This window comes from Phoenix dactylifera, unplaced genomic scaffold (genome assembly GCF_009389715.1).
Source record: "Phoenix dactylifera cultivar Barhee BC4 unplaced genomic scaffold, palm_55x_up_171113_PBpolish2nd_filt_p 000700F, whole genome shotgun sequence".
Lineage (NCBI taxonomy): Eukaryota > Viridiplantae > Streptophyta > Magnoliopsida > Arecales > Arecaceae > Phoenix > Phoenix dactylifera.
The window spans coordinates 14,482-86,570 of record NW_024068082.1 but is presented as its reverse complement, the minus strand read 5'-3'; the positions used below and the strand labels follow the sequence as shown (position 1 = coordinate 86,570).

Below are 72,089 nucleotides of genomic sequence, written 5' to 3'. Positions count from 1 at the left end.
AAAGATGAAAAAGGAAAGAGTATTGATATTAAGCTCTATAGAGGACTAATTGGATCCTTGCTCTACCTTACTGCTAGTAGACCCGACATCGTATTTAGTGTAGGAATATGTGCTAGATACCAATCGGATCCTAAGGAGTCACATTTAAGTGCTGTAAAAGAATCCTTAGATATTTAAGAGGAACTACCAATATAGGATTATGGTACTCAAGAGACTCCTGTCTAGATTTGCTTGCATATTCAGATGCGGATTTTGCCGGATGCAAATTAGATAGGAAGAGCACAAGTGGCACATGTCAATTCTTAGGAAATAACTTAGTATCATGGTTTAGCAAAAAGCAGAATTCAGTGGCACTGTCCACAGCTGAAGCTGAATATATAGCTGCTGGTAGTTGTTGTGCTCAAGTATTATGGCTTAAGCAACAACTAGAGGACTATGGAGTTAAGCTAGATAATATTCCTATTAAATGTGATAATACTAGTGCCATCAATCTTACTAAAAATCCAGTTCAGCATTCTAAAGCCAAACACATAGAGATAAGGTATCATTTTATTAGGGATCATGTGCAAAATGGAAACATACGTATTGAGCATATATGCACTGAAAAACAATTAGCCGACATATTTACAAAACCATTGAGTGAAGATAGATTCTGCATGCTAAGGAGGGAATTAGGCATATGTGATCCTTTTTATTGAAGAAATATGGGAGCTAGTAGTTTCATGATACATTCCTCCAATTTCTAAAAACCCATGAAACATGAGTCAAACTTGTTATTTATAGATTCCTTACTCATGTATCATTGTCCCAGAAAGAATTTATAAGGATTGGAAGCAAGAAAAATTTTTAGACGCAAAAAGGAAGAGAAAAGAAAAATTCTGCACTTGGGTCGACCCAACCCAGAATAGGGTCGACCCAACGTTGAGTCGACCCAAGAAAATTCTTGAGTCGACCCAACGTCGGGACCCCACTGTTAAAAGGGGGACCCGAGAGCAATGTTAGGGCACTGTTTGCCCTTGTCCTCTTCTGAATACTCTAATTCCCACTCTCCAAACTCCTCCAAACAGTAGATTACCTTAAGATCTTGGAGAAATGGGACCCAAAAGAGCCGTAGCCAAGAGATCCGGAAGAGTCACACGGATCCAACGTGAGGAAAGGCAACCTACGGAGCCATCTACCGTGTCTCCACAACGTGAGGCACGTGCGGAGCCACCTCCTCCTCCTTCCCCCTCTCCTATACTTGCAAGATTTGCGGGGAGACCGGTTACAACGGGGAGAAGGATCCATTCCGAGTTCTTTGATCAAGAAGGGTTTCGATTGAGGGAATGGATCCAAAGGCAAGGGTGGGAGTATCTTTGCTCCCTAGATGTGTTGATCTACCCCGGATTGGTTCAAGAGTTCTATGCCTTCCTTAAAACTGGTATGGGAGGGCTTGTTTCGGAAGTTCGAGGGGTTCGAGTTCGAGTTTCCGAGGAGAGCTTGAGTGGGCTACTTCATCTACCCTGCGTAGGAGCCACTCTGGAAAGGCCAGAAGATAAACTGAGAGCCCTACAGTTGATCATGGAAAATGAGAACTTCAACTTTTCCGAGAAGGTAATAGCTAGTTCTCTTTCTGCTGAAATGAGATTACTGTTCAGTATAATAAACAGAATTTTATTTCCAAAGACCGGGAGATTCGATCTCATCACAGAGCGAGATCTAGCAGTGATGGAGTGTATGATTCAGGGGATTCCCCTAAATCTTCCGGCCATGATACTGAGACAGATGAGGAAAGTGATCTGCAACTCTAGGGTATCACTACCTTATGGTATGATACTCACTTTGATTTTTCGGCAGCATGGTATATCTGTTGAGGGGGAGGCATCCAAGAGTCTGCTTCATACTGACACATACACTGCACGGACACTTATACGCATGGGATATGAGAAAGTGAACAGGCAGTGGATTAACACTGGAGCAGGCATTCAGGATGAGGCACCAGAGGGAGATGCACCAGAGGCTGAGGATGAGGAGCATATGGATCATCCTACTGCACCTTCAGAGGCTGGACCATCATCATCCGTTCCTCCGAGAGATACGGATGAGTTCTGGAGCAGGATGACTGAGCTCATGTCAGCTCAGGCGAGGACTATCACTGACGGGCTGATGAGCCGATTGGATGTCATGTCTGCTGAGATCAATGATCTGAGGCAGCAGATAGGAGCACTCCGGAGAGAGAGAGACTCATGGACCACCTGTGCCACAGGCTGCTGAGTCAGAGATTTCGGCACAGAGTCATCCAGCTCGTCGTGCTCCACGCCAGACACAGTCTCACCAGGCTCGACCTCCCCTCGCCACGTACACTAGGAGGATGAGGACTAGATCCCAGCCATTAGATTCTCCCTAGGCTGATATTAGCATTTCTGTTTAGAGCCTAGGCTAGATATCTAGTTCTCATATGTATCTTGCTTTTATCATGTATCTTTAAATCTTGATTAAGGAACATTGTATCTGTTTTTGTTTTTGAACATGAATGTACTCAAATGTTCCTATTTTGATCAATGAAGTTTGAATGTTGTTATTTATTGCATCTTTTCCCATGTACCTATTTGATGATAACAAAAAGGGGGAGAAGTAAAGAAAGAGTAAATAGGGGAGAAGTAAAGATAAAAGTAAATAGAGTAACAAAAAGGGGGAGAAGTAAAGAAAGAAAGTAAAATAATTTGTAAAACAAATTGAAAATCATATAGGAAAGCATATACATCCAAGGAGGAGCAATTTGCAACAATGAAAATGTTCAACTCAACAATTTATATCAAATTTCAGAATTTGGTACGCACCTTTCACACCTCGATACATAACCTGAAACTCATGTTTTATCTCAAATTTTTGGAGTTTCATCTTTAATGAATTATAAATGAAAGGGAGAGTAACACAAAAAGTCAAATTGGGGGGAGACTTCACTCTTATATATGAAAAGCTGAAATTCAGCAAGTTAAACCCTTTCAAAAACTGAATTTAAGATAAGTATCAATAGGCTCATACTCTTTATTTTGTAATCATCAAAAAGGGGGAGATTGAGGATGATAGTGTTATTTTGATGATTAACAAGCAATTATCTAGAGTATGTTATAAGTTAAATCGATACTTCATTTATAAGTTTATTACTCTCAGTATATTTTGTATTAATTGATATAGATACATTTCATTGTTCATTTGAATGAATCTAACCTTGAGATGCAGCAAAGTGTGGATTGAGTCGACCCAAAGGATGATTGGGTCGACCCCGGCACATCAAGAAAATATTTGGCACACTTCTGCAAAAATGGCAAAGATGAACAGTGAGTTGGGTCGACCCAAGGAAAGCATGAGTCGACCCAAGGATCAAGATCCTCAAAACAAGACAGAAAAATGGTTCTCTGGATTTACTGAGAGGGTCGACCCAAGAAGTAGTTGAGTCGACCCAAGCTTGAGTCGACCCAAACCCTGAGAGGGTCGACCCAAAGGCAAGACAGAAAAGAAGACAGAAAAGGTTCTCTGGAAACCCTGTTAGGGTCGACCCAAGAAGAAGTTGAGTCGACCCAAGTGAACTTTGAGTCGACCCAAAGAAAGGTTGGGTCGACCCAAGTGAAGGAAGGCTGAATTATAAAGTTTCTGTGTTTCTGAGAGGGTCGACCCAAGGAATGTTTGAGTCGACCCAAGTGAAAGTTGGGTCGACCCAAGGACAGGTTGAGCCGACCCAAACACGGGCAGAAGCATAACGGCTAGTTCTACAGATGTACTTTTTGTCCTTCCAACAGTGAGTAACGGCTAGTTTTTGAATTCTAACCATTGGGGCTTGTCCAATGGATGTAGGAAGCTATTTAAAGTGGCACTATTCATTAGATAGAAACAACCTTTTCAAAGAATATCAAAGAGTACACAAGAAAGAGAAAGTGCCCTAATCTTCTTCATCCAAGTGCTTCATTCAAGAATCAAAGAAAGGGGTTGAGCAGATTCAAAGAGTCATCTAGAGCTCCATCCTCCCTTGAAGAGTGAAGCATCCTTGACAAAGAAGAGAGAAGCCACTACAAGCGATAAATACTTTCTAAACTCTTCTTTGTAGTTTATATTGTTTCATTTGCTCATTTAGGAGTTTAAATCTTCTTTCTTTGTTTATTAAACTACTTGTAAAGGTTGGTTGGTTAGCCCGCAAAACCAACGGAATAGGTTGATTGGTGAACCCGGAAAACCAATTGTAAAGGTTCGTTGGTGAGCCCGTAAAACCAACAAAGGTTCGTTGGTGAGCCCGTAAAACCAACATAGGTTTTTGGTGAATCCGGAAAACCAAAGTGTAAAGGTTTTTGGATTGTGAGCCCGGAAAACAATCCAACTGTAATCCGCGGAATTATAGTGAATTCTCAAGGGATCGCTTGGGGAGTGGACGTAGGTGCTAAGGAGAGCACCGAACCACTATACTTTGTGTTGTTTGTGTTGTGATTTGTTTTAGCTTACTAATCATTAATTTAACTTAAGTAAGTTAGTTAAATTTAAAAGAAACCAATTCACCCCCCCCCCCCCTCTTGGCTTGTCACCTTGGGCAACAGCCGATAGGAGGTGGACCATAACTCGTTGACCATGCAAAAATAAATCCGGGGGCAAAGGCACCATGGGAAGCAAAGGCTCGGGCTCAGATATCAATAGCAGCCAGCCAGTTAGTTGAACCAATGCCAGTTGACCGTGTGAAAGAAATAGATCCAATTTCGAGCGCGGTCACAGAACCACTACGGGATAGTCCGTGAGACAAGATCGGGATCTAGATTCATATCCCTCACTGAACCGACTTGGATCTGAACTACGATTCAGATCAAGTCTTACCGAAATCGGATTTCCTTTTCGTGCCATATGGCGCTTAGACTTTCCTTTTTTCTCTTTCTTCCCTTTCCTTTATTTGTTCTCGAAGGTCTTCGTCTCCGTGTAGAAGCAAACTCTCCAAATTTATGACCAATGTACAAAAATTTGTGGAGCTCAGAATGTCTGGAAGCACGGGAGAACGTTCTTTTGCTGATATTATTACCAGTATTCGATACTGGGTCATTCATAGCATTACTATACCTTCCCTATTCATTGCGGGTTGGTTATTCGTCAGTACGGGTTTAGCTTACGACGTGTTTGGAAGTCCTCGGCCAAACGAGTATTTCACAGAGAGCCGACAAGGTATTCCGTTGATAACCGGCCGTTTTGATTCTTTGGAACAACTCGATAAATTTAGTAGATCCTTTTAGGAGGCCCTCCAATGACCATAGATCGAACCTATCCAATTTTTACAGTACTGGTTGGTATTAATTCGTCTAAGATTGATTTCAGGTGGTGTTGTGGAATTGGGTTGCTTACAGAGTGATAGCCATGGGGTTCTATCTTAGATAGCTTGTTTCCTTTATTATACGAAATTAAGGTTTCCCCTTCTTTGACATCCATGTAATTAGGTAGGGTTTTTTTCATTTTGTTAATATGGATTAGCTTGTTTATGAGTTCGAGTGGGGAATGGAGGCCCTTAAAGACACCGCTATAGATTTGGGGGAGAATGAGGTTGAGAAATGGAAGCGGCAACATGGACTGGCTTTCTTGCCTACCTTTATATTAGTAGGCTAAAAGCAGTGATCAATCTCCCTTTCCTTTGTAGCTCGCTGGGTCAGCTAGTTCTGTTAGGGCAACCTCGGGTAGCGGGTCGGTTCTATCAGCATAGGTAGTTCACAACTTATTCCCAGTCGTATGAGCCTGTTACTCCAGTCGGTGCAGTTTGCTCAGTGTCAGTAGAAGGAGTAGGTGGATGATGACAAAACTCCAAGTGGAACAGGCGGCCAGCTTTACGGCCTCTCCCAATCAGCTTCCCGATTGCCCCGGTTCGCAGGTCCTGCACAACGCAACCAAATTTAGAGAAGTTTTTGTTATTAGCTAGGGGCTTGGGTTACTAGAGATTTTGGGTACTAAACTCCCTTTTGAGAACCAAGCATCTCTTGAAGCCAATTACTGGGGCCAACTACAAGCAAAGCTGTCTAGCTCTTTCTGATCGTGATAGCAGAAAAGGTTGAGGAAGCATCTTCTTTCTAACTACGAGTCTCTTTGAAAGCTAACTGAATGCCTATCCGCTCTTACTTCTCTCGTTGCCGTGTGACAGTATGAGTAGACGGTGCTCTCTTTCCTCTTGTTTTTGGGTTTCTAACCGGTGCTATTGAATCTGCAGTTAAGGGAATATCACCATCACCAGTTCTTGGAATAAGAGCTCTGGGACTCCATTTTAGAACCCGGGTTCTCCTAAAAATGATAGGCGGCGGTCATTGGTCTGACTGAAGCAACTTGATTCCCAGAATGCACTCCTTGAAAAGCCCTTTCGGTGCCCCCTTAAGAGAGAGAAAGGACTGACGGCCCACTTGTCGCATAGGAAAGAAGAAACTTGTCATCAATGCCGTCGAAATCGATCGAGTATTTCGGAATCTACAGAAAAAACAAAGTGAACGGTCCGTGCGTCGAGTGTAGTACCCGTTACTATCTTATCTACTGCCTTGCTCCTCGCTCCCACACCTGTAGCGTTCGTGATCGGCCTCCTCAACTGTGTATCGATCGAAAGGCAGGGCGGCACAGCCCCCAACCGACGGGAGTTGTTACGTCCAGTATGTCCCCCCTCGATTCCCGACATGCTATGATACCCCGGGGTGGGTAGGAGCGGGTCGAGTCCGTATCGCCGCGGAGCAACTGCAGCGTCCGGATCTGATCTATCTACTCGGCAATTCATCCGGTGACTTCTTATTTTATTAACTCAGAATTGCAGTTTGCTTCTTCTAATTATATCAACGCTTTACTCCTACAATTATTTATTTGTTGAGACAATACTCCAGGAAAGGAAGGACTGTTTTGAGGATGAGTAATTACTGGATCCGCTCGTTTTCTTCCTTCGCGTACTTAGTTTAGTACAATGGAAACCTTTTTTTGACTTTTTTTAGGAATCGTTTCAACAAACGAGATATTTCACAATTGACATGAGACCCAAGACTTAACCTAATAAGTATTTTATTGGATTGGAAACTTCAAGTAAGAAATTTCAAAACTATCAAATTCAATTACTAGATTTAATCTACTCCCATTAAAAAAAAAATGGAAATCAAATTTATATAATAAAAAGAAATCGATCAAAAAAGGGACGACGAAGTGATACAAAAAGAACTCTGTTCTTTGTTAGTCCTATCTATAAGAGGAGAGCATATGAAAAATGTAACCGATTCTTTCCTTTCCTTGGGTCACTGGCCATCCGCCGGGAGTTTCGGGTTTAATACCGATATTTTAGCAACAAATCCAATAAATCTAAGTGTAGTGCTTGGTGTATTAATTTTTTTTGGAAAGGGAGTGTGTGCGAGTTGTGTATTTCAAGAATAGGTTGGATCCATCCGACTGCACTTTATTTATGGTATTTTATTAATTTTATAGGATAAATAGGAAAAAAAGTGCACGATCTCAACGAATTATTTCTGAATAAATTAAGAAATCATATGTAAGAACCATAGCATTTCGTGACTTATTGGTAAATTGGATTCTCTATCAACCAATAATGTGAGACCATTAACATGGTTAAAGCTAAACTGTTTGAAGTCCAGGCAAAACATGGTACTCTTTCTACCGGTACTAACGTACCGAAATGGTTTCAAAATGAATAGTGGGTAATTTATCTGATATAGAACACTCATATCGATAAAATTATTTGAACCATTTATTAAAAAAATGGGCATCTTGCTATTTTTTTTTTTCCAATGCCGAATCGACGACCTACGTAAAAAAAAAATAGGAATTTTTTGATTTGAAGAAAAAAAGTGGAAAAAAAAAAATATCGAAATAAATTGTAAATTTCAATTTCAAATGAAATAAAGAACAAATACAAATAAAGAAAGAACTTTGCTGACAATTATAGATTTTTGTCTGGTCGGAAGAGTCCTTCTAATATTCTGGTCTTATATCAGTTTCGATGTTTTTGAATATAAACAGAAAAGAGAGGGTAGGCTCATTACATTAAAAAAAAAGATATGGGAATGCCCATAACATAAAATAAATAATTGAGCGTGAGAGCCAAATGAATCGAAAGATTCATGTTTGGTTCGGGAAGAGATTATGGAAGTTGTGAAATTAATGGTAAGATAATCTACTTTCATTAAATGATTTATTAGATAATCGAAAACAGAGGATCTTGAGTACTATTCGAAATTCGGAAGAATTACGTAGAGGGGCCATTGAGCAGCTCGAAAGAGCCAGGACTCGCTTACGGAAAGTGGAAATAGAAGCAGATGAGTATCGAATGAATGGATACTCTGAGATAGAACGAGAAAAAGAAAATTTGATTAATGCCACTTGTGACACTTTGGAACGATTAGAAAATTACAAAAATGAAACCCTTCATTTTGAACAACAAAGAGCGATTAATCAGGTCCGACAACGAGTTTTTCAACAAGCCTTACAAGGAGCTCTAGGAACTCTGAATAGTTGTTTGAATAGTGAGTTACATTTCCGTACGATCCGTGCTAATATTGGCATTCTAGGGGCCATGGAAGAAATAACAGATTAGCCCTTTGACTTTGACTTTAGTTTAGAGTTTAGGCATTATTTTTTCCCTTTGCTTCCGAAAAAGAATAAAAAAAAAACACATGGACATATTGTATTATATTCTTATGATCACCATCCATTTTGCCTTCGAGTCCTTTCATTTCGATGATAAAATATTACTTTTTATTTGTAGTACAATCTTTATCTTGATAATTATTATTTTCATGGAAACTGATGCCGGACAACGGCATCAGAAGCGGAGAAAAACCTCTTCTGTCGCCTGCTCAAGTAGTGGTGCTGATGGGACCCCCCCAAAAAAAGATGAAAAAAAAAATAAGGCAAGAAAAATTCCGAAAAGGGACAGAGATAAAGATGAGACGCTCTGTACTGAAATACGGAAAAGCCTTATCCATCAATTACAAGATATGACCAAGGATAGTTTTCCGTACCAACCACACCCTCTTCGGTGGCGTTGGGCCATCAATCATGTCACCAATAATGATGGCAAGAATTGGGATCAACTTCTTTCCCTATTTAACGAAATAAAGGAGCAAGGGGAAGAGAGCGCCTTTTTCAAGGCGACCGTGAAAGTTATCCAAGAAGTAGAACGGTGGGGAGGGGGAAAAGGGGGGACTATAATAGAAGCCCCCCCGGACGTAGCCTTTTCGGCGAACCGGGTTAACAAATAACGATCATTCTTAGGTTGAACCCTGATTCTTTTCGAATCTGGCAGTGCTGGTTCGAGTCCAGCTCGTTATAAGGCAGAAGAAATAGTTGTAAAGTGCCATTCTTTCCCCAGCGTGGTCTGGGCCTTTCTGAGTGAGGAAAGTTTCTTTCTCTCTCTTGGTCTAGGTGCTTCTCTGCATTGTCTATCTTCTTCTTCCTTCGTAGCTGTAGGGAGCATGTTTCTCATAGTGGATGCTCCGCTTGGAAGAGGTTCCTCTTTGCTTAGCTTGGTCGATTCTGGATAAGCCTGGTCCATCCTCGTCTCTAGCTCCGACTGCATTGTGTGACTAGGCAGCTTCGGGAGGTAGCGAGGTCGTGCTGCTTGGAGAATAGCCCGTAAAAGAGTTTTTTTCTGCTCAGCATATAAAGGCAAAGTCTAAGATTGAGGCGAGCTTACAGGCGTATCGGAAATAGAGGAGTGCGTTAGCTGTGATATACTATATTATTATATTAACAGAGTAGCCCCTTCTCGTACTCTATCCTATTATACGATTCTTTCAGACAATTCTATTCATTTATTCTAGGTAGAAAGTCGAAAACCGTCCACCCTATAAAGCTATAAAGCTTCTTTTAGCACAGGATCACACCATTTTGCAGTCCTCTATCCTTTACCATCTGACTTTCTCCTTCGTCTCCTCTCCTTTTAAGTCGAGTTGATTCTCTCCTCGTTCTTTGCTGCTTTCAGTCCCCCTCGTGCTCGAGGTTTGGGTGCTCGAAGCAAGGGAGGAATTGTTCTTTGTTCATGTCTTGGTCACACTAGACTGATACGTAAACTGGGATTGAAGAAGGTCCATTATTGTCTTGGAATTAGGCGCTTACAAGATCGGATATAGCTGGGTTTCCGCGAAATCTCTGCGAAGAGGAAGCTCTCTCTTTATGCATTGGCAGACCGGGACATCCCATAAAGAAAAGTAGATGTCGGAATTGGTGAAAATGTGAAGGACTTTCGACTTAATAAGGGACAAAAAATCGGGATTCCTACCTCAGACCTAACCTTGTGAGGGGTTCACGTCTACATCGAACTCTGAGAGTCAGACCGGCTATACTGGGATTGACCCTACAAAGGAAGACGGTAATCAACTTCTTTGACTATAGGCTGTGAGGTCGGTTAATATAGTTATAGTTCAGTTGTCACTTTCTTTATCAAGTAAGCGAGTTGAGCGAAGGAAGTCGGCGGTGAAGACGAAAAAGCTCCTTCTTTTCCCGAGCCTCCCATGCCGTGGCTTCGACTTTGACTATGATGAATGAGTGGAAAGATCGAAGGCTGAGTGTAACTCAGTGTAGATAGAACAAAATTGAGGATAATCGGTTGCCTCTGTTGTTCGCAAAGAAATGCAAGATGAGTTTACTGCTTAGGAGTAGGGGGTGTTAGGAAGCTGCCCACAATAGGACGGAATCAATCGCGATAGAGATTTGGTCTACACGAAAGTTGCCTCCTTGAATTGAGTCCCCTCCGGAGAGAAATGCCCCCGAGCAGGGCAGAGATGGAAAGAGATTGAAGACGGGAATAACGGAATGGTGGAGATAGTTGACTTTCAGATAATCAAAGAGTTCCAAACTTATAGGCGTTGGAGGCCCTAGTTTAGGTAGCTCAGCCTGATCTAAGTGGTCTTATTCTCCCTGATGAAAGAAGTGGATTTCGAACCAGCCTTAGCGCAGGATAGAAAGAAAAAGAGTCCCCATTTTCATATAATAAGTGAAGGAAGGTCCACAAGAGGCAGGAGACATTAGTGAGTTTGCCACCCGCAGATTGAAGAGTCTTCTGCCTAGGGTGATTTTTTGCTTGTCCCTTTGGAAAAGGGGATCTTTACACGTCTTCTTTGTCTGAAAATGGGAATGATTTGCTTCACCAGCACATTGAGATTGACTGTCTTCATGAATCAATTTGATGGATTGTACCTTCTCCTGCGGGTGGAAAGGAAGTCCTTGAAGGAGAAGGTTGAAGATTCCTGTAGTAGATGAGCTCAAAATGGAAGAAGAATTCGACGTCGTCCTCCTGGATCTCGATCTCGGTTCCGCAACTGGGCTAGAGAGATAGCTGTCCATAGACTGAGAAGGGATGTATGGATTAGTATAGGAAGATGGGTACATGATCTTGACTGAGGGCGACCGCAATTGACTCTGATCCCTTTTTTTTTGACTAGCTCCGTGGCTAGTCTGCGCTCTGATAAGAAGATGACTCCTGCTCTGGTTGCTGGCTTGAAGACCGGATCTCGTGATGAAGAGAATTTCTTCACTTACAGAATTCCCTTCCTCTTCGGCCACTTGCCTACCGATCAAGCCTCGCTTACTATCTGCTTGCCCTGGAGCATGGGACTAGAAGTCAACTGAGCCTAAAAGTCACTTTCCTGCTGGAATCGCTAAGCCACTAACCGCAACAACAGTAGGAATTTCTCTAAAGCCATAGACGCGTCGAACTAAAAAAGAAGGAGTTTGATCTACGACCTCCTGCCCTTAAAGCGCGAGGATTCTACGAGAAGACGGAGCTCAGATGAAGACTAGAAAGAACCTTATCTTGCTTATCGCGAAAAACGACGTCTCTTTCTGCTTCTCCTTTTTATTTAGTGCGCTCTTATGTGACGAGAGATAGGATTTATCCAAAGAGAAGACTTTTTTTTATTTGTTTACTCAACTCGTAAAGGCAAACAAAAAAGGGATCTGCCTCGAATCAAAACGATTTCTCCTTTCTTTTCTACGCTACGAGATTTCTTCTCTTATGAAATTTCGAGTTTGATCGAGGGAACCCTCGGCTAAAGCTCTTTCTCTTGCTTGACTTGACTAAGCCTACGTCTCGTTAGTGTAGTTTTGTCCATGGGGCAGGAGTCTGTTTCACACCCTCCGTTAGCTCCTAAATCAAGTGTAGTTCCGTCAGTTACGCCTAAATATGGCTACTCGCTAATGTAGGCTTTCATTGACGTTTCCTACTTCTATCTATAACCGTCAAAGCCTACTGGGGCCGGCCCTTAAGTTGAAATATCGTAAGAGATATATTAGGTAAGTCACGATAACTGAACACAGGCTCAATCTTTCGACGATTGAATGAAATGAAAGATTGAATTAAAGAAGCATGCCATCACAAAAAAAGCAAAGAGCAAGGAGTGACTCGGCCAGCAGCAGAGCAGTTCTTCGGGTCCGGGGTGTAAAACGGGGTTCGGGAGTGCCCCCTGAAACTTGTTGCTTCTCCTCAGTTTTAGAGAGAAAGAGCTAGGAGTTACCCAGGCGGCTGAGCCATCTAAGCATGAGCAATATAAGCGGATGTTGCTTCCACATGAAGAAGGTTCTTTCTGATCAATCAAAGTGCTAGCCGCCTCTCTAAGTCCTGGTTGAGCTGTCATAGGTCCAGAATCGGGATAGGACTAAGCAAGAAGCAGTGCCCGGCTAGGTGATTGATCCTTTGCTTCAGTCCGACCAGCTTGGTTGAAGGTTCAGTGCAGTGGAATGGAAGTTCCGTTCCTGCTCATTCATCTTAATGGCAGCGCCTTGGCCTTCCTTCTTCTAATGGAAACGAGCGGCAGATAATGGGGAAACTCGTGTTCGCATTTCGAGTTTCGAGCCGGTACCCCATTTCACTCAATCTCAAGCACCGGCAGATAATTCCGTCGTGTCGTTGGCGCATTTCGAGCCGTTACACCATGACCTAATGAACAAAGAGAGAGGAACAAGAGGTTTTTCTGTGAAAGAAGAGGTTGAGCTGTTCGTCAGCTAGGGATGGGAACTCCTTTGAAAGTAGAGTTCGTTGGTTCGGGTTTCGTCCATCTGCTCTGGCAAATGATCTCGCATTCGGGTGAGTGAATAAGAAGCTTTCTGACACGGAACAATAACCCCATCGCGTTGGACTGAACCTTGACCTTGCCTTTGGGATGAGTCCTAGCTTTGAACTGAACCTTTGGTTTGAACTTGTAGACGAATCTTCCAACTTGGGGACTAGACCATTTGCCATTGGTGGCATGGAAAGGCGCTCCACACGAAAAAGAAAAGAAAGTGGGCAAGACGCCAAGCAAAGACCTTGACGCCCGTGCCTGAGTGAAAAGTTCGGTAGAATTCCTTCTTCTCATCTGGTAGCGTGAACAACCACAATCCCTGTGATCGTTCTTTCTAGCAGCAGGAATTGTCTTCTGCCAACCTGGAATGGAGGCTATAGCAGCAGAAGGGAATGGTACGAGGGCGAGATCGGGTGGACTATTACTGGAATCGGAACGGTAGGATGGGGAATAAAGAAATGGAAAGGATTGGGCAGCAAGCACACAGTCGATGAAGTAGAGATCCGGCCTAGGGTTACCCTGCACTTGCAAGACGGATCGAAGGAGGAAGCCGAGACATCAGGTTCAAATTCCAGCGGAGATGAAGACCATCAGACACTGATTCTGAGGATTCAGGACACAGTCCAAGAGAGAGAGAGATGGAGTCATGTGGTTGGAACACGACTTGGGAGACATTTCTTGATGAGTAGCTCTACAGGTGTACGAAAAACATTTTTGAAAGACTATTAAGCGCTGGAAGAACACTTCAGGCAGGTCATCGATAGTTGACGACGGTGGACCTGTGGGGGAGCACTTTACTTTAAGGCGTGCCCCAGCATTAGCAGCATCTAGTCTTTAGACAAGCAATTATTGGAGCCGGAGGGACGAGGGCTCTCTCTCTCCACTTCACCATCGGATACTGTATGGAAAAAAACTAAAGATTTCTTATCCCGAACTTAGGACAAGTATCCGGGCAATTGTTCGAATACTTCTCCTATTGTTCTGTTTCCTTTCCTCCCTTTCCTTAAAGCTGAAATTCCGGGAAATCGGATTTCAGAGTATAGGAATATTCCCCCTGAGGGGGACGAGGCCGTAGGCCGAAGGGGGGTAAGAATATCCTATAAAAGATAGGAAGGGGAGGGGGTTCGGGGAGGGGAAACCTTCCCTTCCCCTGATATCCCTAACCCTTGGAAGGGGAGGGGGTTCGAGGGAGGGGAAACCTTCCCTTCCCCAGAAATCTTTAAAGTTTCCCGAACCTAAGTTTGCGAGGTTCGGGTTCCATACAGTGTTTTGTTGTATCCGTATGGAGCCAGTATCGGTCGATCGCGTTGGGACACCACCCCGTTGGGTCATCGATTTGGTGGGAGTAGTGCTACTTCTCTTTTCCAACGGCACAGCAATTGGCCTACCGAATTTTACCTAACCCAACATATCTCTGCCTTCTTGTATGTATCAATTCTGGATCTCTAAACCTTTTGATTCACTAAGAAATGTTTGGTTAAATGAATGTAGGAGGAAATGGTTTAGAGATTTCCAGTCGGTAAATCCTGAGACTAGTTTACTTCAGACTTTTCCGGCTAGTCTAGGGCCCTAGACCTGGCAGAGAACTACTTCAGCAATAATAAATCCTAATCCATCAGTGCCGTAGATAAATGGGTCATTAGAAGAATTTACTCGGTAAAGCTTTTTCAACTAGGTGATACATGTTCAGAGATTATTTTATGTTAAAAGTCATCCGATAAAAGTTTGACTTTAAGGCAGATATAATCGGATCAAATTTAACCCACTTTAAAACTCATTTTTATAGAGGAAATCCACGCTTCAAAAAAGAAGTGAAGTGAGGCTTTCCAAGCCGAACGAAACGAAGACTTTCCATTTCAAACTTGTAACCAATCCCCCCGAGGGGGACGAGGCCATAGGCCGAAGGGGGGAAACGAACCATAAAGGGAAGGTAAGTTTCTCCGATCGGAGTTGTGTCAAAGAAACTTTCACTTGTAAGGACTCCCCCCGAGAGGGTTGGGGGGGAAACGTCCATATAACTCCCCCCCGAGGGGGTTGGGGGGGAAACGTTCCATAACCTAGTCCTTAGATAAGGGAGTGCTTTCCAAGCACGACTGGTATAAGGCTTCGCCGTTTTGAGCACAGCAATGCAGTTCTAGAATTCCCACCCTGCAATCCAAAGAGCAGTATTCAAGAAAAGTGATAATTCAGTGAGTGTGAATCAAAGAACTCTTTGACGGCTACCTTGGTGCATCCCAAAGAATGTGGGTAAGCTTCGAGTCATGGTAAGGTATATGATTTGTTTATCATTAAACTTTGTCAAAGTGATTGATGAGAGTGGACTAGATTGTGAATAATGAAGGATCAAGAAAAATTAGTTGCATTTTAAGGGATCTAGTGATCGTTGAGGCAGCACCAACTCTATAGTAGATTAACATAGTTTTGTCCAAATGTGATCTTGCAGGTACAATTTTGTACAATCGATTTTATCCTAAAGTTGTATTGGATTTTGTCTTACAGTTTTAGTTTATATTACAGGTTTCAGTTGTGCACTGTACGATCATTTGATTTGTTTAGGGTTTTATATTATTGCTATCTTGGCACCTATATGACTAGCTATAATGGTTGCAACTCGAGATTTGAGTGAGCTAACGTCTCAGGTCATGAAATCTACAATTGCCACTTAATCTAATATGGCCCAAGACTTGCTATGTAGAGCACATTTCATCTAAGGAGTTCTCATCACAACTATGTAGCAATAGTAAAGAGGGGCTTGAGATTTTGAAACTAAAATTTCAAATCAGATGCGTTCCAAAATCAATGGCCTTACATCACATTGACATACAAAGTCATCAGGGTTGAATGTAAGAAAATCCAAATTGGAATAAATAATTTCTTGGACATTACCTCATTGGAATGTGTGTTCTTTCTCGAATAAATTAATGATATTATGGTCAAATTCGGATTGGTAGTTCGACTACCAGCCTCAAACCTTAAGTTTCTCTACAAATTTTGTCTCTCATGTGTTTACTAAATTTATTCCAATAACGAGACCAATCCCTTTGAATCTGATGTAACCATAGCAAAATGAATATTATACAGTAATCTTCAACACATCCAACTCTGACAGAGCAACCCGTACGTAGGCTCCAAAAGAATGATCAATTAACTAGAAAAGGCAGTGTTAGAGGAGAGTGTCTCAAATACTTAAATATCAAATAATGGAGAGATAAGTCGCCTTATCAAAATTCTCTCCCCTGAAATAGCTTGTTTGATAAAATTCAAGTGGACTTGTAAGTTGTTTTCCTTATTCTAGTAACTTCTTACTGAAAAAAAGGAATCGATTGGGATCTGAAGTACATGTTGGAATTATTAAAAGATTGATTTCATGTATCTGCATATTATCAAAACTCAGATTTATATAATGAATCTTCTATAAAATTTTAAATTTCCATGCTCATCATTGCTATGTGTTCGGAGTGATATATGAAGAAATATATACCCTTTTCTTTCAAATTGGAATCTTGCAAGAATAAAATATTCGTGTTTATATTTTTTCAGATAAAATGTGTTTACATTTCATAAGTGGCCTTGGAGTCATTCCAGTTCCCAGCATATTTTAAAATTTTATCATGCATGCAAGTTAATTCTCTTTCAGATTTTCTTTAAATTTCAGGGTGTCCCAAACATATGTAAACACAAATTGACAATAAATTTAATGGTTTTTGGAAGAGAAACAGTGAATCACAAAAAGCACAAGATGGAAAAGCCATGGCATGTAAATCAATTATTTAAAAGAGAGAAAACAACACTTACACCACATCATAGGGTGAACAATTATATTTTCCATTTGAATATCAGGATATTCTTCAGAACAACACAAAGCTATCAAGTTTTGAGAGTACTGCCAGTGCCAGTGGAAATTAAAGTTCATACAAGTAATTAATAATATCAACTTTAGAATTTATGATCAAAAACAAAAAGTCAGTACAGCTGCCAACAGTACACCTTGTTATTCACAACTTCTGCTCATCACACAGATTTTCTGCTAAGCATGTTTTTGAATATCTGTATCAAAACTCGTTTTTATCTAAAGTAGATAAATGGAATTATGGATTTATATGTACACAAATATGTGATTAAATGATGAGGCACCTGAAACCTGTGCAGGGATATAAACGAGAAAAACATTAAAATTGAAGGATAACAATGGTAAGTACACTTAAACATCTATTATGAGTAGCTTTAGTTAAACTGCAGCTCACTTGTCCATAAGTCATGATCATTCCATTTATACCATCCAAGGCATCTGTTTTAAGAAACAATGCACATATTTTTCAGACATAAAGTTATATAGATAACTTTGCTATGGTTAATTCAAAAATTTGTTATGAGCATCCTAAATAAAATATAGAGACCAAACCATATAAGAGTACCTATTTCTGCAATCAGTCCCGACCTCCAATTATGGGCATAGCAAGGAACTCATAGACATCTGCTTGTGCACGATCTGGGTAGAAGACTTTATCAAAGCAAAAGAGAATATCATCCACCTTCTCATCCTACCACAGATGAAACCTTTTATCGAGATAATATTCTTTTTTCCAGCAATATTAACAAGAGCAGGATACATTTCAGAGAAAGGAAACTCACCTTGAACAGAAAGGACTTTGCATCTAAGGCCTGAAAGCATATAATGTCTCCATAACCTCTTTTCTCACTTGAATTTAAAGGTCTAAATCACACGGAGATTGTCGCAATGAACATTCTTCCAGCCTGTGACAAAATTTTAAGTATACCATATATATACCAAAATGATTTCATTATTCCCAATAAAGAAAGGGCGAGGTTAGGAAAAGACTATGACTAACCTATTTTCTTCCCTGTTACATTGTTACTTCTTTCTTTTACTTGTTTGTTGATTTATATGGCCAGAGTTTGCCACATGTGATGAATGTGAGACATAGTATGAATGGCTGGTTGTGATTTCCCCAAGTGACTTAAAAGTCTTCTTTCCATGCGATTTGACAAATGCAGTTCTAATTAGGCAAATGCACCTTTCTTATTTCTTTCACTGAAATTAAGAATTGAAGCAGGTGCTGTAGATTTAATTGATGACAGGAGCAATGCGGACATGAATGACCACTGACAAGATGAAGGAGAGCAACATACAGAGGGTGGAGGTGGAGGTTGGGAGTTTGGGTTTAATACTAAAATAAATATTTTAATGGTTAAATCATGTACATTCTTGAAGTTTTCTTTCAATGATTTGCTATCTTGTTCCCACTTGATTGCAAGTTAGCTCTCTCAGTATGCTTGCTGGATTTTCTTGACAGACCTGAATCTTTCTTTTTGTTACAACCGTGCTGTAAGACCCTAGAAAACTCTGATATAGTGGTTTTGGCACTTTATTTAGGGTTGAGTGCTGGCAAAAAATTGTGGACAGCAGCCATAATTCCTCCTGAAACACTCATATTCCTTGTGAAGGACCTTCAATTCAAGCATGCTTTTTGTGCAGAGGTAATCTACGGCTGCATCAACATGTCAATATAAAGAGGATAAGCTGTTGTGACTACAAAAGCGATTAAGATCACTATGTTTTGGCAGTGGAAGAGGGGGAAAGAAAAACTTAAGTTCTTGGCATTCTTAGTAAATCCAATAATACCATGCGAACTATCAAAATACAATGTGCATAAGTCTCAGGATTTTTGAAAGATCACAATGGATTTCCTTGTAAGTAGGTTGCAGAGATGCTCGAATCGCCAAATTTTGACAACCCCAAAGATTTCCATTTATGACTTTCTTGAAGAACAAATTTCCATTAATAACATTAAAATGATCAGGAACTTGGATTTTGATGCAATCAGCCTAATGAGGTAAAGGAAAGAAGATATTGATGGGGGAAGAGAAAAAGAAAATTAACATCCTACCTCCAAATGCTTGCCGACTCCATCCGCCAACGCCAATCTCTCGACACCCGCTTGGGTCACCAAGCAGGAGGAGAAATTATACGGGTCTCAGCCGTCCTACCGCCTCTACGCCCTTTGAGGCGGCTGCGGTCTGCTCTGAATCTCTGATCTCGGACATGGAAGCAAGAAAATCATACAGGAGACGACGGATCTAAAAGCGGTGGACAAGTCAAAGACTGTGGGACACGTCCGATTAGCTCAATTGGGATGGATCCAATATGGAATGGGCCCAATTGGTAATGAAATTAAGCCATCCACATCATGAGTTGATTAAACAAGCCAGTGAACTTCATAATTAGTGGCATGGAACATTAAGTTAACACAATCTGGAAGCCTTCTTTTACTGGAATCTAAATTTTATTGGTGCATATTACTTATCACAAGCTTTGCTCAGAATTGAGCAAACTATCAGACATGATTATCCCAATATCTTGGTGGAGATGACTCATACATTGGCTGCCAGAACTTGAATTCAGAAACAAGAACCTGGCACCTAAACAGATCAACAAATAAGTTGATACTCAAATTAAAACAAGAAAAAGAATTAAATAAATTAAATCATGGGCAGCTCTCCATATGCAGTACGTGGTGCTCAATTTGAAACATTAAAGACATTAGTCGTATGAAAAAGAATCTGAGACTTTCATTGATTAATTCAAGATCAAATCACTGTATTTGTATACAAATCGTTTTCTAGGTCAATCTTATGCACACAATGTTCATATAAACAACTACCTAGCTAGAAGGATAAAATAAATCAAATACCAAAGAAACAAACTGCATCATGGGCTGGTCCTATCGATGGGAGCGGGAGGCGGGCATGCGGTATCTACAGATGGGGCAGAGATGGCTCTTTTCCAGCCACTGGGTGATGCACCGGCGGTGGAAGGAGTGGGAGCACGGCGTCATGCTCACTTCTGCTCCGGCATCGAAGTCCTCCAGGCATATCACGCATTCCTCCTCCCGAACACCCTCTCCTCGACCATACAGCGACCACCCCAGACTCTCGATGAAAGATTTCCTTGCCGGCACGCCGCCAAATCCACCTTCTTCGCCTAGATAGTAATCGTGCACGAAGGGGATATCCTCCTCCTGCAGAGGCATATCAAGCATCCACTCGTCGATGTCTTCAGAGTCTTGGGCGCAGCCGGGTGCCAAGAACGTGCCGATGTCGATGAGCAGCACGAGAGATGATCCAGTCGCCAACTCTACCGCGGGTTGTGAAGCAAAGCGGAGAAGGCGACGCTCGCAAAGTTGCCGAATCTTGGCATCGAGGTTGGATGCCACGAATGAGACGATCGCAGGCACGGCTCGGGGCAGCGAGAACCGGCCCAGAAAGAAGCGATAGGAGATCACCTCCGGGGAGATGTACACGTCGTCGAACTCGGTGACACGAAGATGGACGACCACCTGGGGTCGGGCTTGCACGACTCCATGGGCTTGAAGCTGGATGACCGTGTCACCAAGATGATGAGTCTCAACCTTCGACATCTCTCTCTGTCTCCTTTCTTCTTTTCTCCTCTCGGAACTGCTCGGAGACCCTCTTCTATCTTTCTCGTCTCTCTCTTTCTTGGTTTCTCCTTTCTGAACTGCTCGAATACTCTCTTCTTTCTTGTTTTCTGATGTTATATCCCGAGAGGGCTTCGGTGAATCCTAATTAATCTGGGTTTCCAACGATTTCGGATGCAGCTGTATCATGACACGCGATCTCTAATTCGAATTTAAGATTTCGGTAGCCAACGGTCAAATTTTAATGCCTGAAGAAGCATGGTTAGTTTCGCTGAACTGTAATTTTTTTCCCAGAACAACTAATATAATGCAACGGTCAAATTTGGACCAGTTCTGTTTCGATGAGGCTGTTATATGTTTGGTAATAAGGTTAGAAAGAAACCAAGTGCTCTCAGAAGGACCGGAATTGCTCTGCTGTGAGAGAGGAGTTATGTAGCTAGTCTCGAGGCTTGTGGTTTGGTTGGCTGAGTTTGTTTTGGGGTCTTGAGCATATATATTTTTGTTTTGTATTTTTTTGATGCTGATCCAAAGCAGAATGTCTGCTTCCAACCTAGGAGTGACCCCACGGCCTTACCCTCTTTTGCTTTAAATCTTCTAATAGTTGGGAAATCTGAACATCTTAATACTAAACAAAAGGACAGTAAACGGAGCAATGGCGCCTCTTTGGTAGAGTTGAACATGTCTCCTTTTGAGAACAATGTAATTTAACTTTCATTGATGTAATGATGAGGAGACCTCATCTGCATAGCATTTGCATATAGATCTATGAAATCGTCACTATTTGAAAATTTTCGCAGCCTGAAGACAAAAAATGCTTTTGAATTCAAATTTCCGTACAAGGTATGTATTTCTTTTCAGAAAAAAATAGTCTCCATCTCCTTAACAATATCACATTATATATCATAATCATTTGCTACATTTTAACATAGTGCATGACAATTGTTGCAATATCGTTATTATAAGCTAACTTCGGCAAATACTTCTTGTTGCTTTCATCATATTAGTGTATGAAGGTTTTGGATGGTTTATGCTATTGGAGAATATAAATTTTATATTTTGGCGAGAGAAATATTGACAAAATAGAAACACTGTTTCCTATTAACCATTTCTATTGGAGCAGTTAGGAAACTAGTTAACTGGCCAACTATGGCAGAAATTTTTTGGTTCATCTAGTTAACAGTCAACCAGCAAGGAGGGCCTTTAAGCAGTTGTTTATGTAGTTATTACCAGTCTGTGATATTTAGCCAATGAATAACTATTGGATCAGATCATAACTCCTTAAGGAAACCATTTATGTGAACATGAGTTCCTGTGGTAAAGGCTCATTTTAAGAGCATTAGCCTCTCCATAAATATGGCAGATTTGTGCATGAGGAATCCCATTAGGAAGAAGACAAAGATTGTTGGAAAAAGGATAAGGAGGAGGTTCCCTATTTGAATGCCTTTGAAGCCAATTTATCATCCCCATTAATGAATTAATTTTGATCCAGAGAGAAGTAGCGTGTAATTGCTCCAAAATGTATGAGATGCCCCCCAAGTAGCAATACACAAGAGGCTAAAGGGTTTTGTTATCAGCTAAAATGAATAGATCACCAGGCGGGATAAGAGAAATACTTGCCAACTCATTGATGGGCAAATGCATGAAGAAGAAATTTGGTTGACAATAGTTTAAATAGACTTGGGTTTGTACCTACCCATATGGTTAGACTAGCATGACCTGATTCAGCTTGATTGACCAATAAATTAGTCTATTTTACGTGACTTGAACTCTAAACCCAACTTAGCTAGCTTGACTTAACACTTTCATGGAGAATTGAATAATTAATCAGTACTAAAAACGGCCAACCGCTAAGGGTGTGACATGGCTCGATCCAAACCGGTCTTGCCTAAATAAACATTAACCTCTTGACCTAAAGATTAAACTAAGGCCCATATACAACCTATTTAAAGTCAAGGTCAAAAACATTGACATCTAACTTGATAATCACTGTACAAATCAGGCCCAAATGGGGTTGGGTTGCATCAACCTTTCCCACCACTAAAAGGAAACTCTTGGTGTTTCTCAAAAAACCTTCAAAATGCAATGGATCAAGTAAACATTTTTCACATGTAGATATTTATGTTTTAAATAAATAATGGTGAAATCAGACTTGGAATAAAATTATTTGGCTATACCTTACGTTACAAAATATTGGGCATATGAAGTTTCTAAGAGTGATCCCTTTTGATATCTAGGATCAAATATTTATAAGAAAGGGGAGGCTGAAGAGGATACTATCCATAGGATTAAAGTTAGTTAGGTACAATTAAGAATTGCAACAGGGATATTGTATGATCGTAAGATGCTTGTCAAGTTAAAGAAAAAAATTTATAGTATAGCTCTACGACTAGCCATACCTTATATTACAAAATATTGGGCAATTAGGAAACATGTGCACAAAATGAGTATGGCTAATATGAGAATATTGAGATGGATGTATGATAACAAAAAAAAAAAAATAGATTAAAAAATGAAGTTATTTATAGAAAGGTAGAGATAGCATCAATTGAGAAGAAATTGAGAGAAGGATGACTTAAGGTAGGATTCACCCGTATGAAGGAGAATGATTTGGTACATATAGAAGAAAATAGTTGTAAAGGTGGGCCAAAAATCATATGAGATAAAGTAGTGAGGAAGGACTTGATATTAAACATAGTGGAATAGAGAAAAAGGATTCCCACTAATTTGGGTTAAGGCTTAGTTGAATTGAGTTGGGTTGTTATGAGAAGAATAGGAAGGATAAAACATAGTTGATATTGCTAGTCACTTGAATATCCTGATCTCTAGGGCAAAATTAATACTTGATCCAAACATAAGTTCAAACCAATCTGGAACAAATGCAAACCTAAACATAGTATGCTGCAGCTGGATGATCATGCTTGGCTGGAATGACCGATTGGGTTTAATACGTGGGCCTGGCTCAACCAGGTCAGCCGATGTGTCTGGAGCCGGAAGATAACCAGGTCAGGTTTGGATTAAACCCGGTTGCCGGCTTAATCACTCAGTTTCTGAAGTTCTCTAACTCTAGTAATTTCAGACTGCGTCCAAACATGCTCTGGGTTGAAAAGGTTAAAGGGATTAGCAGACAATGTTTCTTAAATAACTTCCTCAATAGCGTTAAAAATTCGGCAACATCAATATGCAAAGTTATAGTAGTACACCCATGATTAAGTAGCAGAGTTCATGCAGTTGTTAAGAAGGGAGAAAAGCCTTTCTTTCACGACTCCGAGTTCCTTCACCTGATCAGAATGCTGGAGGCCCTCCAAGTCCTTATTATTTCAATTACCTCGGAGGTGACATCCCTTTCATGGGCAGCTTCTTGCTAATTATCACTAACCCAGCTTACATTGATGCTGTCCAAACCTAGCCTTCTGTAAATGTAGCCTTCAGTACTGAATCTGTAGCTTCCATACTCTTTGGATCAGCAACAACTGCTTGCTTTATATTGGCATTGTTTGCCTCAGTTTTCCAGGTCTCCACACCAGGAGCATCATATGTGATACTACTTTTGAGTATACTTCTGGTCCATTCAGAAAGATTCTTCACGTTTATCTCATCTGCCATTGTTAATTGTTCAAAGTCTATGCTGAGAAGAACAAAATATTGTAATATGGTGAAGTTAAATGACACGCAGCAATATCATTGTTATCATAAAACTATGTCAGTGTCCACTAATTAAACACCCTTGATGAAGATATTTCCTGTAACCCTCCTTCACCTAAACTAGTCAGATGTAAATTCTGTAAGGCAAATATTATGTAAATGCATGCAAGACATCTAATTAACCAAAATGAGATGTGTAATGCCTTTTGTATTTCGATAAACAGGAAATGATTTGGTTAGTAACCATGCTTGCATGCTTTAACATGCTTAAGTGTGATTTAGTTGGAGCTTGGACATCATCAATGATATTTACTAGCATCTGCTGCATACTTAGTGCAGTTCAGCAAAATTGGTCCATATCTAGCTTACATGCTCTTGGAGCTAGTTCCCCAAATAAACAAGTTAACAAACGAACAACAGGATTAACCCAAAATCCAAACTGGACTAAATGCATGTTACGCTAGGTCGGGCCATAGTCAAAGAATTGTACAAGATGATGTACATGACTAAATATTCATAAATATAGGTTATTGTAACACTTCGGTCTATATGAGCCTAACCACGGAAACAAATTCCGGGCTCAAGTCCTTCCCAATTTGGTTTTATTCAGAAATTTAGTACATCATGTGCAGCAGAGTTTCAAATGAGTTAAACATTCATAAGCATTACAAGCTAAACTTAAAATTTGTCATGGTCAAGGTGCTCCCAACTAGCATGGATTGAACCTAAGCTTGACATCTGAACTCGAAATACAAACAAGACAAACCTATGATTTACCTGACTCCCTTTTGTTCAGCCTGATCAAGCTTGAAATATGCATAAATATCTTGATATATTATTAACATCTTAGTCATTATCTATAAGTAAAATTTTATTATTTTAATTACTTATTTAATACTAATGCATTTGATGTGATAAAGCATCCAAAACAAGTAAGTGTGCATATGAAAGTCATCAGGTTTCTTTTCCTTAGGAAACAAAAGGGACAGAAAAAGCAAATCCTGGGGGTACTCATGCCATCACCAGTTTAGTTTGGCTTGAATTTAATCAACCCAATTAAGCTTGAGATCAAGATAGCTAACTTGAATCCGAGTTAAATACACCTATAAAATGCAGTCTAATAGTTTTTGAGAATGCACCTAATGCAGAAGTGAAAGATAGTATACCAACCTAGCCTGGGGACTGTGTGACCTTGAGGGTGCCTTAGAATCAATGGGCTATCAAAGGCAGCAGTCAGCTCCTCGGAGGGCTGTCTCAGCCAGTCCTTGTCTCCAATGAAATGCACAGATTTCACCTTAATGGGGTCTTTGTAGGCAATGTCACATATCTTTGGGTCTCTGAACTTGCACCCTGAGATTGAGACAAGAAATTTTATTGGTGGATGGTCCTTCAATATCTTCCCCTGCAGGTCATTAACATGAAACATTTATAAATATGAATTTGGTTTATGAATGTCATGTAAAAAAATATAAAAATATATAAATAAATCTACCTCAATCGTACCTCTTCTATTTAGCCTTGTCCCTATACATATTTGGGTTGGTAGATATCAATCAGTTCATAAGGGGGAAGAAATTAACTAGGCACAAGGTCTATACAGAAAAGAGAGCTCTAAGGTCAAGTTCTAGTGCTGGCCAGAGTCTAATGGTGTTGGTCCAGTTAGAGTGGTTTTTGGCTTTAGTCCTCTCCAAGCAAATATAATTAATTAGAAACACATCAAAACTCTTGAATGCGATCTGACTCTTTGAAATTGAAAAAAGGATGAGATTTCTTCAAGTAGTGGAAAGGGAATAAAAAGACCTCGTTCCTGGGAGAACAAGAGATCATGTCCTCCCTAAGTCCCAAGCACCTCCTATCACAAGTAAGGGTATTTTGAACGTCCGGTGGATGTTTAATAGTTTGCTTTATATATTATACTAGTATAAATGTAGCACAAGAATGCTCTCATTCAATTTTGCAAGTTCAGACATACCGTAAATATTAGGTGGTTTTTAATAAACGCCAATCTATTGGATGTTACATGAAGAGAAAAACCTATTTGTTGTATGGACTGCCATGAAGTGTGTTACCTTTGCTTGGTAGCTAATCAAAAGAGCCGATAATGTTGCACCCTGGAAAAACAAAGAGAAGTCACAAGCCATCATTTGAATCAGGAAGCATAAAACGGATTATAGGAACATGCGCACGCACACAGAGGAATATCCATTTTATTGAGAAGATATAGTTAGCTAGCTGCGCCGAGTAACATGAATTCTATAGCAATCAAGATTCGCTGTACTAATACAGAATCTCGTACCAGTACCACACTAGCATAGTATCGGTACGGTACGGTATGGAGTTTTTTTGGTATACTGAGGGTTGGTACACCATTCATACCAATACCAGTACCGAACCGATATGGTACGGTACGTCCGGTACCGTCTGGTATGGTATGGTACAGCATACCATAATAGCAATGAAGATTCAAGCAATAAAACGTCACATAAGATGATACTACTAGCTATGTGTTCGAGTTCAATCAAAAGCATACATTTTTTTTTAACAAGCATGTGCATTTGCTAAGTAATTGGTGAGACACCGTAGCATTCGAGATCTAGGCCTTCTTTGGAAGCCCGAACACCCTATCAATTTGATACTCCCTACCTGTATTAGTCTGTAGGACAAAAGAAAGGACGGAGGGAGGCGGAGAGAGAGAGAGAGAGAGAGAGAGAAGCATGAGGAGTTGGCATAGATTCCCAACCTTGAGTTCTTTGGATGCCACAAGTCTGTTCTAAAAAACTGATCCTCGATCATATATATCCAATGCACTATTGAGTTGTTTCTAGGTCGAAACTTGCTATCTAGTCTTTGGTTGTTTTCAATTCAGCTTCTATCTTTCTTGTAACTTCTGACTCAGCAAGGGAGATAAAAAAAACTAAAATAATTTTTTTAAAAACAATATATAAACTAGCAAACCAGCCCTTAATATGCATCGTCCCATTATAATAATTTGCACTTCCTTTTTAGACCACCCATTTCCACTTAAAATACATAAAAACAAGGAGTTATATGCAGTTCGAGCCAAATCACAACCTCTCATGTTCCTAAGACTTTCTTTATATTGGACAGATTGCAAAGAATAAGAGCACGAACATAGGACCTGTTTGAATTAATCTTGCACGATCCAGCAGGATAGGTCAAAAAAGAAAGGAAGGAGACAATGGTGCAGAAAGGGAGAGAGTGATGCCGGTGGACGTGGGGCTCAATCCTCACAAGAAGGAATAAAGAACCTCCGGTGATCTTTTCTTTTCTTCCGGCGGGGATCGTCACCCACAGCCTCCCTATACTTTCCTCCCTCTCCACTAATTATCATCTTTTCTCCTCTCTCCGGCCATCCTGCCGGATCCCGCCGAATCTAGCAAAATTCTCCTAAACAGGCCTTTAGTAGTGTTTCCAACAGGGCCTAAATAGGCTGTCCAAGTATTAAATAATCTAACGTCAATTATGCACCGTACCTGAGAAAAGCCAAGCATTCCATCAAAAGGACCGTTCTTTGTCATGTAATCGCATAAGTACAAAATGCACTCCTCCAAATTTGTGTACTCTGTGAAGTCCTGTGAACCATGTAACAACTATTACAACAGATGCTCCTAATAAAATTAGAAAACAATAAGTGACGAAGTATTCTAGACAACTCTCTCTTCCACCCAGTCCACAGTTTTATTGGCCTCTACATGTTTAGCCTAAAAGGCCACTCCATCTTTCATCATCGCCCAAACGTCTCGAATCAGAGGATAACCTCCTCCGCCACAGCTCGGTGTCTAACTTGCCTTTAACAACAAATTTATCGGTGGTAGGAGTTTGATTAAAATCAGTTCAAACATCTGGCATGAAATATGTTTTTTGGTAGAAAAAAATAAAATTTGCTTGTTGGCCTTCCCACATGGATCCCCGACCTTTGCCACAGCCATCTCACACGTCCATCAACCATAACCATAATACAATCGAGGCTAATCCACCAAAAAAGAAGAAGAAAGAAAGAAACACCACCAAATTTTAGTTAGGATGTAGTACGACTCCATGGTACTCTAGGCAAGAGGCTGGGTTTCTGCAGTAAATCCATCCTCGAAGCACTAGGCTTAATTTATTGCCAAGCGGAGAGGTCATATATGGAGTTAAAAAGCCCTTGGTTTGAAAAAATAAACACAAAAGAACGGACCATTTGGCCGAAGTGTTAATAGTCTGGAACTCACCTTGTTGAACTGGAACCACTCAAAATATGGAGGCGGATATATGTCCTCAATGTCCGACTTCCCTCCCGCCAGAAAAATCCCATCAGGGAAGTCCTGCAGTTAGAGCAATAAGGTGAGCCAATTTACCCCCGGGGGAAGGGAGGGGGAGAGAGAGAGAGAGAGGAGAGACCAAGAGGAAATCTTGGAAGATGGAAGGATCCCATTTGCCGATTTGTTTGCGCAAAAAGCTCCCACCGGTTCGGAAGCCATGAAGGCAGAGCACCTTCAGCTTCTTCGAATTCATCTCCTTCTTCTCCAGTCCATTTACTCCATCCATCTTCTTCTCTCAAAGAACAGAGCTCTCTCTTTTCTCCTCGGATTAAAGTCGCCAGAACGGCAGCCACAATGAGAGGTGGATGCTGGGTTTTTCTTCATATAATAGCACATGGTGGGTGGTTGCCACCAACCCGCCCTTAATTCGTTCCGAGCGCCTCCCCCAGCTACCACTGTGTTTTGTCCATTACTAAGTATCTTTTGTCCAGATGACAAATAGATATAAGATTAAGTGGTATGTTTGTCGGTCAAATGCAAATTATAATATTTTTTTTTCAGGCACGCTCCGTTTTAAGTATTAAAATTTATATAAATATTCTCTCAAAATTAATATATATATATATATATATATATATATATATATATATATCCTCATCAAATACTTATGTTTTTTTTTTTTCTGTATGTACCTATACCATCAGTTAAAAAGTTAATAATTTAAAATTAAAATAACAAAAATACCATTAATGGGTACACATCTAAAAAGAAAAATTAATAAGAGTATACGTATAAATAGCAATTTTTGAGGATATTTATTCAATTTTATATATTTAGAAGGATATACTAGCAAAAAAAATTCTTAGATTTTTGCATAAATATCTTTCTAAATATTAGAATTTGCATGAATGCCTTCTAAATTAATATTTACGTGTATGCCCTTACAAAACACTATTTTTATATAAATACGTTTGACATAGCAATAATTAGCCAAAATCATATTTATTTAAATTAAAAATTAAGTGAAAGTATCTTTTTATTTCTGAAGCGGGTAACCATTAATAAATCTCACTGAAAACTAATATCTCGATTCTCTTTTTTGCTTCTCCATCTGGAATCAAACTAAGAAGTTAAATATGCAATATAGTAGTAATTTAAACTAAGAATAGTAAAACAGAAAGGGATGCAAATATCTTATGCATTACCTCATAGCAATTACCACATCAGTAGCTTAGGTCAAGTATAGAGAATGACTAACAACCATCTCGATCACTGGCGCATTAAAGTTAACATGTATTTGATGCATATTCTAATCATCCTTATCGCCCATTAGCGTAACAAGCATTCTAGACTTGTTTGAAACATTAAATTAATTTCTACTATTGTAGCAGATAGATCTCTCCACCTTTTCGCTATTTTTTTGTAAATTTGATTGAGATTTGTATCCTCAAAGATGGAAATGATAAGGGCTCCGCTACCATAAGAACAAGTAGCCATGAAAATCGGCCTACCGGGTTCTTTGAAGCTATGATAACAAAAAAAGGAGGGAGGGATAAAGAGATACTTTAGAATGCTATTTCAACAATGAAGTGAAGGGAGTGATGCCACGGGGACTATTTTTAGTTCATATTTTATAGCGAGATAGAACCAAATAGGCAAGAAGAGATTTGGCAAACAGAAAAGAAGAGAATTGCAGTTCTTCAATTGTCAAAACAAAAATCCATAAAAAATCTTTATTGACTAGAAATTCTCTGAATCGCAATCAGTTAGGATATCAGGATCTTAGCAATGGCAAATAGAGAAGAAGAGAATTGCAATCCTTCAATTGTCAAAATAAGAATCCATAAGAAATCTCTACTGATCATAAATTCTTTGAATCGCAATCCACCAGGATATCAGAATCTTGGCAATGGCAAACAGAGAAGAAGAGAATTTAAGATATCAGGATATCGGCAATAGCAAACAGAGAAGAAGAGAATCCAAGATATCATGATATCAGCAATGGCAAACAGAGAAGAAAAGAATTGCAGTCCTTCAATTGTCGAAATAAGAATCCATAAGAAATCTCTATTAACCAAAAAATCTCTAAATCACAATCAGCTTTGAATATTAGGATCTTGGCAATGGCAAACAGAGAAGAAAAAAATTGCAGTCCTTCAATTGTTGAAATAAGTATCCATAAGAAATTTATATTGACTAGAAATTCTTTGAATTGCAATCAGCCCAGGTACCAGGATCTCGGCAATGGCAAACAGATAAGAAGAGAACATAGGATATCAGGATCTCGACAATGGCAAACAGAGAAAAAGAGAAACAAATGGAAACTAAAATAGGCTTTTCTTTGAATCGCAATCGATCAGGGGATATCAAGATCTCGTGAATCACATTCCAACCATTTTTTTAAAAAATGGAAATTTCTATAGTGAATTACTTTCCGCATTTCGACCATTTTCGTGGGGTCGTGGAGGCATCTTCGAAATTTTAAAAAAAATGAAAATCACTATTAGGGTCCGGGAATTAAGTTAGCATAATTTCTGAACCGAAAATGGCTGCTCTAGTCAATAGGGACTTTCTATTATACCAAAGTAATCGGAAGGGTGGGAAATTATTTTTTCTTAAAAAACTATGAAGTGTGTAAAGCTACAAATGGGTCAAGTTGACCGTGATCGCTATAGGGAGTTACTTTCCGCATTCCAACCATTTTCGTGGGGTCGTGGAGGCATCTTCGAAATTTTAAAAAATGAAAATCACTATTAGGGACCAGGAATTAAGATTAGCGTAATTTCTGAACTGAAAATGGATGTTGAGAATGATAGTATTATTTTGATGATTAACAAGCAATTATCTAGAGCATGCTATAAGTTAAATTGATACTTCATTTATAAGTTCATTACTCTCAGTACATTTGTTTAATTGAGAATATATATATGGTCTTGTTCATTTGAATGAATCTAACCTTAAGAATGCAGCAAAGTGTGGATTGAGTCGACCCATAGGTTGATTGGGTCGACCCCGGCACATCGAGGAATCATCTGGCACACTCCTGCAAAAGTGGCACAAATGAACAGTGAGTTGGGTCGACCCAAGGTAAGCATGAGTCGACCCAACCTCCAAAGAACCTCAAAACGCAAAGGAAGAATGCTCTCTGGATTTTCTGAGAGGGTCGACCCAAGAAGAAGTTGAGTCGACCCAAGTAAACCTTGAGTCGACCCAAAGAAAGGTTGAGTCGACCCAAGTGAAGAAAGGCTGAAATTCAAGATTCTGAATTTCCTGAAGTTGGGTCGACCCAAGAAAAGTTTGAACTGACCCAAGGTTTGAGTCGATCCAAGAAAAGTTTGAGCTGACCCAAGGTTTGAGTCGACCCAAAGAAAGGTTGGGTCGACCCAAGGCAACAGAAGGCTGAATTTCAAGTTTCTGTGTTTTCTGAGAGGGTCGACCCAAGGAATGTTTGAGTCGACCCAAGTGAAGGTTGGGTCGACCCAAGGACAGGTTGAGCCGACCCAAACACGGGCTGAACATAACGGCTAGTTGTGCAGAAATGCTTTTTGGACTCCCAACGGCTATAAACGGCTAGTTTCTTCAATCCAACGGTCAGAAAGGACTATTTGGAGGTTGGAGAAGTATTTAAGAGGGAGTATTCATCAGAGGAAGTAAGCCTTTGGGAAAATACATCAAGTGCATTCAAGAGAGAACCCTAGCAAGGCAAGCTTCATCCAAGTGCTTCATTCAAGAATCAAAAGAAAGGGGTTGAGCAGATTCAAAGAGGCATCAAGAGCTCTATCCTCCCTTGAAGAGTGAAGCATCCTTGACAAAGAAGAGAGAAGCCAATTCAAAGCGATAAATATTTTCTAACTCTTTTTTGTAGTTTATATTGTTTCATTTGCTCATTTAGGAGTTTGAATCTTTCTTTTTGTTTGTCAAACTACTTGTTGTAAGGTTTTGTTGGTAAGCCCGTAAAACCAACATTGTAGGTTGTTGGTAAGCCCGTAAAACCAACGTAGGTTGTTGGTAAGCCCGTAAAACCAACGTAGGTTGTTGGTAAGCCCGTAAAACCAACGTAGGTTGTTGGTAACCCCGTAAAACCAACATAGGTTCTTGGTAAACCCGTAAAACCAATTGTGAAGGTTCGTTGGTGAGCCCGTAAAACCAACATAGGTTCTTGGTGATCCCGAAAAACCAAATTGTAAAGGTTTTGGATTGTGAGCCCGGAAAACAATCCTACTGTAATCCGAGGGGTTATAGTAAAATTCCCAAGGGGACGCTTGGGGAGTAGACGTAGGTGCCTTGGGGTGCACCGAACCACTATATATCGCTGTGTTTGTGTTGTGCTTGTTCTTATGCTTATTCTTGCTTTATCTTTCATCTTTACTCTAGTTTAATTCATTCAAGTAATTTATGAAAGCATTCACCGCTCTTAACTAAGAAAGCATTTAAAGCACCAAAAATTTAGAAAAACCCAATTCACCCCCCCCCCTCTTGGATTGTCACCTTGGGCAACAAGTGGTATCAGAGCAAGGTGCTCTATTAGTACCCATTGATCTCACAATCAAGAGTTAAAGATCATGACAACCCAAGTGGGATGTTCTATAGGAGAGGGACAATTAATTGATAGACCTCCTCTATTTGATGGCATAAACTACACATATTGGAAAGCACGCATGCGCATTTTCATTCAAGCACATGACTACGATTTATGGAGTATCATAGTCAATGGGCTACACACAAACACTAATCATGATAAAGAAAGGGCTCAGCAAAATGCAAAAGCCATGAATATTCTATACTGTGCATTGGATGATAGTGAACTTAACAGTATATCTTTTTGCATAACTGCTAAAGAAATATGGAATATGCTTGAAGTTAAATATGAATGCACTAACGTTTCTAGTGAATTAGAAACTAGTTCCGAAGAAGAAGAGCATCAAACTGAAACTGAAAATCTATGCTTTGGAGCACATGAAGATGAGGTATGTACTCGAACACAAAGTGATTTCTCATTCAAAAATCAAGTACATACTGAAGCTCAATCTGATTTTACATTCGATGAACTTCATGATGCTTTTTCTGATTTGTATTTAGAACATAAGAAACTTATTTGTAAGAACAAGAACTTGAAGAATGAAAATCAAATTCTAATAGATGAAAAACTAAAACTAAATAATAAAATTGAAATCTTAATTAAAGAAAATAAAGAACTAAATCAGAGAAATCAACTTCTCACTGAAAGCCATGATAAACTTAAGAAAAACAATGAATTGCTTTCAGAAGATAATGAAAAATTAACTAAAGAAGTTGATAATTTGAAACCTACTGTTGAAAGATTCACTCTCAGCTCTGAAAAACTGAATTTAATGATAGAAAATTCAAGAGCTGTATATGACAAAGCTGGATTGGGATATCAACCTTGGTACACTCAAAAATCTTTCGATAATATATTTCTTAAATCCTCCACTATTCATCCTAAAACGATTTTTCACAAATCTGGTGAAACTAATAAACAAAAACAGAAAACTGAAAATTCATTATCTATTTTTGCTAAATCTATGTTGTTTAAATTTAGCAAGAGTATGCAGAAGTATATTACTTGTACTCCTAAAACCTGCAAACTAATAGACAAAATAGTAATTAAGAGAATATGGGTTCCAAAAGGAACAATTATAGCTAACCTGCAAGGACCCAAAAGAGCTTGGGTTCCTAAGTTGAAAATCTGAATATTTTCTGCAGGTGTGTCTAGCACTCAAGGCTCCAACAAAAGATGTTAATTTAGACATTGGGTGCTCTAGACATATATTAAAGAATGAGACTTAAAATATAATTAAGAAGAGTGACTAAAATGGAAGAAATAATGAAATTAGTAATCCTTGCATCCTCTCATATTGAAATTATAGCTAGTATTAATCATTTCTGTGATATAAGTGATACTTTTGGTATGAAAAGAAAATATATCCAAATCACTCCATCTTCCTATATTATGCTTCAGTTACTCATGGATAATTTGCTTAATCAATACTCTTAGAATAACTCTTTGAATTCTCTATATGCTTAATTGAGAGTTCTTATCCATGGCATTATCTTTTATTGATCATAAACATAAGAATGTCTACTTGGTATATTTTTTAAATATATGTATTAAGAATACCAAGATTAAAGAGTCTAGTTTTGGCATATAAAATCAACTCATACTAGCATGGACTTAATCTCAAAAGACCTTGTCATTGGTTCACTTAGATTAATTTTTGCAAGGTCAAAGTTTGCTATCTAGAAAAATAAACTAGAATCATTTCTGAATTTGAAAACATTGTTTCCACCTTTTAGCCTTTGAAAATTCTCCATAAGAACTTATTTGGATCTCTAGGAGTGTGAACCTAGGAGATAAGATCTCTAATTTTGTAATTATGGATGATTTCTCAAAGCTAATGTTGGTTTTATTCTTGGCACTTAAATTAAAATATTTTCTGCTTTGGCACAAACTTACAAAAGGTTTCAAATGAAAAAGGTTTGCAAACTGTGAAAATTCATGGCACAGCTTTGAAAACCAATTTGTTGATAAGTTTTGTACAGAAAATGATATTGAATACAATTGTGCTTGCACCAAGAACACTATTGCATATAGGGGTTATAAAAATATAAAAATAGAACCTTTGTTATAAGGTTTCTATTAAATCTATTTTTAAAGAAAACCCCATGTGAACTCATGAAAAGCAGAAAATCAAATGTTGCATACCTTCATGTTTTTCAGTTATACATATTATGTTCTCAAGAATGAAATATATGCCAAATCTGATAAAACAAGTATTTCTTTGGATATTACTCTTTGAACAATGCATATAGAATATTCAATGAAAAGATACTAGTTGTAGAAAGATCAATTTATATTATTCTTATTAAAACTAGATCTTTTATTGAGAATATAGTTTATCACTTTGATTCTATGTAACAATCTGAATTTTGATAGAAACAATTGTTTAAGATAATTTGATTAAAACTCAACTTGTATATCTTATTGATAATTATCTTAAGCAAATAGAATCTAAGCTAAATTAATTCTGAAAATAAAAAAAAATTGATTTGACCTTGATGAATCCTTCTATTACCTCACATGCTTATCCTTGAACCATTTTACTTAATGAAGTTATCTCTTTAGTTCAAGTGACTTGTGCTTGCTTATATTTAGACAATCTCTTGAGTGAAGTGACTTAATATTCAATTATTGTCATATCTTATGTTGAGTCATCTAGCTAAGGAATATATTGTATGAATGTTTTGTATCTTGAAGAAACTAATGACTTTCGTTCAAGAAAGAAAAAGATTTTATTAATGATACAGAATTTATGAGCAAGAAATTTCAACTTAAAGGACACTTCGATGAAAGATACAATAAACATTCCCTTGCAAATAAAAAAAAAGAGAGATTTTCTTCAGCCAAGGGTGTAAAGAATCTAAAAGGTATTTGGCTTGAAGAATGCTAAATGCACTGGTAATCGAAACTCTTCTCTTGTAAGTTAGTTGAGCAAAATCAATAGTTTGAAATTATATGGTAGCATGATTAAACCTTTAATTGCTGATCATCTTGATATCATTCTCATGCTAGTGATGATTGTTTCATGGTGTGATTAAATTGAAGTTTACTTTTTCCTATATAATGCATAACCATGAAATACACAAGTTTATGCCTCAAATCTCTAATTCAAAATAACTTGTGATAAGCTATGAATCATTGGGCATAATGAAAATGCTGTTTGCATGATATTCATTTATATGCAGCATATAAGATTATTTCTTTATTCTGCTCTTTCATGTAAATTACTTGAGAATAACAAAAAGAGAGAGAGAGATAAAGAAAAGAAAATGGATATTATTCAAGAGAAGTAAAATCTAAGTAAAGGCAAATACTTCAATCTTAAGGAAAAGCAGCGCAAGCATAATATATTCAGCATATTTGTGAGACTTGTGTGAACATTCTTTTGGAAGGGATAAAATCCGTAATTAATTATATTTAAATAGGGAGAGTTTGGAGTGAATATCTTGTTGCTAAATAGAACAGTTTAACATTTCTACATTGCTCATTATAGGGATGGTGCCAATGGGGAGGCTAGTGGTAGTACCCGGTACTATTTGACCCAACTATTCGGTGTAGGGCATATTAGGGACGGCACAAGAGGGAGGCTAGTGGTAGTACCTCGTGCCCCTTCCAACTCCACCGGATAGGGAGCAAATAGAATATAGAGCATAGAAAAGTAAAATTAAAAGAAATGAAGATTAGAATGTTCACTAAGTGGTTAAAGGAAGCAATTCAAAAATGAGGAAATGAATGACAAGATAAATGAAAGTATATAAAAAGCTTGTGAAAAGCCAAATGAAGTTTCGATCACTTGAAAACACACCTTAAGGATAAAATCAGTGTAGAACTATAGGGAGAGTTTATTTGAAAAGAATTAATTTTGATCCTTGATATGCTTGCTCTTAATGTTTTAATACATGATGTCTTGAATTATGTGTTTTCAATATTCAAATAGCAAAGATCTTTCCTGAATATAACTTGTAATGCTTCATGCCTATAAAATTTGATTGAAACATACTACTACCAACAACAACATCATTTTGTTTTAATGAATATATTTTGAAAAATAAAAGAAAAGAATAAGTTGAATTTGCAAATTAGGCAAAATGGATTGATTCTGATTTATCTTTTATCTTGCCTAACATTAGTACATAATATCCTCCAATTTGTACCAAAATTCAATATGAATTACAAAGATTCTGGATGTGCTCTAATGATCTTGAAATATGTGTTTTCAATCTTAATAATTTAAGATGAGCTACAATGTAGAAGATGCATATCTCAAATTATAATCCTGAAAGGCTCTTTGAAAGTTTTTTTTTTATGAAGTTCAGAATCTGATTTTGTATAAAAGCTTAAACTTAATTTAAAAATGCTTCTATCGTTGCATTTTTGTAAGCTTCATTATATACTTCAATGATTGCATCATTTTGGGGAATAACTAAATATGATTTCTAGATGAAATCTACGGTTTAAGAAAAATAGAATTACTTTGGATACCTTGGTTGTTTGCTCCGATACGCATATGAAACATATCATTTTTTATCTTATAAGTGTACTGAAATTGGTCTAAATGATGTGTTTTTCAATGATCTTGATTGCAAATAAATGGTTCTAAACATATGATATTATTTTGATATTAAAAAGATTTATGGTGCTTCATATATACATTGCTGAAAAACTATGACTAAGAAATTAATATTTTGAATATACACTCCTACATAATTAAATGCTTCTATCATTAAAAAGAAAAGCTAATTTTAAGAAGAGAGTTAATGATCCTAAAGCTTAGAATATTTCAACTCACTTCAATAATTCTTATAGGAAAGAAAATGTAATTACTTTTGAAAGAAATTTGAGCCTCAAAAGAATTATTTTCTGATTAATATTTTCATACATATTAAAAAAATAATAAGAGGAAATATAATTTATTCTTGAAAGATTAAAAAGAGTGATTGCTATAAATTTTGAAAAATTCTAGATCACTCTACATTCTTGATATTATAAGAAGAACAAAAAAAAGGTTTGAAAGAAAATGCATCTTTTGAGGGGGGAGCTTTAAATACTCAATCTCTTTATTGAAAATTATCTTCAAACTCTAAACTCTCAAATGGAATGATTAATTAAGGGGAAGAAAGAAAATATCAGAGTGAGAGATCATATAGAACTTAATCGTATAAATTCGCATCTAAAGATGAGACAAAGAATACGAAATGTAAAGTGGTACTAAACTTTGCGCTTCATTGAATATCTTTTGAAAGTTGGATTTCCATCTGTATTCATCGGTAAATCATTTATTTCTGAAAATTTAATTGAAAAGAATTCCATCTGTCTTAGTTTCGAAAATTTATCTTGGAATCTACTTATGAGTTCTTATTGGCTTGCACTTTAGTGTTTCAATCCTGAGCCAATTCATTTTAATTGATTTTGATGCTATGATCTTTAAAGGAGTAAAAGAAAATTTTTAAGAGAGCTCTAAAAGAACTTTCAAAGCCTTGAATTTTATGTATCCTACACTGCATAAATTCACGTTTTGGTATCTGTGCCCCAATACTTTTATATCATGAAAGAACTTTAAAGTCATTAAGAATTAAGGATTCAACATAATCTTATATTTTTCAAGTATATAAGGTTTGATCTTTATTTGATCTTATACTATACTCTGAAAATTAATTAGATTGCTCTCATTTTGCTATATACTTAATATATTAAAAAAAAAATGTTGGATTTTCATCCGTGCCTTTCTTTGAATATTACTCTTAATACTCCTTGAAATAACTTGAAAAAGATTCCATCTACACTTGATTTCAAAACTATCTTTGGAATCTACATTTTAAGATCACTTCTGGCTTATATCCTAAATATCTCATTCCTAAAGCCAAACACATAGAAATAAGATATGATTTTATTAGGGATCATGTGCAAAATGAAAACATATGTATTGAGCATATATGTACTGAAAAACAATTAGCTCACATATTCACAAAACCCTTGAGTGAAGATAGAGTCTGCACGCTAAGGAGGAAATTAGGCATATGTGATCCTTTTTATTGAAGAGATATAAAAGGGAGCAAGCAATCTCATGATACATTCCTCCAATTTCTAAAAACCCATGAAACATGAGTCAAACTTGTCATCTATAGATTCCCTACTCATGTATCATTGTCCCAGAAAGAATTTATAAGGATTGGAAGCAAGAAAAATTTTTAGAAGCAAAAAGGAAGAGAAAAGAAAAATTCTGCACTTGGGTCGACCCAACCCAGAATAGGGTCGACCCAACGTTGAGTCGACCCAAGAAAATTCTTGAGTCGACCCAACGTCGGGACCCCATTGTTAAAAGGGGGACCCGTGAGCTATCTAGGGCACTGTTTACCCTTTGTCCTCTTCCGAAAACCCTATTTCCCACTCTCAAATCTTCTCCAATCATCTCCAAACAGTAGATTACTTCAAGATCTTGGAGAAATGGGACCCGAGAGAGCCGTAGCCAAGCGATCTGAGAGAGTCTCACGATCTTGTTTAGAGACTAGGATATGTATCTGGTTCTCATATGTATTTGGTGGTTATCATGCATCTTTAAATCTTGATTGAGGAACATTGTACTTATTTTTATTTTGGATATTAATGTATGAAAATGTTCCTATTTTGATCAATGAAGTCCGAAGATTGTTCCTTATTGCATCTTTTCCCATATATATGTTTTGATGATAACAAAAAGGGGGAGAAGAGAAGGAAAGAGTATATAAAGGAGAAGAGAAGAAAAGAGTATATAAAAGGGGAGAAGAAAAGATAGAGTATTCAATTTAAGAAAAGAAAGAGTATTTCATTTGAATTTGAGAAGTTAAGAAAGAGTATTAATTTTGTGAGAAAAGAGTGAATAAAGAAGTTATGAAAAGAAAAGAGAAATAAATGGGCAAACAAATTGAAAATCATATAAGAAAGCTTATACATCTAAGGGGGAGCAATTTGTAACAATGAAATTGTTTAAATCAAAAATCTCTATCACAATTCAGAATTTGGCACATAAAAATTCAGAATTTGGCACGCACCTCTCGCACCCCGATACATAGCCTGAAACTCATATTTTATCTCAAATTTTTGAAGTTTCATTGCTAATGAATTATAAATGAAAGGGGGAGCAATTCAAAGAGTCAAATTGGCAACATTTAAATGATATAGGGGGAGATTTCACTCTTATATATAAAAAGCTGAAATTCAGCAATTTAAATCCTTTTATAAACTGTTTTTAAAGACAAGTATCAATAGGCTTATATACTCTTTATTTTGTAATCATCAAAAAGGGGGAGATTGAGGATGATAGTGTTATTTTGATGATTAACAAGCAATTATCTAGAGCATGCTATAAGTTAAATTGATACTTCATTTATAAGTTCATTACTCTCAGTACATTTGTTTAATTGAGAATATATATATGGTCTTGTTCATTTGAATGAATCTAACCTTAAGAATGCAGCAAAGTGTGGATTGAGTCGACCCATAGGTTGATTGGGTCGACCCCGGCACATCGAGGAATCATCTGGCACACTCCTGCAAAAGTGGCACAAATGAACAGTGAGTTGGGTCGACCCAAGGTAAGCATGAGTCGACCCAACCTCCAAAGAACCTCAAAACGCAAAGGAAGAATGCTCTCTGGATTTTCTGAGAGGGTCGACCCAAGAAGAAGTTGAGTCGACCCAAGTAAACCTTGAGTCGACCCAAAGAAAGGTTGAGTCGACCCAAGTGAAGAAAGGCTGAAATTCAAGATTCTGAATTTCCTGAAGTTGGGTCGACCCAAGAAAAGTTTGAGCTGACCCAAGGTTTGAGTCGACCCAAGAAAAGTTTGAGCTGACCCAAGGTTTGAGTCGACCCAAAGAAAGGTTGGGTCGACCCAAGGCAACAGAAGGCTGAATTTCAAGTTTCTGTGTTTTCTGAGAGGGTCGACCCAAGGAATGTTTGAGTCGACCCAAGTGAAGGTTGGGTCGACCCAAGGACAGGTTGAGCCGACCCAAACACGGGCTGAACATAACGGCTAGTTGTGCAGAAATGCTTTTTGGACTCCCAACGGCTATAAACGGCTAGTTTCTTCAATCCAACGGTCAGAAAGGACTATTTGGAGGTTGGAGAAGTATTTAAGAGGGAGTATTCATCAGAGGAAGTAAGCCTTTGGGAAAATACATCAAGTGCATTCAAGAGAGAACCCTAGCAAGGCAAGCTTCATCCAAGTGCTTCATTCAAGAATCAAAAGAAAGGGGTTGAGCAGATTCAAAGAGGCATCAAGAGCTCTATCCTCCCTTGAAGAGTGAAGCATCCTTGACAAAGAAGAGAGAAGCCAATTCAAAGCGATAAATATTTTCTAACTCTTCTTTGTAGTTTATATTGTTTCATTTGCTCATTTAGGAGTTTGAATCTTTCTTTTTGTTTGTCAAACTACTTGTTGTAAGGTTTTGTTGGTAAGCCCGTAAAACCAACATTGTAGGTTGTTGGTAAGCCCGTAAAACCAACGTAGGTTGTTGGTAAGCCCGTAAAACCAACGTAGGTTGTTGGTAAGCCCGTAAAACCAACGTAGGTTGTTGGTAACCCCGTAAAACCAACATAGGTTCTTGGTAAACCCGTAAAACCAATTGTGAAGGTTCGTTGGTGAGCCCGTAAAACCAACATAGGTTCTTGGTGATCCCGGAAAACCAAATTGTAAAGGTTTTGGATTGTGAGCCCGGAAAACAATCCTACTGTAATCCGAGGGGTTATAGTAAAATTCCCAAGGGGACGCTTGGGGAGTGGACGTAGGTGCCTTGGGGTGCACCGAACCACTATATATCGCTGTGTTTGTGTTGTGCTTGTTCTTATGCTTATTCTTGCTTTATCTTTCATCTTTACTCTAGTTTAATTCATTCAAGTAATTTATGAAAGCATTCACCGCTCTTAACTAAGAAAGCATTTAAAGCACCAAAAATTTAGAAAAACCCAATTCACCCCCCCTCTTGGATTGTCACCTTGGGCAACAGATGTTCCAGCCAACAGGGACTTTCTGTTATACCAAAGTAATTGGAAGGGTGAGAAATTAATTTTTCTTAAAAAACTATGAAGCGTGTAAAGCTATAAATGGGTCAGGTTGACCCGTGACATGACCTGACCCGACGGACCCAACCCGAATTGGAGGACCTATGGGGTCGGGTTGGGTTCTAAAATTGGATTCATTCTATTTTTCTGGTCGGATCTGGGTTTATTGAATTCAGACCTGATCCGACCCATTTGAAATTTGGATAATTTTGGATTTTTAATCCTACGACCAACCCCGACTCGATCCGCTCCGAATATGTAAAATTATTTAGGCCCGTGGGTTGCGGAGGTACAAACCAAACAAATCAGCTGGAAGCCTGAAACTGGGTGCTTATGGTATGGCCCAGAGCTCTAGCCCAGACCAGATCCCCCCTTTCTCTATTTTGCGGCTTTTGCCTAGATAGGCTAGATGGGCTAGACGGCCCATAGCCCCATACGATAAGAATCTTATGCTTAAGACTCTTAGGCCCTGTTTGGCAAAGCTTTAGGTGGGCAAAAAGAACTTTATTGCCCTTCAAAAGTACTTTTAGATGGAATAGGAGTGTTTGGTAAAAAAAATGGAAAAGCTGTTTTAGTTTAGCTAGAAAGCTAAAACAGCTTTATGGAAGAAGTTCCAAAATAGAGCTTTTTCGAAAAAGCACTTTTAGCATACGTCGGAAAGCTGTTTTGAGTTTAATTTTTTTTAACAAAAATACCCATTACAAAATATTACAATTACAAAAAATATCCGTTTATAATATATAAAAACATTATATTAATAAAATATAAATATAATGATAATAATTATAATATTTTATTCTTTATTATTATATTATACTACAAATATAATACAATATAATATTATATCATAAGACAATGATATGTTATGTTATATAATATCAAATTATGTTATATTATTATGCTATAGTATACAATATTATATTACTATATTATAATAATATTATATTACATTATAGTAATATTATACTATATTATATATTTATATATTAATATATATTATATTTTATCATGTTCTATTGTATAATACTATGCAATATTCTTTATGATCATTTTGTCATTTTGTTTATCAAATATATATTAAAGTTTTACAGTACTTTAGAAATATAGTTACCAAATAGTAAATAGCTTCTTATAAAATTTTATTTCAAAAAGCTCTTTATCAAAAAAGCTCTACTTTGCTAAATGAGGCTTTTGGAAGAGCCGTTGGCAGTAGAGCTTTCTGAAGTAAAACTTTTATAAAAAACTGTTTGCTGTTTGGTAACTATATTTTTAAATTGCTGTGTCATTTTAATATGTGTTTGATAAACAAACTGAGAAAGTACTTTTGCTATGCCAAAATGACCATAAAAAATATTATAGAGCATTATACAAAAAAATATAATAAAATATAATATATATTAATACATAAACTTATAATATAATATAATTTTACTATAATGTAATATAATATTATTATAATATCATAATATAATATTGTATACTATAGCATAATAATTTAATATAATATTAAATTATTTAACATAACATATCAATGTATTATGTTATAATGTAATATAATATTATATTTAGGGTATAATACAATAGTAAAGTTATAAATATTATAATTATTAGCGAAAATTAATTTTTCATAATATAAAAAATTTTCTAATTAGGTGATAAAATTGATTAAATAATTAGTAAAGGCATATTTGGTGTAATTATTATATTTTATTATTGGTATTTTAGTCAAAAAAATTAGTTTTTCGATTGAGTCTAAAAATAATTTTTTTTTTTGAAAACTTCAAAATATAATTTCTTCCAAAAAAAAAACTGTCCTAAAATAACTTTTTAAAATTATTATTAAAAATTTTTATTTTATTTAAAAGTACTTTTAGAAACTACAGCCTTACAGCTTCCTTTATCTCGAAGCGGCTCTCTTTCACAGACCCAGCGAAAATCGCGCGAGGGCCATAAGCACCAACTGCCGTTAATGGGTTGCTAAAACAGAAACAGGTGGCATTTCTCATCCATTTCATTTCGTCGCCCTAATTGATGCGTGGAAGCGGGGCTCGACGGCAAGAGGCGAAGCGTTCTCTGCCGCCTGTTCCTCCATGCGGCTAGGTCTCGTTAGGCGGCAGTCGCCTGCCTTCTTCCAGCTCCAGCAGCAGCAGCAGCAGCGGTGGGCGCGGACGGGGCCGTTGTCGCGGGGCCACCGGGTGGCGGCGGCGGCGGCGGCGGCGAAGGGGGAGGGGAAGTCGGAGTGGTGGGTGGTGGACGGGGAGATGCACGAGATTGGGGAGCACGTCCCGCACCGGGAACGGTTCGTCATCCCCAGGGACAACTTACCCAACAAGCGCCGCAAGCAGCTCCGCGAGCAGTTCATGCGTCGCACTCGCATCATCCTCAAGGACTCGGTACGCGCTCCCCCTGCTATTCCTTGTCCAGAGTTATCTCAAGAACTCAAGAGAATATTTGTTCCCTTATATATTGATGGAAAAGTGGTCGGAATAAGATTTTTCAGTGGGATTTATGGTATTCCTTGCATTTTAGTCATTCTTGTTTCATTCAAGTCCTGTCACAAATGGTCCAATCTTGATGAAGCCAATCACTTATGGCAATCATGAAGATTCCTTGTTATGCAATTCCATATTCAAACCCTAGATTCTCTCTAACAGCTTGCTTTGGTGGTATAAAGTTTTTTTTTATATTTTTATTGCTTGTGCTTTTATTTAGGTGTTTTCCATTGATTACAAAGAGAATGTGATTTTTGTCATAAACATGGTTACTTTTATGCTTCGATCAAAAACATACATAAATAACTTTATATCTTTGGGTTGGATGGATTTAAATGTAGCTATGATTTCACCAGAAGCCTTCTCTTGCTATATCACAATTTTATCCTTATATGTAGCTACAAATTTCACTATAACCTCCTCTTTATATGATTAGTGCTGTGATGTTTCTTTCACCATTTCTCCATCAAGCAACATTTCTGAACATTTGCTTGTCATGGTTTTTTTCCTTTCTCAATAATTCGTGCGCTTTTCATCCAATAATATCAGCATCCATTTAAGCCTTGTAACATTAGTACATTCATGGAATTCCATCAAGTTTTCGTTGTACTAATGGCAGACACTTCCTCCATTTTCCAATCTTACTGCACATACTTAGATAGTCCTCAAGCTCCAACGTTCATTTGTTTCTGTTCTCTTTTTTCTTTCCCATTGGATTGCTATTATCCTTTTCATACTTAAAAGCAATATAACAGATTATTCTTGCTGAGAAACCTTCTCACATTTACTCAGAAATATTAAAAGAAATAAATAGAAACTCTGGATGGTGTTGTTTCATTTTTTTAGTCAAGATTCTGTATTAGATAATGGATTGGTATCTTAACTTTTATTTACTCAAAAGATTTGGTATCTTTTACTGATGGTTAGTGACAATCTGATGCACACAGATGCATGGATTAAGTGGGCAGGAATCTGATAGGTCCCGATCAGAAGCAGGAAAGGTGAACAAGAGAGAAGGATGAAGTCGAGCCAAGTGGGAACAAAAGGGAGAAACGGAATGATATATTTTTCAGCTCGTCTTATGGTGAGAGCTAGACTAGTGCAATGAAAATAACACACTCTCCTTTGGGTGAGAGAAGACCCATACAAGTATCACTCAATTCACGTCCCATATCCCAAAGCATACACCACATTAAATACTTCCTCCCTTTTCCCATGAAACCCGGACCATCACTCATCATTCCTCACCATCACTCATCCACTCCCGTACCCCACGCCCTGAGCTTCGGAGCTTAACTCCCCCTTACCTCGTCCCACGTCCACCTCGTCGTACCCCACACGCGTGGCTTCGGGGCTCGTCTTTTCGCCTCGTTCCGCATCTCCCACGTCGAGCCGAGCTTGCATGCCTGCCTTCCCACTTCCCACGTTCCGAGCGTCTCCCACTTCCTCCGTTGCTCTCGCAGACGCCGAGCTCTTCTTCCCTCTGCTTCCATCGTGGGTGATGAAGGCCCCCAGATATCGGGGATTGGGTCTTCGGACCCGCTGTGGATGGGTGCGCCTATCATCCCTCCCCTCTTCAGGTGAAACCTTGTCCTCAAGGTTTGTCTTAGGATATAGTTCCTTTAGCTGCCTATAGTCCTCCCAGGTTGCGTCCTCTTCCGGAAGCGAACGCCACTGCACCAAGATTTCTTCTGTTAGCTTTCCTCCTTTGTTAACCCATCGGTAGTCCTTGACAAGTTCGGGCTCTAGCACGAGGTTGCCATCCTCCCGTATCAGTGGTGGCGCAGTGCAGGTGGCTTGTCCTTCTCCCAGTCGTCTTTTGAGAAGTGATACATGGAACACCGGATGGACCTTGGCAGTCTCCGGCAACGCCAGCCGGTAAGCAACTGGCCCTATACGCTCAGTGATGCGATAAGGCCCGAAGTACTTTTGTGCTAGCTTCTGGTGAGCTCGGCGGAAGACTGTTTGCTGCCGGTACGGAGGAAGTTTTAAGAACACCCAGTCGCCTTCTTCAAACGTAACTTCCCTCCGTCTTTTGTCTGCCTGTTGCTTCATGTTGTTCTTCGCCTTCTCCAGATTACCTTTCAACTTTTTCAGCAACTGATCGCGGTCGACCAAGTTTTTGTCGACCTCATCTACCACTGAAACACCGTCCATATATCGAATAATTGTTGGCGGAAGTCTCCCATATAGTGCTTGAAACGGTGTCATCCCGGCAGTGGAGTGGAAAGTGGTATTGTACCAGTATTCCGCCCAAGCTAAGTTGTGCTCCCAAGTCCTTGGGTACTGACTGCACATGCATCGGAGGTATTGCTCCACGCACCTATTAACCACCTCAGTTTGGCCATCAGACTGCGAATGATAAGCCGAACTCATGTTGAGGGAGGTCCCTTGTAGTTTGAAGAATTCTCGCCAGAAGGTGCTCACAAACACAGGATCCCGATCACTAACAATCGACCTTGGCATCCCATGTAAGCGGGCCACTTGGTGCACAAAAAGCTCTGCTACTTCTTTAGCAGTATACGGGTGAGATAGAGGCAAGAAGTGGGCGTATTTGGTCAGCGAGATCGACGATAACTAGTATTACATCTTTACCTCTGGACCGCGGTAGTCCTTCGATGAAGTCTAGGGAGATGTCTTCCCAGACTTGCGTAGGCGTCGGAAGGGGTTGCAGTAATCCAGCCGGAGCTTGAGCTTCATATTTTTGTTGCTGGCAGACCACACTTTCTGCCACAAACCTTCGGATATCCTGCTTCATTGCTTTCCAGTAGAAGGCTTGAGAGACTCGTTTGTAAGTTCTCAAGACTCCGGAATGCCCTCCGACCTTGGTGTTGTGAAATTCCTCCATCAGTTTGTTGCACAGGGGTGACCTCGGAGGAATCAGGACCCGCTCCTTATAATACAGGACTCCTCCCTTGAGTTCGTAATCCTTCATGCACTCGGTTTTGGAGTCTAGCTGCTGGATCTTATTTTGCAGATAGGAGTCCTCTCGGGTGGCAGCCCGGATCTCCTCCCAAATGTCAAAGAGCGGTCGACTAATGGCATGGAGCAGGGCTGCTTCAGGTTGGCGAGACAAGGCATCCGCGGCTGTGTTGTCCTTCCCGGGCTTGTAGACAATTTCATACTCGTATCCTAAGAGTTTTGCGACCCACTTCTGTTGTTCTGGTGTACTCACACGCTGTTCTAAGAAGTGTCGAAGGCTTTTCTGGTCTCTGCGGATATGAAATCTTCTTCCTAACAGGTAAGGTCACCACATCCGCACGGCCTCCATGATCGCCAGCATTTCTTTGGCATACGTGGACCATCCTTTCTTCCTCACACCCAACGCTTTGCTCATGTAAGCTAAGGGCCTCCCCCCTTGGGTTAGGACAGCTCCAATTCCTTTATCTGAAGCATCAGTTTCAATTACGAAAACCTCTGAAAAGTTGGGCGTGGCTAGTATCGGGGTGGTAGTCATGGCTTCTTTGAGGAGGTTGAACGCTTGCTTGGCCGGTGGACTCCATTGAAACTTCCCTTTCTTTAACAGGGCCGTTAAAGGGGCGGCGATGATCCCGTAATTCTTGACGAACTTCCGGTAATACCCAGTAAGTCCCAGGAATCCCCTAAGTTCCGTTATGGTGGTTGGCTGCCTCCACTCCTTCATCACTTGTATTTTGTTGGCATCCACCTGTACTCTTGCAGCCGAGATGATATGACCCAGATATTCAACTTGATGTTGCCCAAACAAGCACTTAGATGGTTGTAGATAAAAGCAATGATCTGTGAGGATCTGGAGCGTAGTATGGAGGTGAGACAAATGGAGCTCCCACGTAGCGCATACAGCAGAATGTCGTCAAAGAAAACCAGGATGAACTTGCGTAAGAACCTTCTGAAAACGGAATTAATGATGGCTTGAAACGTTGATGGAGCGTTACATAACCCGAAGGGCATCACCAGGTACTCAAAGTGGCCGTTGTGCGTGCGAAAAGCCGTCTTGTGGATGTCGTCGGGGTGAACTCTGATCTGGTGATATCCTGCTCGAAGGTCCAGCTTGGTGAAGAAGCTGGCTCCGTGCAGCTCATCCAGCATGTTGTCAACGGTAGGGATCGGAAATCGGTCTTTTACAGTAACAACATTCAACGCCCGGTAGTTCGTACAGAACCTTCAGCTGCCGTCCTTTTTCTTTACGAGTAAGACGGGAGAAGAAAAGGGGCTCTGACTCTCTCGGATAATCCCGGTGTCCAGCATCTCGGTGACTTGTCGCTCGATCTCATTCTTTTGGTAGTAAGCATACCGATATGGCCGGACGTTGACGGCTGAGGTTCCGTCATAGAGTGGAATCCGGTGGACAAAAGCTCGCTCCGGCGGAAGCCCTCGGGGTTCTTCAAAGAGAGGGGAGAACTCTTGAAGCAGCTTCTGTAGATCTCTGGGGCATTCTCTCGTGTCAGACCTGCAGGGTTGCACCTCGAAGCCTCTAATCATGACAGCAAAAAGTTGAGTCCCCCCTTTTAGTTCTCGCTGAATCCCTGGGAAACCCAGGGCTCGGGCGGGACGTGCCGGTTGTCCGGAGAGCTCACACTCCCGTCCATCCCACCAAAACTTCATAGTCATTTGCTTCTAGTTGCAGAGCACGGGTCCCAGCTTTTCTAGCCATTGGATGCCAAGGACAGCGTCCAACCCTACAAGCGGCAGGGTGTAGAAGTTCACCAGGAATTTCTTCCCTTGCAGCTCAACCTCCATTGCTCGGAACATCTCCTGGCACTGAAGGATGTCTCCGTTCGCAACTCGGACTTCGAACGGTACAGTGGAGTCAATGGGGAGTCGCAGTTGCTTGGCTATGCGGTCACTCACAAAGTTGTGAGTGGATCCACTGTCAATGAGGACCGTCATTGGTTGCCCTTGTATTCGTGCCATCACCCGCATCGTCTTCGGTCCAGTCCATCCAGAGAGTGCGTGTAGTGAGATTACTGGTTGCACTTCTGCCCTGGTCTAGCCCTCGCCATGAAGGTCAGGTTCCCCATCGCCATCTCCGTCCGCGTCCTCCTCTCGGTCCGCTTCGATTAAGTGAACCTGGGGAGTTTTGCATCGGTGCCCTGGAGTGAATTTGTCATTGCACTTGAAGCAAAGACCTCGCTCCCGCCGTTGTTGCATCTCCTCCCATGTGATGCGCTGGATCGGCGTCGGCGCCGGTAGCCGCGGTGCAGGGAGACTCGGGTTGGGCATCCGTGGGATCCCAGTCAGTCGTGGTTGAACGCCTCGAGTGGCCTTCTTCTTTTGTTCCAACCTTTCCTCCCTCATGCGAGCAACCGTGATTGCTTCCCGGAGTGAGTGCGGCTGCCTCATGCGAACCTCCTTCGCGATCTCCTCCTTGAGCCCTCCGACGAAGGTTCCGATGAGCGTGTCCTGTGGCCAACCCCGGACTCGGTTAGCCAGCTTCTCAAATTCCTGTTGATATTCTCGTACCGAGCCTTGTTGCTGAACTCGGGAGAGCTTCTCGTTAAAATTCACATACTCGTTGGGTCCAAACCGAGCCAACAACTCCCGTTCGAAAACCCTCCAAGTAATGGTGGCCCCTTCATCTTGGTATGCTCGTCGTAACCACTGCCACTAGCGGTTAGCTTCCTCGTCTGAGTAGAACGAGGCGGTTGCTACCTGTCGGTTGACAGGGACTTCTTGGCCGTCGAAATACTGCTCGGCCCGATCCAACCAAACAATCAGATCATCTCCAGTGAACCGCGGGAAGTCCATCCGTGGGTGTCGTTGGACCATCGCGAGTTCCTCCGTCCGTCCGTAACCACCCCCCCTTGGTGACTGAGGAGGGGATATAGGTTGCTCGAACGGTGTCGGCGACTGAGCAGTGATCTGAAGGTGTCGAATAGCCTCCAAGATCTCCGCGAGTCGTCCATCAACCCGCGCCTCCAAGCCATGCAGTTCCTCCCGCATGGTACTCGTCTCAGCTTCCAACCGCTCTATTCTTTCCTTGTTAGACATAGCCAGCTCTGATACCAATTGATAGGTCCCGATCAGAAGTAGGAAAGGTGAACAAGAGAGAAGGATGAAGTCGAGCCAAGTGGGAACAAAAGGGAGAAACGGAATGATATATTTTTCAGCTCGTCTTATGGTGAGAGCTAGACCAGTGCAATGAAAATAACACACTCTCCTTTGAGTGAGAGAAGATCCATACAAGTATCACTCAATTCACGTCCCATATCCCAAAGCATACACCACATTAAATACTTCCTCCCTTTTCCCATGAAACCCGGACCATCACTCATCATTCCTCACCATCACTCATCCACTCCCGTACCCCACGCCTTGAGCTTCGGAGCTCAACTCCCCCTTACCTCGTCCCACGTCCACCTCGTCGTACCCCACACGCGTGGCTTTGGGGCTCGTCTCTTCGCCTCGTTCCGCATCTCCCACGTCGAGCCGAGCTTGCATGCCTGCCTTCCCACTTCCCACGTTCCGAGCGTCTCCCACTTCCTCCGTTGCTCTCGCAGACGCCGAGCTCTTCTTCCCTCTGCTTCCATCGTGGGTGATGAAGGCCCCTAGATATCGGGGATTGGGTCTTCGGACCCGCTGTGGACGGGTGCGCCTATCAGAATCTTGGCTGAGTTAGGGGTCTGCTGTAAGTTACGCTATAGGCCTCCGAGATTAGAATCATGACCACAGAAATAGCTAGATCACATTATGCAAGTGTTTACCAATAGGCGTTAGGTTGCTTTCTATTTTATTTGGTTAAGTGTCATAACTGGGCTACAATGTGTCATATTTTCTGTATTATGTTCCAGCATAGTTCATAAAAAGGTGTATCCAGATGTGGAAAAGTTGTGTACATATGGAGTGAAACGGATGTACTTAGGACCTCCTTGGGGTATAGCCATCGTCAAAAACTTTCTTCCTTGATTGAGAATTCAACTCCCCTATAAGTGAATGCTTGGCAAGTTGCAGCATGTCTTGTGCCACAATTGTAATATTTTTTAAAGATATGCATTTGAATTTTCACACATGCAAAAATATTACTGGAATGGTTTCCTTTTAGCGTTCACTCCTACTGGAAGAAATGTAAAGCATGCAGTCAGAGGATCAAACTAGCGTGTATTTCCAAACCTTGTGAGAGAAGTTGCTTATAACCAATTTTGAAGAAAAAAATCATGAATTTTAGCTGATAAAAATAGTTTTATTATATTTAATAGAAGGTATTATTGGCTGAAGAACAATCTGAATATGCCTATGTTTTAAGTAATGATTGAATTGCAAATGCTGGCTGTTCAATGTATATTTGAAACATCACCATGTAATGCTTTTTCAGTTTAAAAAATTGAGAATATAGTTAAGTCTGGTTTTGTAAAATTAGAATGTAAAAGGACATGGGCTGGATGTCTATAATGTCATGTAATATTAGGTTCAAAAGGTTGGCAGGTCAAATTGTATAAGCAACTTTAACCCTATCACATGCTCCATCCATCCATCCTTGTATCCTTCCAATTTGGGAGGTTGCAAATTGGTGGGCCAGGATGGATGGGCAATCCCTTCTTCTCATAACCTTCCTAATATTTTTTGAACTAAATAGCAGATGGGGGCCATCTATCCTTCCAATCCCATGCATCCCCCTTCTCATGATCGTAACCAAACATAGAGTAAGATCATATTACCACTCGTATCTTCGGATCAATCAGAAAAAGATGAAATTCTCAAAAGGAAACAAAGTCAGAAAAGCTTAGCTATAGCTGATTTTTTTTATTTGGTTTTTTGGCTACTCAATCTCTTATTCATATTTTGTCATGTTGGTTAATATATCAGAAAATTGCTTTCTATGCATCTTTTTTCTTGACTTTACTGTTGCCTTCAAATGTCCAAACGTATGACATTTGTTAGTCAGTTTTATTCCTCTAGTTTGGCTATCTGTTTAGCCGATGTACTAGTTTATCTTATTGATTTTTTTTCTTCACTACTTTGTGGACTTTCTACTGAATTATTGTTAAGTCATAACCCTGTCATCAAAATTAATATAATATTTTCGAAAATAATTTTAATTTGAATTTTTTGTGCTAAATAAACTGACAGGAACATGAGTCTTGGTGTAAACGGTATATGGAACTGTATCAGGAACTTAGGGAGAACTGGGAAAGGCTGTACTGGGATGAAGGTTATTCAAAAAAAATTGCCCAAGATCATGCCAACTATGATTCTGCTGAAGATGATGATTCAGATTTTTCACCATTCAGGTAAAATATCTCTTCACTAGTTGATTATTTACTTTCTTATCCACATTTTAATGTACTCTCAAAAAGAATTAGTTTGCAGTTCAACATTTTGACTTTAGATTTCAGATATTAATTGGGCTCTAATAGTTTTTCTTCTAGCCATGTTAAATGACCAATCATGTACTTTTAATAATGAGACTTAAGAAATGATAATCAAGCCAAGTCCAAAATTTATTCTTGCAGTGCCCTCAAGCAAGGAGAATAGTAATATTCTCTTTGTTAAAAAACTTTGGCCTTCGCTTATATATTATTTAGGGTTTTTTTGCATGTATGCCTTCCAAAATATACAAAATTGTATGAATACCCTCATAAAATTGCTATTTGCATATATACCCTCATAAAATACTTATTTTGCATGTATACCCTTTTTTTTTTCTTTTTTATATATGTACCCATATTATCTAATGCTGTTAAAAAATAAACAATTTAAATTTGAATTGACTAAAATACCTAGGTAGATGCGTAAAAAGAAAGCTTTATAAGAATACTCATGCAAATAATAACTTTGCAAGGGTATTCATACAATTACGCATATTTAGGAGGGTATACACTTTAAAAAATTCAATAAAAATTGATCAAAATTTAGTAAAGATACTTCAGTTGTTTTTAATAAAAAAAGATGGCAAAAAAATTAATATTATTATGTCATATGATCTCATGTTAATATCAACTCTTACAGAATGAATCATGTTGCTTTTATGAAATTCTTGCCTAAAAAACAAGCAATAACTCAACATTTACAAATCAGTAAAAAGTATTTTACTAATCTAAGCATCTATAATTAATTTAAGTTTGATATGCTATAATCATTTAAAAAATAATGAACATATAGATGTCATAAATTTAATAATGATAATTATATCAAAATCAAATGGAGAATAGCATTACCAAAATGATCACCTAATTTTCCAACTTGGCTGAGTCATGATCTTAAAAAAAAAAATGATAATGTGGCTCAATCTTTTTGTGGCTTGTCGATCCAACTGAATCATAAAAGACTTAGTAAGTTTCAGCCGAGTTTTGATTCTTTTTTTAATAGACTTTTTGAATGTATACCCTTCTAAATATGAGAAATTACATGAATACTTCTGTAAAGTTGCTATTTGCATGTATACCCTTATAACTTTTTTTGCATATCTATCCATAAGTGTATTTCAGTCATTTTAGCTTTAAATCGTTTATTTTTTTAACAACGTTAGATGGTATGGGTACATATACAAAAAAGAAAAAAAAGAAAGATATACATGCTAATGGTAATTTTACGAGGGTATTCATGCAATTTTACATATTTAGGAGGGTATACATGCAAAAAATTCTATCATTTATCAATGTACACAGTGAGAAGAGCTCGTGTTCTTCAAAAATGGCTCCATTTCAGACTTGCCCTCTGTTCCGTTTTTTCACATGAAGTGGGCAATGAACTTACAATTTTATGGTAGTCAATAACTTTCCCTATAAGAAGGACTATCGTCTGGGAATTTAGATGAAATAAGTATTTCTTAAATTTTTCATCCTCTAATGCAGGAGAAGGCAATCTCATGCAGAAGCAAATAAGGTATTTCTGTCAATATTTACAATTTTACTTAAGTTATTTTTATTATGTTTCTTCCGCAAGAATGTTATATATTAGAACTATACAAATTAATTATTAGCACATTCCTGTAGCTTTTTTGCATGGCGTGCCTTGGCTATGTACGAATGAATGGTTGATGCATGTGTTTCTGTCAGATCAACAAAGGGGAAGAAGTTTTTATTTATTTATATAGAAATCTGATTTCTCTTTAGTTTTCATTAGTTGAGGCACCACCTTCTAATGGGAAAGATTGCATGTTACCATTGCTGTATTGGTAAAGATCTTCCTTCTTCTGATAAGAAAAGAAATTAAACTTCTTTATATAAAACTTATGCAACAAAACAAGGTATGGATGTAGACTTTTATTGTTTCTGAAACAGAGGATATACTATATAGAAGTGCTGCAGATATTCAAACATTAAAACCATAAAAAAGTTCATCATGTATTGTCTCATCTATCTGGGATTAGTGTTATGAATCGTTATTTGCTATGTATTCCTTTTAAGGTTTATCTTTGGTGTAGCTGGAGGTTAAGGTCTGCCCTTTTCTTTTTTACACCCTTAAAGATAGTTCATTTTCTTGGAAACACCTACTGGTCAAATGTTCACTATAAAGAAATGAAATGCTTGTAGTTAAAGTGCTCCTTTCTGACTCAGTTTGGATGGAGGGGGACTAATGTTCTGTCAGACTGGATTAATAACTACCCAGCCTGAACAAGGACTACTGTCCCTTCCTTCTTGACATCTGGAAGATCTCATTACAGTTGCAGCAGTTCTCAGCCACTTATAGCTTCAGAGTAGGCACCCAACCTGCAGATTGGATGGCTGATTATGGAGCCAGCAGCAGCAATTGTGTGGTTTTGGAAGGACCCTTGATGAGGGAACTACAAGATTTGATTCTTATGGACTCTGCAGGCTCCCTGTAGACATGTGCTATATAAGCACGCTTTTATCAAAGAAAAGGGGATTTTTGTAGCTATGTTTTGCTTATTGGGATTTATGTGGAAAGTGGTTATTTTTCTTTTGGTTTTGCTAGGCTGAGAATTTGTCTGTGCTTCAGATGCACGTGTGCATGTGTTCATGTATGCATGTCCTTTTATACACTCTCATGCCACATAGTCATGCTGACTTGAGCTGCACGCTTATGACCTGCTCATGCACACAAGCCAGTAGATGTACATTGGTCCTCTTAACCTCATTTACTGATTATCTTCACAAGATTTCCATTTTATATTATTCTTGTGTCTGCATCTAAATATGCCTTCCATGTTTCTTTAGCAGTTTTGCTTGAATTAAAGTCATCTGTCTCTCATGGTATTTGTAGATCATAAAAGTTCCAATAAGACTTTTTCAATTGTTTTTTTTCTTTTCTTTTGTGACCCCCAGTTTTCTGTTTGAACTATGGAATTCTTTGAATTGAAGAGGGCTGTGCTAAGAGCTTACATGCTTACTCTGATCATATGACATGAATTGTCCTTGTATAATTTCCTTGAACACACAAAAATTATATGAGGGGTTGTGATTACAGGACCAGGTCTTTGGAGGAAATAAACAAGGCAATACTTGGGAAAGGATTACACAAATTCGCGACAAGTTTGAATATGATAGAGAGAGAAGAATGAGAGAGAAAGGTAGGTTCTATGATCTCTTCTCCTTTAATTTTTGTTATAAAAGATGCATATAATATTAAAATTGTTATTCCTTGTGTGCTCATATATCTATATTGGTTGTTGTTTAATTTTTCTAGTGATTGTAAATACTTGAGCAACTTGCAGAATGTTATATGTACACGGAGTTATCTTCATCATAATAGCTAATGGGCAATGGAGCTTATAAGTGGCGTTTGTGTAGTAACTTGTTTTCCAATTCTCATGTCTTCTATGCGTAAAACTTGTATTAGATATATTTTTCTTTTCAATAATGTGTTATTCTTCAGCATGCAACATGTGATATGTTCTCCTTTTACGTAAATATGTATAATTAAATGCTACTTTTGTAAGAGGAAAGCAATATAAGTATGAGAAAGTGGACACAATAATGTATAACAGTCAGATAGATAATTGGATAAGGTGTCACAATTTCCTTACTGGTTGTCCATTTGCTCTTATGTCCATATTCGATTGCCATTGGCACATAAGTCTCTTGCTTATTGCAATTTTCATCCTACAAATTAAGTTTGAAATTTTCTAAGTTTACCTTTTCATAGACATGTTTCTCATGCAGTCTCAGGCATTTCCTGTAGATGTTATACTTACATCATCACATGTACACTTTTTGTATCTTCATAAGTAATTTCACCATTTCTTTCTCTTGCAGTGTCTCACCATGTTTGTAATTGTAATTTATATATACTTCTAATTGCATATGGCTGATGCCCCAATTAGACTATGCTTTGCATTCCAAAGTTAGAAATTATCATGATATCAGAGTGAAAATGAGAGTTCAAGATAGTATTTTTGGGGTCATCATAATATTGAGGCCATTTGACCTGGTGGAAACAGAATTGTTAAACATTCATTAAATGCTCTTTGATCTCCGTGTCTTATGCACTAAAATGGACAAAGCATATTGGTTAGAAAAACTTTATATGATTGAAAAAAAAACTGTGATCTAATAGTTAAAAAAATGGTGGTCCGGTGAACGAGGCTCTTGCCACTGAGGGATCTGGGGTGGGTAAATGTATGCCGCCTTACGCCCACATGCAGAGAGGCTGTTCCATGTCGAACTCATGACACGCATTGGGAGGCACACCCCCTGACGTCATAGTTGAAAATGTGAAGTAGACATAATTATTTGACAGGCTGGATGTTGTTTTCAATAAATGAAGCATACTATTTGAAACCTACCTAGAGGGAATACAAAACCTTTCTTTTCTGTGTCCTTTTCTTCTCTTAGGCCTGCCCAAGTCCTGCTGCTAGGATTATGCATGTTGTGATCCATCTAAAATCCACTAGTTTTGAGCTCCACCATTGGTCTGCTGTCTCTTCCTTGTGACCCATAGTGGCCATCCTCAACTTAACTCCCCAGTCCACATTGGCAGCAGCACCCCAGAACAAGACACAAACATCTATCTCCTCGTATATTTGTGTTGTATCCCAAGCAGAAATCTCTCCATCTTGATTGTTCACTCTCCCTCTCATGCTGGTAGTCAAATACGAAGATACCCACTCTATTAGGTAGGAGCTCCCAATCTAGACATTGCTGCATGGCCATTTTTGAGTGCTTTTCTTTCCAACAGTCTTGTCCTTTATCACCAAATTTCAGTTCGAAGCTGGCAAATTAAAAAAGTGCTCAACTATTTCGTTTCGAAACACTGGAGTCCTAGTCGGCCTCCCTCTCTTTTGCTCTCTCTTGGCCTTTCTCTCTCCCTCTCCTTCTCTGTCCTTCCCCTCCTCGCCTCCTCTCCCTTTCCCTAACAAAACCGGGGAGCCCTTGTCGGCTTCCCTCGCTTCTAGCCTCCCTCCATCTCTCTCAGCCTCTCTCCCCCACCCTCTCCTCTCTCCCTTCCTTCCTCCCTTTCTCTCCCCCCCCCCTCTCTCTCTCTCTCTGTTTTTCTCTCTTTCCTTCTCCCTCTTCCGCTCCCTTGCCTGATTTTTTCGAACCAAGGGGTGGAACTATGCCAATTCACTCTTGGTATAGTTAAGTACACCCCGATTCGGGCAATTCGAGGCGGTACGGTGAACCTTGGTTATAGGTCCATATTTTGTTAAAGGTTTCACCAATATGGTAAACTCCTATGTTTTGTATATAGCTGGTCTCAAACCCATATAAAAGAGGAGGATTGCGGCAGGTTGACGATTAGTATAAAACTATAGTTACATCATATGAACATGAACCTTGACTAAGTTTCCATAATGTGGCAAGTGCATGTAAGCTTGCTGGTTCATGCATATCACTTTCTGTCTATTGTCTTCCCTGTGCCTCCTGTTGTTTGTTGTACCTCTGTAAGGGCTGACATGGACCATCATTGAGAGTTGCATGTTTCGGCTGATTAGGGCTGATTATACTATGCTCAAATGCTCCAAAGCTCCCACTGATCCTAGAGGTATCATCCCTTTTTCAGTGTCTGCATGGCCTAGTTGCTGGAGGTGGGGTTTGAGGATGGTGTTTGTACTAAGAACATCTTCCTTCATAGCAATACAAATTTGTATGTTGCTTATTCCTCTATATTTTGTAAGAAATGGCGTGATGGCAATATATTTGGTACAGATCATGACACCTAGCCGGTAGTTGTTATTAGTTGTAGGCACTTGAAAAATAGAAGTAAAAGGAAGTTCCAATTAATGAGAAAAATATCCTTGCTAACTACACCTTATCTTTATTCTGCTGGCCTTATGGATCAAAACATGATCTCTTAAAGTTTTAGAATTTTCTACAATCATTTTTAACCTGATTTTAAAACTGGATACATTATTGAGGAATTCGTAGGTAAAGAGTTCGAGAGAGGGTGGGGACTTGCAATCTTACTATTAAGGGCAACCATTCTTATTGGTCATACAGGTTTAGGCTCATGATGTTGGGAACCAACTCTTGATAATGGAAAGAGTCTACACAAAAGGGAAGGAATGGGAAGGTTATAGCTACTATTAAGTTTCTCTTACCTCTTTCTTTTTGTGAGTCATTCATTCACTTTGTACTTGCCACCTCTTTTTTTGCACCATGAATCAGATATTATAAAATTACATATATAAGATACCAGAGCATGAATAGACACGCCCAAAAATCTAAATATTTATGTAAGTTTTAAGATTTGTGTAAAAGAAGCTTCTTAGAAATGTTACCTGGACACCTGACATGAAGGTAAATGCCCAATAGAGTTGGACAAAAGAACCTTCAAAAAATTGGATATAGGTACCCATCCATATTGTAAATATTTATTTGTAAATATGTACAAATATAGGTTTACAATGAATGATTTGCTGGACCAGTTGCTTTTAATCCAATAGAATTGACAAAATCTTTTCTCAATGTTATGTTAGATTATACTAGAAAGCTTCTAGATATGAATGCCAGAAATTGATATATAAATTTGATGATATCTTTCTTTGTTAATATGATGCGTCAAGGAGCATCATAAGGTGTCCAAGTGTCTGGAGTATGGACATGAAAGACCTAAATTTTGAAGTGTCTCGGTAACAATGATTCTTAGTGATCAATCAAAGATCTTGATATCCAGAAGCTCATGTTGTTCTGCAGTTACGTTTCCCTCTTTTTGGTTGTGTAGGTGCCCTTTTGATAAGCTTAAGATAGGTACTTGAAATTTTCACCTTGTTCAAACAGATTGCTGGTCCAATGAGCAGACGTTGATAAAATCGGATCAAGTTGTAAATCATAGAGGGTATTATATTGGATCAAATCGTGGATTGTAAGAAATTTTTTTATTTGTTGAAAAATTTTGAAATAGAAGAAACTGTTAGACTTTGAAGAATGATTCAACTACAAAGTAGATGAATGAATAATAAAAGGCCATATATATAAGTGTGTCTCTTGGGACATGTATCATGCCTAGTTATATAGATCTTTTATACATCACCTATCAATTCAGTTATCTTTTAAGTAGAATAATTTTAGGGAATAAAGGATCAGATTTTAACAAATGGTTGTAAAAATATTAAAAACTGCTTGATCCTAATTCCATGAACCCCAAATTTTTGTTTAGTTTTAATTTTTAGAAGTTAATAACTGGAACAAATTTGCCACCTTTACAATCTTGACCTATTAGAGATGAATAAGTAATTCTAAAAGAAATCTACTTAATAAGTTATATAAATGTATCTCTGCATGATTTGATATGCAAATAACATGATCAATTTGGTGATTACAATTCAAGAGATTGGATGATTCATTGTAAATCTAAATCTTATGATGATAACTTATCTGTATCCATTGATGAGATCTGCATCGTGGATCATACGATTTTAATGACAATGGCAGATGGCATAATTTGTGCACATGGATGTAAAGCAAATGTGGTGACTGCATGGGGCAGTCAGGATTAAACTGCTTTCCTAGCTACATAGTATGCCTTAAATAATTATCACGAGACCTCATCCTAATCCTTTTCTTGCATCCAAGAAGACCTAGTTTTTTTGTCAGGTAAATGGTGCAGGTTACTAGTAAAGATCATCAGCTATGGGTCAACTGATTATAAGTTAAACAAAAAGTTAACTAAATCTTTGGAAATTATGATGAGATCTTTTCTCTTTGCTTTCACAAAAACTTTAGAGTTCCTTTCTCAAGTATTATATGTCTCTTTTTATGCTATTCTACTACATATGAACTAGTTTACAGTTGTAAAATGGACCTCATTAACATACCAAAAATTATTCATGTTGGGCTCAGGCCAACTTGACTGCCGTGAATTGTTTTTGGAATGATTAATTGGATGAAAGACTGGTGATCTCAATCAATGTCTCTCTGGTTGAATTGGAGATTATATAGTTTTAATATGATCAAAGGATTATTACATTCCAATATGGAAAAGAAGCACTAGAGATATTGGGAGCTAAGCTTCTTCAGTCAGGCATCAGAATATATAAGTGCATTATATATCATATCTGTATCTGATATTTCTCTCGTCTTTTATAAATATTTACAAACTTTTGCAAAGCTTTCATTATAATATTCAAGTGTCAAAACTTGATTTCATACATATCCTTTGCATATGTTACAGATGGTATCTGACACCTTTCCTCTACTATGCAGCATTTGCTCCCATGAACATGGCAAATGGTTTTGGCTCACAAGATCCAGATTCCCGAAATCAGCCTTTTGATGCCAAGAAATTCTTTCCACAATCATAGAGACTAAATAGTTGGCAATTACTGACCTGCATGAATGAAGAGCTTTATCGACCAGCTCTCCAATAAGTATAGACTGATTGTTCGTGTTATAGGATCTCTGGATCTTTCTAGTTAAATTATGTGCTACAACAAAGTGAAGAATATTATCAAACAAACCACCACTGAAGCTACCTCCTGTAAGCCATCAGCATTCCGTTTCTGATAAATTGAATGCTATCAAACAGAATATGTAGTTCTTTTGAGAGAAATGATGTATTTTTGTTCAGGTCGCTTTAATATAAATTAGCTTGTACGGTTTTATAAGGGCAGTTTCATTATTCTCTCGTTTTTTTATCACCATGCATGAGTTGCGGCACTGCCAGGTCTGAGCTATACTACAGTAATTTAGCTCTTTACAACTTATAAATGAAATATTGATCATATTGAGCATGGTAAGAACATTGGTATCGTTTACTAGCCATCTACAAAATCCAGTGGGAGCAGTTACAGCACGAGGGAGGTTTTTTGATACTTTGACCCCTTCGCCTTGCTGCACAGACCGGGCTTTGAAGGAGCCGTAGAGTCTAACTCTCCATATTTGTATCACCTAAGAAAAATCAGATATAATTTCCAGCATGAAATTATGTACCCAGATTGTTGAAATGATAGCAAAAAGGCTTTCGTATCTCTTTTATCTATGATTTTAAGTCATCCAACAAAGTTAATTATGCTATCGTATCTGTTTCATGTAAACACAATGAATCAAGTGCATAAACAGCATTAGGGTCCCAGCTCCCGAGCCCTGCAAATGACCCCTGCGGTTTCTACTTGCACCTAAAATTTCAGCATGAACCAGCAACAGCATGGATTTATTGCTCATTATACAACAAAAATAAAATCTTTCAACTGGAAGGATGGAGACTTTGGCGAGTTTATACAACTCATTTATCGTCAGCCATGCCTTCCCCATAAAAGTGATGCACTGTAATCAAGACAATATCTTTATCCATTCGTCAGCAAAGGCTATCATACCCCGATCTTGAAATCAAGAACTATTGCACTGACTATTTCAGTAATACTTCGCCAAACCTCATTATTTACTTGATTGCATTAGCTGCTTAATTTATGGATAGCAAAACGATAACTTTGTGTGTACGAGGAGAGAGCATAGATTTCTAGTAGATCAAGAAAGCAGTAGGATCCATTGTACGCATTCTATAACTTACCATAGTTGAGTTTTATATGAAGCAACGGATCCAAACAATTGAAATATCCATTTTCACCACTACCCAACTTGCATCACAGCCCTATTTTACAAGTTCAGAACATTCCCTTCTTTGAAGGCCACAGGCCCAAAAAATAAAGAACCTACTCTAAGTCGGGCCAGCGCTAGCCTTTGCCTGGTGTTCAAGGAAACCTACTAGGCTGCTTTTCAGACCCCTCCACCGCGAGTAGTCAGTGAATGCCGATGAATTACGGCTAGTAACAAAAGATGGAAGCTTATCAATCAGAAATGGAGGTGTATGATATACCTCATAATTCGGATGAATAAAAAACCAAGGGAAATGTTTTGTGAAAATGTTTAAACAGTTGATTGGATCACATCTATGCATCAAAAACTCCTTATCGAATGCGTAACGTGCATGAACTCTACAATATCTTCTCATAAACGCATAGCCATGGCCACCAAAAATGCTTCACTCAGGCATAATCCATGCTCAGCATGGCTAACAGAACCTAATTGTCCAGTGGCACGCTGCCCAAACCCTCCCTTGCAATAAAAACTATTGCAAAGGCTGATAGAGCCGGCAACATGAGCATCGAAAGTGGAATACAGAGCCTGCTCCGAAAGATGAGCGAGGACCACTAAACAACGAAGCTATTACATTGTTTGCCAAATGATGGCGTTGTTGATTCCATTCGTATTTCCGCTTCGTTCAAGTAGTCTTGCGTCGTCAGATAAGGGAAGGGACTCTGGATCCTAACTCCCGTCCTTTTACCATCGATCATGTGAAAGTTTACCAACTTCTTGATCAATTGTTTTTGCTCACCATCCCAGTCTCCCATATAGCTGAGAATTTCCGAGCAATTGGAAGCCGCTTTCGATGACAAGGCCAAAAAATTTAGACCATCGGCACCTTATTCTGCTCCCTTCACTGCCGAGCCATGGCCAAGACACTGATAAATTCAAAAGGCAATTGGTTTTGAGTTAGTTATGCTATATGCATATATGTATGTTAGCATGCATCCGCATGCTTGGCGTGCGCCCATGTCCACACTTCTACATAATAATTATATACATATGCTGCAAAGGTGAACACCCGTAAAGGCAACGGTTTGAAATCCAAGTGTTAAAACCCAGCAACTCGGTGCGTGCACCTGAACAAATATGAGTTAAAAATGGGATGGATAAGGTCTAGGTCCTTCATGTCTTCCAACCGATACGAATCAATTTCATGCCAAGGGGCCAGCCATCTCCACCTCCTCCAGTCCTCTCCGCCATCACCCCTTCCCCCGTTACTCTCACTCCTGCCCACCCCCGTCACCCTCGCTCGATCCCCACCTCTGCAGCCTACTATCTCCACCCCCTTCCCTTTACTTTCCCCTCTCCACCCCAGCCCCATCCAATCCTTTATACGCACAACGCTAGCTCCACCTCACCAACTATGCGGGCTATCTCATATCAACACTGCCTTCTGAAACCTACATTCTTTTCCCACTAATCCAACGCCATTGGGCTTCGACTCGAAAATGGAGTGGGCTATCGTTCGAACCAAACATGTCATTGTTAGTTGGTCTGTGTTTCGGAAGATTCAAGAGAGTGAGAGTTATTTTATCAGCACAAGAAAGTATTAGCGTCGATGAAGTCGATTCATCGGTATGGTTGTTATATATGTACGTACAAGAGCTTATAAATGTGTCTCGAAAACCCTAATGTCTTAGAAAACTCTGCTGCAGTGCATCTCCCGATTTCTTCTACTTCTCTCGGCTTCAAAAATTCCAACCGTTAATTGGAGTTAAATCAAGAGTGGATGCCAACACCCATAGCTTGCCCCGTGCACAAGACTGCTGTCTGGCCTAATTCTTTGACCAAATGCCAAGATACATGATAAAGAGATCCTAAAGGTACAGAAATTCAGACCATAAATAAGTATAATATAGCATATCTTCGCTAGCCGGAACCCGGACTCCGTGCTGGTACCATACTAGTATCATGTCGGTACTATACAATACGTCATCTATACCGAATACTGATACCGAACCGATACAGTATGGTATGCTCTATACGGTCTGGTTTGGATCGATATGGCATACCTTGTATATCGGGATAGGGTTCATGCAAGCCACATGTTTATAGAGTCCAATGAAAAATTTCTTTTAGACATCATAGTATGCGACTACATTATGAAAAGGCTGGAGAATTATTTCGTCTAATCATGTTGTTTCACTTTGATAGGCCGGAAGAAATAGATCTCCATCAGCCATACCAATAAGAGAGACAGAGAGAGAGATCCCAAACTTTTTGAGTGCCTTGACGCATTGTCTGAGCTGATTTCAAAAGAGGGAATTGACCATTTGCCTCCTGGGCCAACCAGTTCTCAGGCAGTGCGGTGGATGATTTCCAATGTCGACGCACATAAGAAGGAAGCTTCCTTCTCTCAAATCCAAGTTTTCCAAGTGCATTATTGTACGGTGGAAACCTCTTTCCATCCCCCTCTTTGATTTCAAATTCCTTGCTGGCCCTAATATTATCCTAAGAAGAGCTTTTGTCCTGCTAGCCCAGCTGCTTCAAAGCTCGGACAGAAATGGTGCGGTGAGCGTGGGAGAGAAGAACCTGTTGTCCTGCGGCTGATTCAACAACCTAAACAGAGGAGAAAACAGGGGAATTTTGGGCTCAAGAACAGAGCTTTGCAGAGTTTTTTTTTTCACGGAAAAAACAAATGAAGAAGGAGGCGGCGCTCCTTTACAACCTTTATATATAACCACAACTCACCCTAAATCCCTAATCACAACCCTAATCAAACAGACTCCTAATTCAACTTAACTCAGATCCTAAACAAGCTTAAATTGGAAATCAACTTGATTAAACAAGGACTCAATTAGACTCAACCAAACCAGAATTCTAAAACAAAAAAACACTTAATCAAGGCTCCATGCTGGGTTTCATTATGGTCCTGCATCAGTCCCCTCCACTTGAACACAACTCGTCCTCGAGTTCTCATCTGGGTATAACTGCTCCTCAGGGTTATGGTATTCATAGATATCAGCGACATTAAAAGTCTTTGAAATTCCCATATCATCTGGAGGTCCATAACGTAAGCATTGTTATTGATCCTTTGCAAAATTCTGCATGGGTCGTACTTTCTTGGCTTCCATTTGCTGTAAGTTCCCACGGGAAATCTTTCTTTGCGCAAGAAAACCATCACCATGTCGCCTTCTTCAAATTCTTTGTGCCTTCGATGTCTATCTGCCGTTGATTTGTACTTAGCATTTGTGTCCTCTAGGCGCTTCTTCACCTCCAACTGTATAGCTTGAACCTCCTCTGCCAAATGTTCTGCTGCCACACTCTTCCCAAAAATTTTCGGTAGGCGCGCCAAATCCAATGCATGCTTTGGTGCCTTTGAATAAACAATGGAGAAAGGCGACCTTCCGGTTCCACTATGGGCAGCATTGTTGTAAGCAAACTTTGCTTGGGCCAAGGCATAATCCCAATGTTTCGGGGTGCTCCCACAAATACAACGAATCAAATTACCCAGTGTCCTATTAACCACTTCCGTCTGTCCATCAGTCTGAGGATGCGCAATGCTGTTGAAATTTAATGAAGTGTCAAACGTCCTCCATAGAGTAAGCCAGAAGTGACTCAAAAATTTGGAATCCCGATATGATGTTATAGATGGTGGTACTCCATGCAATCGAACAATCTCTCGAAAGAACAACCTTGCAATGTGGGATGCATCTGATGTCTTCTTGCAAGGGATGAAATGCGCCATCTTGGAGAACCTGTCCACCACCACGAAGACTGAGTTTACACCTCTTTGTGTTCGGGGAAGACCCAGCACAAAATCCATTGACAAATCCTCCCAAATAGCATTTGGCACAGGTAGAGGCATATATAGTCTAGCGTTTTGCGATTGCCCTTTCGCTGTTTGGTAAGTATAGCACCTTTGAATAAATTTTCCAACATCTCTTCTCAGCTGCGACCAATGATACCTTTCCGTGAGACTGGCAAGGGTCTTGTCCCGACCCATATGTCCACTAAGACCGCCACTATGAAGGTCTCTAATCAGCTTCTCTCGCAATGAGGATCTGGGAATACATAAGGAATTACCCCGAAATAGATAGCCATCCTGAATGTTGAAGTCTCCAGTTGCTTGATGACTTGTACACTTTGCCCATACATCTTTGAAATCCTCATCCTCGGTATACAACTCTTTCAAATATTCAAACCCCACGACCTCTGCCTGCATGGTAGTCAATAAAGCATTGCGTCGGCTCAGAGCATCTGCCACCCGATTTTGTTGCCCAGACCGATGCTTCAACACAAAGAAAAATTTCTGCAAGAAGCTCACCCATCGGACATTCGGTTTAAATTGTTCTGATTATTGATGTACTTCAAGGCTTGATGGTCACTGTACAGAACAAATTTTTTTTGAATAAGGTCATGCTCCCAATGCTTCAACGCACGGATGATGGCATAGAACTCTAGCTCGTAGGTTGTCCACTTTTGTCGTGCTTCACTAAGTTTTTCACTGAAGTACTCCACGGGCAATCCCTCTTGAATCAAAATAGCCCCTATGCCGACCACAGAAGCATCACATTCCACTTCAAATAACTTCTCAAAACTCGATAATGCTAGTACCGGTGCAGAGGTTAGCTTTTCTTTTATTAACTCAAAACTTGCTTGTTGCTGCTCCCTCCATTGAAATCGGCCCTTCTTCATGCATTCGGTGATGGGGGCGACGATGGTGCTGAAGTTCCGGATGAAACGCCGATAGAATGTCGCTAACCCATGAAAGCTGTGGACTTGGCTAACATTTGTAGGAGTCGGCCACTCCCGTATTGCCTTTACCTTCTCTTCATCAACATGTATGCCATCAGCCCCAACAACAAATCCCAGGAACACCAAGCGTTTTGTAACAAAATGATACTTCTTAAGATTAACAAACAACTGATTCTCCTGTAAAGCAAGCAAAGCTGCTCTCAAGTGCTCCTTATGCTCAATTTCATTGCGACTATAGATCAGAATAAATGATTTTAATACCTGGTTCATTATCCTCATGAAGGTGCTCGGTGCGTTGGATAGGCCAAAAGGCATGACCATCCACTCGTAAAGTCCATCCTTCGTCTTGAATGTCATCTTCCATTCATCACCGGACCGAATTCGAGTCTGATGGTAGCCGCTCCGAAGATCAAGTTTGGAGAAGATCTTTGCTCCTTCCAGCATGTCCAGCATGTCAGTCAAGCGGGTATGGAAAATCGATACTTTACCATTATCTGGTTGATTGCACGGCTGTCCACACACATGCGCCAACTTCCATCCTTCTTCGGTGTCAACAAGGCTGGCATTGTGCATGGGCTCATGCTCTCCCGAATCAGCCCTTTCGTCATCAGATCTTCAACTTGCTGCTGCAAAATTTGGCTCTCCTTAGGACTCAGGCGGTAATGAGGCAGATTGGGAAGACTTGCACCAGGCACCAAATCAATATGGTGTTGAATATCTCGCATGGGAGGCAATCCATTCGGTAATTCTGCAGGGGTGATGTCTTGAAACTCGGTCAGCAATTCTTTAAACTCCTCGGGCACCTGCCGCATGATAGGCATCTCCGACCCCATAACAACCAACACCATAACCTCTTCAGCCCCCTTGAGTTCTGCCATGAACTGTGCACCAGAAACCGCAAGGAAAGACTTCCCCTCCACTTGAGAAGTTTTGGGGTTAGGCTTCTCTTTCATAGGCACCAACAGAATTTTTCTACCCTGCTATTGGAATAAGGCCCTGTTTGGGGGAGCTTTTGGAGGGCCAGAAAGCACTTTCTGGCCCTCCAAAAGTACTTTTAGATGAAAAACTGTGTTTGGTAAATTTTTCAAAAAGCTGTTTCAGCTTTTGCGGGAAGCTGAAAACAGCTTTTGGGAGGAAGCTCCAATTTGGAGCTTTTGGGAGGAAGCTGTTTCAGCTTTTTCGGAAAGCTGTATTTTTGACAAAAATGCCCATATTAAAATAACATAATTACATAGTTTGTCCCTTTATAAACTTAAAAATCTGCTGGAGCCAAGAACTCTAGCCGTCAGACTCCCTTCCATAAGAAAAGGTATTTTTCTTTTCAATTTTGTATGCATCTCTTGAACCACATTTTAGAAGAAAAAAATTTTAATCCTTTTCCATACCTTCCAAAATCAATCTATTGTTTTTCTTTTATCATCAACCTCGCGGCCCACGCTGAGGTCCTCCTCGAGCGTGGACCACGAAGAAGAGCCCCTGGACCGCGGAAAATTATTTTATGAAAAATTATGAAAAATTATTTTATACTAATAATTATAATATTTTATACCTTTATTTTTGTGTTATACTATAAATATAATATCATATTATATTATATCATAATACATTAATATGTTATGTTAAATAATTTAATATTATGTTATATTATGCAAAATTAATTTATACTAATAATTATAATATTTTATACCTTTATTTTTGTATTATACTATAAATATAATATCATATTATATTATATCATAATACATTAATATGTTATGTTAAATAATTTAATATTATGTTATATTATGAAAAATTATTTTATACTAATAATTATAATATTTTATACCTTTATTTTTGTGTTATACTATAAATATAATATCATATTATATTATATCATAATACATTAATATGTTATGTTAAATAATTTAATATTATGTTATATTATGCAAAATTAATTTATACTAATAATTATAATATTTTATACCTTTATTTTTGTATTATACTATAAATATAATATCATATTATATTATATCATAATACATTAATATGTTATGTTAAATAATTTAATATTATGTTATATTATGGAAAATTAATTTATACTAATAATTATAATATTTTATACTTTTATTATTGCATTATACTATAAATATAATATATATTATATTATATCATCATACATTAATATGTTATGTTAAATAATTTAATATTATGTTATATTACCAAATATTAATTTACTCTAATAATTATATTACTATTATGCTATATTAACATAATATTATTTTATATTACAATAATATTATACTATATCGTATATTTATGTATTAATTTATGTTATGTTTTATTATGTTCTGTTGTATAATACTATGCAATGTCCTTTATGGTAATTTTGTCATATAAAAGTACTTTCTCAGTTTGTTTACCAAACACAAAACAAAGTACCACAGCACTTTACGAATGTAGTTACCAAACAGCAAACAGCTTTTTATAATAGCTCTACTTCCGACAGCTCTACTTCCAACAGCTCTACTTCTAACAGCTCTACTGCCAACAGCTCCCCCAAACAGGGCCTAAGTATGTGTTGTCTCGGCCCCTAAATGTAACATCCGTGTCATGCTGCCATGGACGCCCGAGTAAAACATGACATGCATCCATATCCACTACATCACACACCACTTCATCCTTGTAGTACCTCTCGATGGACAATGGCACCCTGCATACATTTTCTACTCTCGTTTCAGCACCTTTCTTAATCCATCCAATCTTATAAGGAGATGGGTGTCTTTCTGTCTTCAATCCCATCGCACGACCAACACGGAAGAAACAATATTTTTGCTGCTGCCGCTGTCAATAATCACATTGCACACAGTTTTGTTGATAGTGCAGTAAGTTTTGAAGATGCTGTGGCGTTGTGATTCCTCTTCATTACTCGGGGCAACTAAAATTCGCTGAACTACGAAGGAGGCCGGAACTCCCTGATCCGGTGCCGTCACCTCGACGACTTCATCGTCAGTCTGCCCCTCTTCATGCTCCTCCTCCTCATGCGGCATTTCTTCTTCATCCTCAGCTTCGACTACATTGACTGGCCACCGCTTCGGACACTCGTTAGACCGATGCCCAACCTCCGACACTAGTAACATTTTATAGGCATTGGTCTCTCATAGGGGTTGCCACTACCTTTTGGAGCCGCCTGTTGCTTGTTGAAATTTCCGGCTCCTCTTGACGTGGACGTCGGTGGTGGTTGACTTGTCGTGGCCGCCCCTTCAACAGTCTTCTGCTTTGCTATGGTGGGGCGCGAGGACGATGCACGATTCATGGGTTGAAATTGGTGTGCCTTCCGTGTCGCTTGGGCCTCAAGTTTTAAGGCCAAACTCATGGATTTCGAGAGGCTCCACACCGGATATAAATCCACCTGATCTCGGATGGCCGGCTTCAATCCACCGATGTACCTCACCACTTGTTGATTTTCTGTTTCCGACAGGTTGTTGCGGGCATTGAGACGGTTGAATTCATCAGTGTATTCGGTCACCGTCCGAGGGCCCTGTCGGCAGTTCTGGTATTGATGGTAGAGCGCCTGTTCGTAGTCAGGCGGGAGGAAATGGCCATGCAGATGTTGCTTCATCTTGCGCCAGGTGATGATCTGCATCTTCCCTTGCCGTAGATGGTTATGTTGCAGTTGATCCCACCATGCTGATGCTCCACCCTTCAATTTATACACGACCAACTTCACCTTCTTCTGATCTGGGATATCCATGTAATCAAAAAAATTTTCTACTTCGGCCAACCAATCCAAAAATCCTTCAATGTGGAGATTACCGTTAAATGCAGGAAGGTCCACCTTCAGCCTGAAATCAGGAGAGCCCCTGTCGTGCATGCCCCAAGGGAACCTATTTCCCATGGGTCCAGTATTCCTCCCCCCTGGATACCCTCTGTTCATCCGTGGACGTGGCTCATAAGCTTCGTCAACGACCACCTCTTCATCAGGGGGCCAGCCGTCAAAAGCCATATCTCCAACAGGGGGTCTTCGGTCGAGTCCACGGAGCTAGTGGCCCGCACGGTCTTGATTCCTCCATGGACGCCGCCCACCGAATTCATTGGCTTCCTCGTATACCCCGTCTCCCTCAGGGACTTGCCGACCAAAGGCCGCACCTCCGCCGTCGTCAGCCGCTCCTCCGTCAGGAAAGCATTGCTCGAAGGCTCCTCTGGCCCGTTCGTCCTCATCGAAGTCATAATCACCTGGGTGTCGTCGCGGTCCACCAAACACCTCGTGGACCGCTTCCTCTTCTTCCTCGTCGGACGACTCCGGAAAAACATGTTGCCGACGCCGGTGGGGGGGATCCCATGCCGGTATCGGTGGACCGTGAGGGAGATCCTCAGGGGCCTGCAAACGTTCCTGGTTGTGGTTGATCCGCAAGCCTCGGAGCGCTTGCTGGATTTCACGGACGGCTCCTTCCAAGCCGCGGACGGCCGCCCACAATGCCGGAATCCCTTGATCGCCATCACCAGGATGAGAGCTTGCCACACTATCATCCGCCATCGAGCCAGGGGAACCTCGCTCTGATACCAAATGATGTGGTGAGCGTGGGAGAGAAGAACCTGTTGTCCTGCGGCTGATTCAATAACCTAAACAGAGGAGAAAATAGGGGAATTTTGGGCTCAAGAACAGAGCTTTGCAGAGTTTTTTTTTTCACGGGAAAAACAAATGAAGAAGAAGGAGGCAGCGCTCCTTTACAACTTTTATATAAAACCACAACTCACCCTAAATCCCTAATCACAACCCTAATCAAACAGACTCCTAATTCAACTTAACTCAGACGCTAAACAAGCTTAAATTGGAAATCAACTTGATTAAACAAGCACTCAATTAGACTCAACCAAACCAGAATTCTAAAACAAAAAAAAAATACTTAATCAAGGCTCCATGTTGGGTTTCATTATGGTCCTGCATCAAGAATTGTGATTCGAGATCATGCCTCCAGATTAGTTGCGACAGGCGGGCGACGCACTGATGAT

At 39.3% G+C, this 72,089-nt stretch overlaps 2 protein-coding genes across 4 annotated transcripts; one reads left to right on the top strand and one right to left on the bottom strand.

Moving 5' to 3' along the window:
• Nucleotides 1–23,596: 23,596 nt before the first annotated feature.
• LOC120106942 (dihydrofolate reductase-like) lies at nucleotides 23,597–28,787 on the bottom strand. Of its 2 annotated transcripts, XM_039120060.1 has the most exons (6): nucleotides 28,532–28,787; nucleotides 28,363–28,455; nucleotides 27,625–27,723; nucleotides 26,200–26,241; nucleotides 25,301–25,532; nucleotides 23,597–24,084 (listed from the first exon to the last, which is right to left on the bottom strand). In XM_039120060.1, the coding sequence occupies exons 1-6, from the start codon at nucleotides 28,676–28,678 to the stop codon at nucleotides 23,891–23,893; spliced, it is 807 nt and encodes a 268-aa protein (XP_038975988.1). In that variant the 5' UTR covers nucleotides 28,679–28,787; the 3' UTR covers nucleotides 23,597–23,890. The 2 variants fall into 2 exon arrangements, with proteins under 2 accessions (XP_038975988.1, XP_038975989.1); XM_039120061.1 differs by lacking the exon at nucleotides 27,625–27,723 and having other exon boundaries at nucleotides 28,532–28,784.
• Nucleotides 28,788–43,911: 15,124 nt separating this feature from the next.
• LOC103722133 lies at nucleotides 43,912–61,428 on the top strand. Of its 2 annotated transcripts, XM_008812577.4 has the most exons (5): nucleotides 43,916–44,400; nucleotides 52,546–52,706; nucleotides 54,270–54,300; nucleotides 55,846–55,948; nucleotides 61,023–61,428. In XM_008812577.4, exons 1-5 carry the CDS (start codon nucleotides 44,098–44,100, stop codon nucleotides 61,118–61,120), a joined length of 696 nt encoding a protein of 231 aa, XP_008810799.1. In that variant the 5' UTR covers nucleotides 43,916–44,097; the 3' UTR covers nucleotides 61,121–61,428. The 2 variants fall into 2 exon arrangements, with proteins under 2 accessions (XP_038975990.1, XP_008810799.1); XM_039120062.1 differs by lacking the exon at nucleotides 54,270–54,300 and having other exon boundaries at nucleotides 43,912–44,400.
• The last annotated feature ends 10,661 nt before the right edge of the window (nucleotides 61,429–72,089 follow it).

Excerpts from the sequence above, each read along its gene's own strand:
- LOC120106942 (XM_039120060.1), bottom strand. The coding sequence starts at position 28,678 with ATGGATGGAGTAAATGGACTGGAGAAGAAGGAGATGAATTCGAAGAAG. Across the intron at positions 27,724-28,362 it reads AGTGGTTCCAGTTCAACAAG|GACTTCACAGAGTACACAAA; the intron begins GTGAGTTCCAGA and ends CATGGTTCACAG. Across the intron at positions 24,085-25,300 it reads TCACACAGTCCCCAGGCTAG|ATGAGATAAACGTGAAGAAT; the intron begins GTTGGTATACTA and ends TAACAATGGCAG.
- LOC103722133 (XM_008812577.4), top strand. The coding sequence starts at position 44,098 with ATGCGGCTAGGTCTCGTTAGGCGGCAGTCGCCTGCCTTCTTCCAGCTC. Across the intron at positions 52,707-54,269 it reads TCAGATTTTTCACCATTCAG|GAGAAGGCAATCTCATGCAG; the intron begins GTAAAATATCTC and ends CCTCTAATGCAG. Across the intron at positions 54,301-55,845 it reads CTCATGCAGAAGCAAATAAG|GACCAGGTCTTTGGAGGAAA; the intron begins GTATTTCTGTCA and ends TTGTGATTACAG.